The following is a 72,089-nucleotide window of genomic DNA, read 5'->3' as shown; positions in this document are numbered from 1 at the left end:
AGGATTTAGCCCCGACCAACCCCACGCCTTGGGAGTGATTCGGGGCTAATCATTTTAAAAAGGAATATGAGACTCTGGGCTTTTTGGGGGCCAACTCGGGGCTATAGCCCCTGTCAGCCCCCCCCCTGCCGACTCCACCAATAAGGTGGTCCTACCTAACCCAAACTCCTGACACCAAAAACTGTTAGCAACTCTATTTCCCTGTTATAAGTCTACAGATCGACAAGGGGGGAATTGGGACTATGCGATACCAAATAAAGAAAAATGTAATAGAGTATAGAAATGTAAATATTGGAAATTAGTATTCTAAAAAGGGTTTTTTATTTATTTATTTATTTTTTTAATTTATTTATTTATAAGAAAAAGGATAAACAGGAGATTTACATTTACAATATTCATGAAATCTGATTAATTTGGTTCAAAAAAAGAAAAAACTAACACATAGTTATTACATATATGTTCATACATACATTAGTTATTAACTCTGAAAATTTATTCTAAAAGATCTCAAACTCAATATGAACCACCTCGTTCTATCTATCAAAATTCTCCAGTGCCTCTAAGGTTTTATTTTAGTTTTACATCAAAAGAAACCAACAAAAAAAAAAAAAAAAAAAAAAAAAAAAAAAAAAAACCTTAAGAGAACAAGAAGGAGAAGAAGAAAAAAAAAAAAAAAAAGGGAACTTTCCACAACATGTTACACTTTTATATAAAACCACCCCTCACTTATTTTATAATTAATAAAAAACAGACTCTACCCTCGAAATCTGTGGATCCATCTGGTCTCCAGGTCCATGACCACCCTAGATATTTTATGACTGTCTCTCATTTCTATTTATTTTATTCTTTCTTTCCTTACATCTCCTACCGATGTTAAGGCCAAGGGGTGCCTAGGCTTTCACCGTTGAGCCAAGTTTTCCTTCCCCCTCCCATTCCTTTCTTTCCCTCCCTCTGAGAGGCGCCCTTGATGGTTATTGCATCCGATTCTTCAGGGGAGCCCTTATCAGGTAGCCCCGCGCCTTACTCAGCTTTGCATATAATTATATTTATAGTTCGATCTTTAAATGTATTCGTCCCCCTGGGTATCCGTCTATCTGGAACCCAGAGTGGCCTTTCCCTAGAAAATAAAAAAAAAAACGCGAAGAGAGTGTGTGGGGGAGGCGGAAGAGAGAGAGGGGAGAAAGAGAGGAGAGAAAAAAAAAATATAAAAAAGAAAAATGTGTCTCTGTGCCCTAGTGTTATTCTTATGATCTAGTGTTCTCTTTAATTTATCCACTATATTCCTTGTTCTGTGTGTTCTCTCTCATACTTATCATTTACATTCCCCTTGACTTCCTTGTGTCTCAACCTTGTGATTGTGTGTGTCTTCAGTATTTCCCTATTTCCCCCCAAATGTGATACTTAATTTATGTCTCCTCCAGTCAATCCGACTTCTCTCTCAGTGTATTCTCTGTTCCAACAGAGTCTTATTTATTATTCTCAGTGAGGAAAAAAAAAAAATTCCTTTCCTCCCCCCCTCTCCCCTCCTCAGATAGATAGCTCCTCTCTTACCTCCTCAGATACACTTGGCATGCCCGATTTGATAAGGTATCCAACCATTTCATTTGGTTCTATTGACTGCGAGTTCAAATTATAAAGTGACTGGTAATATTTCCTGAATTCTCTAACTATGTCCTCTGGTTTTTCAATTTTCTGACCTGTAGGGGATACAAGCTTGGGAATGAATGTTTTCATTCTATTGTTACGTAGAGTACGGGCCAGTATTTTCCCGCATTTATCTCCAGACTCGTACATCACCTTACGGCCTCTCTGTAGCGCCATCTTAGCCTTGTATTGGAGGAGGTCCACTATCTGTTTACGAACAGTGGAGAGTTCCTTCAAGAGTTCCGCATTGGGAGCATGTTTATGCCTTGATTCTAAGTCATGTAAGGATTGGAGGAGTTGGGTCATCTGTTGTGTACGAAGTCTCTTTAGCCGTGCCCCGTGCTTAATGAGTATTCCCCTAACCACCGCCTTGTGGGCTTCCCATATCACTCCCAAATTTGTATTCCCTTCTATATTAGTTTGAAAGTATAATGTTAATTCCTTTTCCACCTCAGTTGTAACTGTGGCGTCCAGTAAAAGACTCAGATTCATGGTCCATGTCTGTGATCTCGTTAGTGGTGTATCTTGTAGCGCGTATGTAAGTGTCAAAGGTGCATGATCTGACCATGTTATGAGTCCGATTGTTACCGATTGTACTGAGTGTAATTGTGAGTGTGGGATAAAAAAATAGTCTATCCGGGAATATGATGCGTGTGGGGGGGAGTAAAAAATCTTTTTCTCCGGAATGTAGTAATCGCCATGCATCAATCAGTTGTGCTCTATGCAGTTGTGTCGCAATCCTCTTCCTAACCCTGGGCGGTAGTGAGGAGGCACCTAATGATGTATCCTCTGAGGGTATTAGGGGCATGTTTAGGTCTCCCCCTAGGATAAGCTGGCCTTCCTGAAACTCTTGGAGCTGATCAAGGCATTTCGCCATAAAGACGTCTTGTTGTATATTTGGGGCGTATACTGAGGCAAGTGTTACCCTAACTGTCCCTATATTTCCTTTCAAGAAAAGAAATCTGCCTTCCGGGTCAGCATTAACCTGAGAACATGACCATGGTACTTGTCCGGAAATCATTATAGATACCCCTCTAGTTTTACCATTCTGACTTGTGGAATGATATATCAAAGGGTAGAGTCTGTTTCTAAGTAATGTTGTTTTAATTTCTTTAAAGTGAGTTTCTTGTATATAAGCTATATCAATATGTGCATTTTTTAAATCAGAAAACAACATCCTTCTTTTCTCAGGGATATTTAGTCCCTTCACATTTAGTGAACATATTTTAATTGTATCCATGTTGTGGATTTTAAGGATAGAAATGGAAAGAAAGAGAGGGAGAGAAAAAAGAAAAAAAAAAAAAAGGGAAAAGAAAAAGAAAAAAAAAAACAAAAATATCCTAAAAAAGAAGCGTGTAAGCGTCCGGTGGCCTTTAGACCAAAAACTCAGACGCGTGCCTCAGGGGTACGAGGGTTGGAGACAGCACGTGAGGGATCTCCAGTCCCCCTCCCAACCCGTCTCTTCCTAATATCTGGTTTAGACCAAGATATAACTTCCTTATTACGCATTCATTCATATTTCATCATGCAATACTATCTTATTACCTCAATGGTTATATTCTCCAAAAAAAAATATATATATAAAAAAGAAAAGGGGAGGGGAGAGGGAGAAGGGGAAGGGATGGAGGGGGGGAGGGGGCAGGGGGACAAAAAAGGAACCAGACACTACAAGCTGGCATTTTGAAGAAATCCATAGTATTCACTTAGTCCTTCACGATATCTCCTGTGTAAATAATTTACAGGACTTATGCTTAATTATCATAAAAATTATATCTATCTGTCCGCTAATGCCCCTTTGCTCCTCTCCAGACTTCCCTCCAGGTCTCCCGTTCGTTCCCTCCACGGGGCCCACTTCAGACATGCCCTTTCAAGCCCGTCATTTCTTTGCAGAGGGTCATCCTCTTACATACCAAGCCCTCAAGCTCAAATACCCGTCTATTGACTGTCCTTTCTATAGCTTTCTGCAAATCAGACATTTCCTGCATGGCTCACAGCCGGCGGTAGCTTGGACTCGATCCCTCACTTCCTTTGAGAGACTCTGTGAGGCGCCTGGGCCGCATCGCCATCTGATTTCAATCCTCTATACCATGCTTTTCCCGACCGCCCATGCACACACGGAGGCACTTAGGTCTCGTTGGGAGGGAGACCTGGGCAGGAAATTCTCTGATGACGACTGGACGAAAATTTACTACCACATGCATAAGGGATCCCTGAACGTACTTGCTCAAGAAACTGGCTATAAACTATACACCAAATGGTACCGAACTCCTGAATTACTGCATAAGTTTTCAACAACCAACTCTCCTACTTGCTGGAGATGCGGCATACACCGGGGCTCCCTTTTGCATGTTTGGTGGGAATGCCCTATTGTCCAACCGTTTTGGAGGGAGGTACACTCCCTGATTTCCCGTATTACCACCTACACTCCCGACTTCACACCAGAGCAATACCTGCTTCATCACACCTCCTTGCACTACTCTGGATACAAAAAGTCCCTTACCCTGCACCTTATTAATGCAGCAAGGATGTGCGTGCCTTGTCATTGGCGCTCTACCTCCCCCCCCACAGTAGCCGAATGGCTAAGTAGGGTACGGAGGGTGGCGGAAATGGAGGACACGATTGCACAGGCCAAGGATGCTCACCACAAGTACTACACAACGTGGGCCCCCTGGGTACACTTTACAACACTTCCTGACTTTCTTGCTCTTACCGCTATATCCTAAATGCTGTATAAGGCTGACCGGACTCTGAGTGTTTCTGATATCTTCCCCCTTACACCAGATATTGAGATTTCATCCGAGTACCTCACACCAACACAGTGGACCTCAAACCCCCTTTTGGCGCTTCCCCACCCCCTTCCTTCTCCGCCTTTTTCTCTTCTGTTTGTTTCTCATCCCTAGCCTCCTCCCTCCTGTTTTTCCCCACAACTTCCCCCCCCCTTCTCCCCTTCATCCCCCCCTTCCCATCCCGACGTTCCTCCGATCATTCCCTGGATACGGACCCGACCCCCCCCCACGGGCTTACACGATTGCCTCCATTGCTTCCCTCCTGTGGGTTTCCTTGGAATTCCACACCCCGAGACGGATCACACACATTTGGTGGTGGCCCCCTGTGTCCGGATACAGTGAGTTCCCCCTTGGGGGTGTCCGACCATGGGAGGCACCATCTATGCCCCTAATTGTGCCTTTTCCGTAACACATCCCGCACCTCTGGAGGTCCACACGGCCTCTGACTGTACGTTCTCCCTGTGGCCCCACATCAGAGTATGGGAAGCAGGACTGTTCCCGCACTACTTAAGGTATATACTACATGCTCAGTTTCAGTCTTGCACTCCCATGTGCTCCAATGTACGATTGTGTCGTGGTTTGTTCCTCCACCCTTATATTGTATTTTGGATGTTACTGTTGATATTTCTGTAACGCTTTGTACCATTCAAACTGCTGTTCAATGGTTATTTCATTCTACTGTATTTTATTTCAATAAAATGTTTTGGAAAAAAAAAAAATTATATCTATCTGGGTTATATTATCTTTATATGGGAAAAAGGAAAAAAAAAAAAAAAGGCAAATTTGTGCACATATTACCCTACCTTATTTCCCTCCAATCTTTTAGTTGTTTTCTGTTATGGCCTTAAGAATAGGGCAGTATTAGTTCTAGGCAATCCATATATCTTCAATACCCATATCCCCCTCCCCCGCCCACCCCTAGTGGCCACTTTAATAAAGGCATATTTATATGTAAGTCAAATATTTTCCATGGCATTGCAATTATAATCGATATAAATGAACATACTCAGCATTAGAAAGATGTATGTTCTAACACACACTCCTAGTGCTAAAGTTGTAAACAGTGGGTCCCCCCATTTACCCTCTTACAGCCTAACTCCAGCCAAAGCTTTTGTTTGGCTAGAGTGGAGCGGTGTTAGGACAAGTCAGATGTTGGTACTCTGTGCCCCAATGGGAAAGATTAACAGGTTAAAGCCCCACTAATCTCTCAGTCCAGGCTGAAATCACATTCCAAGCTCATCAAAATAAAATCCAAACATATCCTCCTGTTAAATCTGCTCCAGAAAGCAGTCTCAATCTAAGCAAAAAAGTTGGCCATTGCCCGAGCCATATAAAGCACCATGCGCAGAAGCAGTGGCCTCCCCACTATAACTCTGCAGGGAGACCATTGCTCCGGACACAACCACAGTCATCCACAGAAACTGGGGGTGTCTGTAACTGCCTCCTACAGAAAGCAAAACTAATACCCTGAGTACCCACTCCAGTACACCTGGGTTTCATCTGGCCAAGGCAAACCAGGGTTTCAGATGCTATCTGGAACATTTGCTTTTAAAAAAATAAATTCCTACTCTCTATTCTATCGAATACCCTTCCATATGTGCAATATATATACATAACCCTGTCTTTACATGCGCAGCTTAATATGAGTTACCTTTCACATTTAGATATCCTCCCCTTTTATTGATACAATAACTTCATAGAGGTTTTGGTTCATATTTGGGACATCTTTATTTGGGACACCTTTGGTGCCTCCTTTGTGCACTACAATATATCTTTTTTTTTTTTTTTTTTACATTTACGTTTCCAGAATTTGAGACCCCGTCGCCTTTTTGCTCCTTGATCCCTTGTAGGGTTTTGGGAACCCTGGCTGTCATCCCGTTGAGGTCCTTTTGGATTCTCTGACAAACAGTTTGGTTTTCTCACCACATATACAGATTTCTTTTTATATGTTGATCTATTCACTGTAAATAGTGTTTGATGGGATGTGGTTTTTTGCTTTATTATTGTTGCTTTGTTTTCTGTTTAACCACTTAAGCCCCGGAAGATTTTACCCCCTTCCTGACCAGGGCCTATTTTGCGATTCAGCACTGCGTGACTTTAACGGACAATTGCGCGGTCGTGCGACGCTGTACCCAAACAAATTTGACGTCCTTTTTTTCCCACAAACAGAGCTTTCTTTTGGTGGTATTTGATCACCTGTGCGATTTTTTGATCATGCGCTATAAACAAAAAAAAGCGTCAATTTTGCAAAAATAACAATATTTTTCACATTTTTTTATATGAAATTCCCCCCAAAAAAATTTAAAAATCAAAATTTTTTAACATTTTCGGCCAATTTGTTTTATGCTACATATGTTTGGTAAAAAAAATCGCAAAAAGCGTATTTTGATTGGTTTGCGCAAAAGTTATCGCATTTACTAACAAAGGGAAAGATTTTTGTCATTTTTGTTGTTTTTTTTTTTTAACGAGTAATGGCGGCGATCTACGATTTTTTTGCGGTACTGTGACATTGCGGCGGACAGATTGGACCCTTGACTGACATTTTTGACACTTTTGGGGTTACCAGTGACATTTCTACAGTAATCAGTGCTATACATATGCACTAGGCCTGTAAAATTACACTGGCAGTGAAGGGGTTAACCTTTTTTTGCCAGGGAGGGGCTATGTGTGTCCCTAGGGGCGTGATTCTAACTGTGATTGGCTGTGGCTTGAGATGTATGAACAGTGATCAACGGTCCTACATAGTAGAACCGTATGATCACCATTCATACACCGGGGAGAATGACAGGCAGCTTGTTTACATCAGCCGCCTGCCTTTCTCCCTCTCCACCGACGATCGCGCGGGGGGGGGGGGGGGGGTCCGTGACCACTCGGGAGCGGGAGCGCGCCTCCGGGGGCGCGCGCTCGCTCCCTAGACCCTCACAGGCTAGCGACGTAGTACTACGTCGCTCTGCCTGTGAGGGGCTGCCCGCCGCAGTAAATAGTCGTGCAGCGGTCGGCAAGTGGTTAAATGTTTGTATGGTTATTATCTCTTTTGATATAATTGTTGTAGATAACGGTGTAAAGTGGACATCTACATCTAATGTGTCGGGGGCTTCTGTGTCCACTGCCTTCGACATCTGTATTTGTATCTATATCATGGGCCTTCCCGTATATGTACATTAATGTCCTCTTGTATGCTTTCATGGTTTTTTTATCTTACCCAACAATGATCTTTCACTGATGTATTTTACTGCGTTTTTGTATCAATAAAAAAAATCCTTTTTAAAAAACGAATTTCCAATATTTACATTTATATTCTCTATTACATTTTTCATTATTTGGTATCGCATAGTCCGAATTCCCCCCTTGTCCCTCTGTAGACTTTTCACCATACTGTATTTTTTGTATTGTTACTTTCAAATTTTGGAACCTAGCTTTTTGGAACTCTATTTCCCTATCAACTTTGTTACTCTTATTTACTGACCCTAATTTCTGGCATTTCTCCATTCCACCACACCCAGAAACATACAAGGCCTTGGAAGCAATGCACTCAGACACAAACACTGTGTCGTAAAAGCGTTACTTGTTTATTTCTGGGGATTATACAGTATTATATAGTATACAAAACAGGATATTGCTGGGCCCGCCCACTCATGGTTTACTTCCAATCCAGGCCAGGCTAAACACCTCCCTCATGTATAGACATATTATTCATAACATATCTTGCCTGACCAGTGCTTTAAGTGGGCCGGTACGCACCGGTAATCAATACCGCCACTTCCAAATATGGCTCTTGAGCATACCGCCACCTCTCTGTGCGCCTTAGCGTACTGGTACGCTCATTTTGGACATCTGCGCCCTCAATTGCCCCCCCCCCCCCCCCGAGAATATTTCCCACTCCAGAGCCAGACCAGTCGCCACCAGTGAGTCCCCCTGCTGCGGAGTCCCAGCCCAGGCCAGCAGTGGCGGCAGAGCTGCCACACTGCTGGCCTGCACTGTAGTGCACTGGTTGCTATCGCCGCCCGGAGTCTAGCAACCAGTGAGGTCATCTGAGGAGGAGGAGAGCGAGGCCCCAGCATACACTGCAGAGCCTTCTTCCTCCTCTGCTGAGTGCCGAGTGGAGTGTTGGCTCCACCCACCTCCTCCCTCCAGCTACACCAGGCCAGCACAGCACAGTGAGTCCTGTGTGTCAGCCTCAGCCTAAAAACGTGAGTAGGAGCAGTTCTTGGGACCCTAATGTGGGATGGGATGGGATGGGGGGCTCTGTGGGGACCCTAATGTGAGGGGGGTGCTCTGTGGGGACCCTGATGTGGGTTGGGATGGGATGAGGGGGCTCTGTGGGGACCCTGATGTGGGGGGCCTCTGTGGGGACTCTGATGTGGGGAGGCTCTGTGGGGACCCTGATGTGAGGTGGGGGTGCTCTGTGGGGGCCCTGATGTGAGGGGGGCTCTGTGGGGACCCTGATCTAAGGGGGGCTCTGTGGGGACCCTGATGTAAGGTGGGCTCTGTGGGAACCCTGAAGTGGGGGGGCTCTGTGGGGACCCTGATGTGAGGTGGGGGGCACTCTGTGGGGGCCCTGATGTGGGGGGGGGGCTCTGTGGGGACCCTGGTGTGAGGGGGGGGCTCTGTGGGGATCCTGATGTAAGGGGGGCTCTGTGGGGACCCTGATGTGGGGGGGCTCTGTGGGGACCCTGATGTGAGGTGGGGGGCGCTCTGTGGGGGCCCTGATATAAAAAAATTATAGGCTATAATAGAGTAACGCCACCTCTTTTGGGCCACTTAATGCACTGCGCCTGACAATGTACAGACAGTTCTCTAATAGTGTTGAGCGAACACGGACTGTATTATTCGGGTCCGTACCGGATAATTGGATTTTTGCTACCCGGACACGGACCCGAAAACTTTACTGTATGTTCGGGTTTAAAATCCGTGTTCGGTAATTTTATTTCCTGTTTTGTATGTAATGGCGGGCTTTCTACAGCCAATCAACAAGCGTTTAACTGGTGTGCGCCATCACAGCCATGCCTACTAATGTATTAGTAGCTGTGATTGGCCATCTGAAGCATGTGACCCAGGTCTTTATAAGCTCGAGAGACACAGCGCGGTGCGTCATTCTGCTGTAGTGTAGGGAGAGAGCACACATCATACGTGCTGGCTGCTGCTGATTAGGGACAGACAGGGAAAAATTGTGCCCGAAAACAATGCGGGGACAGGTCGGAGTGTAGGCAGGGAAAGATATTTGAGCATTTTAGGGACAGGCTGGAGAGATTAGGCAGGGTCAGATAGGAGACACAGGACAGAACAATCGTCCGTTAGCGATCTACATCGATTTTCGCTGTGTGGGGGGTGGTGCAGTGAACGATCTTTTTGCCCTCACTTGAGCCCACTGAGGAGGAGGAGGAGGGAGAAAAAAATATATTTTTATCAGTCTGTTGTGTGCAGCGTTCAGCTATATTTTACCACAGATTGCTGTTCTAATCTGCTATTTAAAAATTACAAATTTAAAGGGGAATTTTTTTTTTTTTTTTAAGAGCACTTGCCATGCTCTTAACCACTTGCTGACCGCCGCACGACTATCTACGTCGGCGGTCAGCCCCTCACAGGCAAACTAACGTAGGGCTACGTTGCTTGCTTGTGAGGGTCTAGGGAGCGAGCGAGGTCACGGACCCCCCCGCGCGTGTGACCAGCGGACCCGATGTCCGCCGGCCACTCGGCGATCGGCGGGGGAGAGGGAGAATGTCAGGCAGCTTGTGTAAACAAGCTGCCTGTCATTCTCCTCGCTGTAAAGACACTGATCACTCGGATCTAGTATGTAGATCCGTTGATCAGTGTCCTTACAGCTGAAGCCACAGCCAATCACAGTAGAAAGCACGCCCCTAGGGACACACACAGCCCCTCCCTCCCAAATAAAGTTAACCCCTTCACTACCAGTGTATTTTTACAGATTACTGTAGAAATGTCACTGGTAACCCCAAAAGTGTCAAAAATGTCAGTCAAGGGTCCGATCTGTCCGCCGCAATGTCGCAGTACCGCAAAAAAAATCGCAGATCGCCGCCATTACGCGTTAAAAAAAAAACAATAAAAATGACAAAAATCTTTCCCTTTGTTAGTAAACGCGATAACTTTTGCGCAAACCAATCAAAATACGCTTTTTGCGATTTTTTTTTACCAAACATAGGTAGCATAAAACAAATTGGCCGAAAATTTTAAAAAATTTTGATTTTTACATTTTTTTTGGGGGGAATTTCATATAAAAAAAAATGTGAAAAATATTGCTATTTTTGCAAAATTGACGCTCTTTTTTTGTTTATAGCGTGTGATCAAAAAATCGCACAGGTGATCAAATACCACCAAAAGAAAGCTCTGTTTGTGGGAAAAAAAGGACGTCAAATTCGTTTAGGTACAGCGTCGCACGACCGCGCAATTGTCCGTTAAAGTCACGCAGTGCCGAATCGCAAAATACCCCCTGGTCGGAATGGGGGTAAAATCTTCCGGGGCTTAAGTGGTTAACTACATTTTGCTGCCATTTGCAGCACTCTAGCCCTTTCCATTGTTTTTTTTAGAGCCATTTTAGTGCCTGAAAGTTCGGGTCCCCATTGACTTCAATGGGGTTCAGTGTCCGGGTAAAGTTCGGAAAAAGTCCGGGACACGGACCCGGACTTTTTTTTCAAGTTCGGCCGAACCCGCCGAACACGGACATCCAGGTGTCCGCTCAACTCTATTCTCTAACAGTAAACAGGTTATTACATCACTTTGTCCCAGACTCTAGCTTGTGGTTAGCACAAGACTGCAACAAGACTTCCTATTTTCTATAGAGATCTTTACCTTCTAAATTTCTGACTCTTTGAGCAATAATATGGGTAAGGGAGTACTCCAGCATTAGGTTTCATTAAAAGAACAAAGTAATGTAAATATTAGTGGGGCTTTTCCAGGATCCCCACACTGAGTGTAAGGGTGCTTCTGGTGATGGATCCCTTTATTTTCACTTTGTACGGATCATTCCTTTACTGGATTGTTTTGCACTTTTGGTCTGTTTTAGATTTTTTGTGTTGCATTATTAAGATTGAGTTCTATTTTGTACATGAACATTTCACTTTTTACGTACAATTGAATGTTATATGTTGTTGCACTATTTGGAGCGCTGCTTTTTTTCCTTTATAATATTGTAGCTACGGCAAGAAACAGGCACACAACACCAAGGTTTTTATTACAACAGGTTTATTGATGCTGGTTGGACAATCTGTTATCTCACATTATATATTAGAGAAATGAGTCACTGAAGAACATAAAGATGGATCCCAGCACCAGGACAATGGCGGCAAAGCTGGACTTGATGCTGATGGCTCCGCTGGTGTTGCACAGGTCAGAGGAGCAGCAGGTCACGGTGCCTGTAGCTCCATTAACGGTGACAGTGGCGGGTGAGCAGGTGGTTTCACATGTCTTGGTGATTACGGTTGCAGTTATTCCATCTACAGAGAGGAAACAAACGGAACAATCTTAAAAATCAAATATATTCTCTTTCCTTGATAAAACCTGGAACCGGGAATATGTAACCTCCTAATGCGTAGAGACTTTGTACCTCTCAAAATGTGCATGTCACAAACCTGGCCAATTCAAGCTAAGAATATGATAAGGAAAAATTTGGTGAAATCCATATGTCCCAATGATCAGTAGATCCAGCACCTGAATGTATATTCAATCCTGACTTTTACTGTGCAAGTCCAGCTAGCCCCCCCCGTCCCACACACCTTCTAAAACTCCTTATAGATTCCTGACCTGTGTCTAAGGGCTTCCATAAACAAATGTAGGGCACTTTCGATATCAGTTTGATGTTTGACATGCTTTTGAGATCATTCAAAATTCACTGACAGGTGTATTGGACCTGAAGTTAACCACTTTACCACCGGAGGATTTTGCTGTCTTACGTCTGGGCCACTTTTTGCGATTCGGCACTGTGCGACTTTAACTGCCAATTGCGCGGTCGTGCGACGCCGTACCCAAATGAAATTCTTTTTCCCCACAAACAGAGCTTTCTTTTGGTGGTATTTGATCACCTGTGTGATTTTTACTTTTTGCGCTATAAACAAAAAAAAGAGCGTAAATTTTGAAAAAATAACAATATTTTTCACATTTTTTTAAATGAAATCAAAATTTTTAAAAATTTTTGGCCAATTTGTTTTCTGCTACCTATGACTAGTAAAAACAAATCGCAATAAGCGTATTTTGTTTGGTTTGCGCAAAAGTTATTGCGTTTACTAACTAAGGGAAAGATTTCTGTCATTTTTGGTGTTTTTTTTTTTTACGAGTAATGGCGGCGATCTGCGATTTTTTTTGCGGGACTGCGACATTGCGGCGGACAGATTGGACCCCTGACTGACGTTTTTGACACTTTTGGGGGTACCAGTGACATTACTACAGTAATCAGTGCTATATATATGCACTGTTACTGTAAAAATGACACTGGCAGGGAAGGGGTTAATTTTATTGGAGAGGGAGGGGTTAATGTATGCCTGGTGCTTACTGACATGTGGGGGGAGGTGACTGAGTGACACAAGGACAGATCGCATGTTCAGCTATGCTGAACCCTGCAATCTGACCCTGTCTGTCACTTCGGAGATCCGCCCGCTTTGTTTACACAAGCGGGCGGATCTCCACACTCGATTCCCCGACAATCGGGGAAGAGCAGCGGCGATCGCCGCTGCTCCTCCCCTGGCCCGACTCCCGCTGTGACTGAATACAGCGGGAGCGAGCGTCCGGCGGCGCGCGCGCGCCGCCTAGAAGGGGGAGGGTCTGCCGACGTAGGTCTACAAGAGCCACTTTGCCGCAGTACAGCTCTAGTGAGCAGTCGGCAAGTGGTTAACCTTCTTCTGATATGATTTAACTACATTTGCATTCCCATAAGCTTGCATAGGGCAGCATTCAGTGCCATCTTAGTAGCATTATGGGCCCAGGGGCCCCGCCTACACAATCACCCACGAGAAGAAAAATGCAGATAGTCGATAAGGAGATATTTATTGGTACAGCAGTGCAAGGCTAATGACCGCTTCCAAGTTGGGCGGCTGGGTCCGGTGAACACACACATGGACAGGAGTCAGACTCGACTGTCCTGTGTGTTCCTGTTCCCGTGGAGGCGGACAGGCGTTCCTGCAGTTGTGGGCTCCCCCTCCGTGGCCCAAGTGGCCTGACAGCAGCGCAGAGCCAACAGGCGCTTGCCACCTGCTAAGTTCGACGGTGGGATGCACATGGGAATTGGGACTAATGCTTGGCTGGGGCTGTGTCCCTTGGCAGGTGGGGCCCCCGGGCAACTGCCCAGCGTGCCCATTCGGTAAGACAGCTCTGGCAGCATTGGTGTATAGGGCAAGCCAGCCAGTGCTGTGATGTACCTAACAAATTACCTCCAATGTTGGGTGTCCTAGATGTGTAGATGCGGCTACTTAAAACTATTAGTTTATTTATTTATTTATTTTTTTGTACACTTTACAATGGGGTGCCTTGAGATTGTGCAGAATATTTAGGCCCCATTCACACCATAAAGCGCTACATTTCATTTCACATTCACGTTCAAAAGGCACAGCAGTTGCTATCTGCAGTAGGTGTCAATGTTAACCACTTTAGGACCGGAGGATTTTCCTGCTTAATGTCCAGGCCAATTTTTGCAACTTGGCACTGCGCGAATTTAACGGACAATTGCAATGCCGCACCCAAACTAAATTTACGTCCTTTTTTTCCCACAAACAGAGCTTTCTTTTGGTGGTATTTGATCACCTCTGCGCTTTTCATTTTTTGCGATATTAATAAAAAAAGAGCGAAAATTTTGCGAAAAAATTGACATTTTCTACTTTGACAGTTAAAAAATATCCAATATATGAAATTTTTGTCATATATTTAGGCCAAAATGTATTTAGCTACATGTCTTTGACAAAAAAATTCTAAATGAGCGTATTTTTAACCACTTTAAGACCGGAAGATTTTTCCCCATTCCTGACCAGGCTATATTTTGCGATTCGGCACTGCGTTATTTTAACGGACAATTGCGCGGTCGTGCGACGCTGTACCCAAATTAAATTTACGTCATTTTTTCCCCACAAAAAGAGCTTTCTTTTGGTGGTATTTGATGACCTGTGCGATTTTTAATTTTTTAAAAAAAGAGCGACAATTTTGAAAAAAAAAAAACAATATTTTTTACATACTGATATATAACATTCCCCCCCCAAAAAATTAAAAAAAAAATCTAAATTTTTTAACATTTTAGGCCAATTTGTTTTCTGCTACATATGTTTGGTAAAAAAAAAAATCGCAATAAGCGTATTTGGTTTGCGCAAAAGTTATTGCGTCTACTAACTAGGAGAGTGATTCTAACTGTGGGGGGGGGGCGTGGCTTCTGAAATGACCATAGAGACAAGTGATCCTATATAGAAGGATCACAGGGGCTCTATGATCATTCCAGGGAGAAGAACGGTCAGCTGTGTTTACAACAGCCGACCGTTCTTCTCTCTCAGCGGGGAACGATCGTGGGTGTCAGGCGGCAATCGGAGCCGCCTGCCCGCTGCATCGGCTTCCCCGCTGATGAGCAGGGGCGGGAGCGTTCCAGCGGCGGTGCGTGCTCGCCCCCTAGATACAGGCGCACGTTTACAACAGCTGAATGTTCTTCTCTCTCAGCGGGGAACGATCACGAGTGTCAGGCGGCAATCGGAGCCACCTGCCCGCTGCATCGGCTTCCACGCTGACGAGTGGGGGAGGGAGCGCAGCCCCGGAGGCGCACTGTAACTACCCCAGAAGGCAGATTATGCTGCAAAGGATTCTAGGAGTGGGTATAAGTTTTGAGGGAGGTGCGTGGCATGGTGTCTTTGGCGGGAGCAGAGTCCCAGGAGGGAGAGAACGGCTGCCTCTCCTCTTGTCTGAGGAAGCGGATGTCTCGTGGTGTCGCCTTAGTCCAGAGAGAGTGCTGAGTTGATCTGAGGGGATCCGGTGTGCCGAGAACCTGCGGGAAGCGAGAGGGGTCCAGTCCCAGGAAAACCTACACAGGTCGTGAGTACTGAGGATTGCCCCTGGGGGTCTGCCTGAAGTCAGAGGGGACCACTCTGGAAGAGGATCTGGGATCCAATGTCAGCTAGCTGAGAAAGGGGGTACCTAGGTTGAGGACCCTGAAGTTACAAAGGGGGGTGTATAGTCAGTGAACCCCAAAGAGTTCAAGGTCAAAGGGGGCACCTGCATTTGGGCCCTGAATTGTACAGAGTGTGTCAGTTAACAGTTGCAGCCTTACAGAAATCTACAACGTACTACCTCAAGCCAGTGCAAGGCGGGAGGGGAGTATTCAGTGACTTTGCAATACAGCAGTGTCAGTAGTTCTACAATCCACAGTCCTGGGTCTTTTGGACTTATAAAGTCAAGGATCCAGCACTTCTATCAAGTTACAGTGTGTTCTCAGAGTTAGTGAGCGTTAGCTGGCGTCAAGAAAGCGCCAACAGGCATTTTTCCTGGCTTAAGTCCCAAGTGTATCTAGTTGAGCCTAAAGGAGTATCCCACTCATTCCCTTCTCCCATCCCCTAAATACAATAAAAACCACAAAATCAAGATGCCAGAGTTATCTATGTCTCAGTTCTCACACCCAGGGTCGCAGCTCACATGGGCTGGAGAGGTAGCCAGTAACAATGGCAGACCCACATCAGGCCCAATGCCTGGAAAACCTGCTACATTTTGTAAAGTCTTACATGCTGAAGCAGTTCCTACAGCCGTCATACAGTAGCCGTATCCGGATGAGCAGTTTGCCGCTGTCATGCAATTGCTGTTGCTGGTTTGTTCGGTGCATGTGTAACATTTCAGGGAATAGGCTGAAAAAAAGAACAATTTAAAGTGTGACTCCATCTCTCAATAAAAGCAGATAAAACTTCTACACTTGCAGTATACTAATAAAAGCAGTACATGATGAGTACACCACTGTTTTCACCAATATAATGGATTTCCTCCCTTTTAATCATAATTCTCAATGATGTAAGTCCACGATGCATTATGCCTGTAAAAAATATCAGAGATGGTTTTATGTAGAGATTCAAGAACAAGTTACATAGTTACATAGTTTGTGAGGTCTAAAAAAGACATCAGTCCATCCAGTTCAACCTATGATGTGTGTGTGTGTGTTTGCTGTTAACTGTACACTGTGTACCCCTGTATGTTGTGGTCTTTAAGGTGCCCGCTCAATAGTTTATTGAAACTATTGATGCTCCCTGCTGATACCATTGCTTGTGGAAGAGAATTCCACATCCTTACTGCTCTGACAGTAAAGAACCCCCTACGTATTTTAAGGTTAAACCGTTTTTTCTCTAGTTTTAGTGAGTGGCCACGTGTCTTATTGTATTCCCTTTCTCTGAAAAATTTGTTCCTTATGCTAGGGTCACCAGTACAGTATTTGTACATTGATATCATATCCCCTCTCAAGCGTCTCTTCTCCAGAGAGAATAAGTTCAATGCTTGTAGTCTTTCCTCATAGCTGAGATCCTCCATTCCCCTAATTATTTTTGTTGCCCTTCTCTGGACTCTCTCAAGTTCCAGCACATCCTACCGGAGGACTGGTGCCCAGAACTGGACGGAATACTCCAGAGTTTTATAAAGTGGTAGGATTATAGTTTTATCTCTGGAATACATCCCCTTCTTTATGCATGCTAATATTCTGCTGGCTTTAGCAGCAGCCGCTTGACATTGCATACTATTGCTTAGTCTATCCTCTACCAAGACTCCCAGATCTTTCTCCATTTTTGATTCCCCCAAAGGTTCCCCCCCCCCAAAGTGTATTGTGCTTTTATGTTTTTAGTCCCCAAGTGCAAAACCTTACACTTCTCCACATTAAACCTCATTTGCCATGTCGTTGCCCACTCTATAGTTATTGCCCTGACAAATTTTGTGTCATCTGCAAAAACTGATATAGAACTACTGATCCCGTCCTCAATGCTGTTTATGAATAAATTGAATAAGTTTGGTCCCAGGACTGAGCCTTGGGGGACCCCACTTACCACCCCAGACCAGTCTGAGTATGCGCCCAGACCAGTCTGAGTATGCGCTATTTATTACCACCCTTTGGACACGCCCTTTTAGCCAGTTCCGTATCCAAGAGCAAACCTTGTGGTCGATGCCTGCAGACCTTATTTTATAAATTAAGCGCTTGTGGGGAACTGTATCAAACGCCTTAGCGAAATCCAGGTACACCACATCCACTGGTCTCCCCCTATCTAGCTTACAGCTCACCTCCTCGTAGAATGTTAACAAATTGGTTTGACAAGAACGCCCATTTGTAAACCTGTGCTGATTACTGCTGATGATGTTGTTGTCTTAAGGGACTATATCGTAGAGTTTGCTTATCATCCCCTCCAGAAGTTTACATACTATCAATGTTTGGCTGACCGGCCTATAATTTGGCGGGACATGCCTCTGCCCTTTTTTGAATATCGGTATCACGTTTGCTTTCTTCCAATCCCCTGGTACATTTCCTGTCATAATACTGTCAGCAAAGATCAGGAACAGTGGTCTAGATATAGTTTTACTAAGTTCTTTAAGTACTCACGGATGTACGCCAGCCGGGCCTGGTGATTTATTTGTGTTAATTTTATCCAGCCTTTCCCTGATTTCACCCTCTGTTAGCCATAGCAGCAAGTCCTGCAAAGTACTGCTAACCATACAGTCATGGTCAGTGTACCTCTCCTTTTCCTGTGTAAAGACTATGGAGAAAAAAGCATTAAGCACGGTTGTCTTTTCGGTGTCCTCTGTAACCATCCTCCCCTCATCATTAATTATGTGTGCAACATGCTCTGCCCTAGTTTTTTTGCTGTTGATATAGTTAAAGAATTTCTTAGGGTTCTTTTTACTATCTTATCTCTTTGTCTCTCGAAGTTGATTTTAGCCATTTTGATTTCGTATTTACATTTCTTATTTGCTTCCTTGTATTGCTGGAAAGCCGATAATGTGACCTCTGATTTATATTTCTTGAAGGCCATTTTTTTCCCCCTAATACGTTTTTTAACATTATGGTTTAGCCAGCCAGGTTTGGCTTTGTCTCTTCTAAATTTGTTTCCCATAGGAATGCACTGCGAGATGCATTTGTTTAATATGTTCCTAAAGCATTCCCATTTTTCCTCCGTGGTCAGTGTTCCCAGGGTTTGGTCCCAGTTTACCCTTTCCATCAATGAGCACAATTTGGGAAAGTTTGCCCTTCTGAAGTTTAGAGTTCTTATGTTCCCCTCTTGCCTTGTTTTATTGTTATTTATGCTAAATGTGATCATCCTGTGATCGCTAGAGCCCAGGTTGTCCTGGACTCCTACCTCCGAGATTAGGTCTGGGTCATTAGTGATCAATAGGTTCAGCACTGTATTTTCTCTAGTAGGAGAATCCACCAACTGAGACATGTAGTTGTCCTGTAAGGTTTCCATGAAGAGACAGGCATTCTGTGAGTGTGTAGTCCCCTCTTCCCAGTCAATGTCAGGATAATTGAAGCCCCCTAATATGACGACTGATCCCAGCTTTGCCACTTTACCCAACAGTGATTCCAGCTCTACCTCCTCCCTTTGGTTGGGTGGCCTATAACAAACCCCCACAATTACTTTTCCCTTTATTTCTTCCCTATGGAGTTCTACCCACACGGATTCTAACTCCGTACTCATCCCTTCCATAATATCACTCCTCTCTATCACCCTTACATTATTCTTGATATAGAGACACACCCCTCCCCCTTTTCCTTCCCTGTCCTTCCAGTACACAGTATACCCTTGGATTTTGGCCAGCCAGTCATGTGAGGAGTCGAACCAAGTTTCTGTTATTCCCACAAGGTCTATGTCCTCCTCACATACTAACATTTCCAACTCATCCATTTTATTAGCAAGGCTCCTAGCATTTGCATATACCCCTCTTAGATTTGTGGAAGTTGATAGTGAATGGTGCCTATTTTTATTCCTGTTTGGTCTGAGGTTTGCCCGCACAGACCCTCCAACTAACGTTTTGGATCTACTGTCGCTGCTGACTCTAATAATTCCTTCTGTCCTTTGCTCCCTCCTGACTGACTCTACTTCTGAGCCCTTCCCCCCGTCTCCTAGTTTAAAAGTCCCTCCAACTTGGTGGCCATCTTTCTCCCCAAAAGAGCTGTACTGTCCCCATTAAGGTGCACCCCGTCCGTACTAAAGAGCCGGTAGCCGACTGAGAAGTCAACCCAGTTCTCCAGGAACCCGAACCCCTCCATCCTACACCAGTTCCTCAGCCACTTGTTAAGTTCCCTAATCTCCTTCTGCCTCTCTTGTGTGGCTCGAGGTACCGGTAGTATTTCAGAGAAAACCACCTTGGAGGTCCTATTCCTCAATCTATTCCCTAAGTCCCTGAAATCGTTCTTTAGGACCCTCCACCTTCCTCTTACTTGGTCATTGGTTCCCACATGCACCATGACCACTGGGTCGTCCCCAGCCCCGCCCAATATTCTATCTACCCGATCTGCGATGTGCCGGTAAACAACATATTGTTTGGTTACCACGATTGTTTCTACAGATTGCCCTCTCTATCCTCTTCATGTTTGAGTCCCCCACTACCACAACCTGTCTAACCTTTCCTGAGTCTCGCCCTCCTCCTTCCTGGAGCCGCCGCTCCCCTGGCAGCTGGGGGAGGGCGCCTGCTCCATTGCTGCCCCCCCTGAGCTGATATTCCCATCAACATGCAACTTGGCAAATTTGTTAGGATGTACCAACTAAGGACTAGCCTCCCTGGCACTCTTCCCTCTACCCTTTCTAACGGTCACCCAACTGAAGGGAAATAGATGTGCTTCTGCTAGCCTATTTTGCCCATGGGGTGCCCGTGGGTCTCAGAAAGGGATGGGGCTTACCCCCCCCCCCGATGCTGTTGAAGCGGATAGCAGCTAAGCGGGGGTCATAGAGAGTAGATGGAGCCCGTAGCTCAGTGCTCACACGCCGGCCTGTCCAGAAGCCAGGCATGCGCCCCATGCTGATCCCTTTTTTGGACCCCTGTATACGACCACGAGTGCCAAAGACCTAGTAGTATTGAGGAAAGCTCTACCTACTATGTGTGGTCAGTTTCTAAGGGATTGGGAGAAGTTTAGGACAAAGGACAGCTCGTGTGGTGTTGTATCATGAGATAACTGGTTCTCCCATATTGTTTCCAAAAAATTGTTTTCAGAAGTCTACATGATCACCATGGTCATCTGGGACCTGAGAAAACTTTGGCCCAATGGTTCAGGACCATTTCTTTTGGCCCAAATGAGAGATACCGCGGCTGTTCGTGCCCTATGGATTTAGATTATCTCTGCATTGACAATGATTTAGGAGGAATTGGAAATTTACTGGTGGTGACCAACAAATTTACCCAATACGCGCAAGCTGTTCCTACCAAGGATCAAAGGACATTTACAGTTGTGAGAATGCTTTGGGAGAACTATTTCATCCATTATGGCCTACCCCATGGTTACACTCAGATCAGGGAAGAGATTTTAAGCTTGAGTGGCTTCTAGATGTGACTACTACACTATTGCAATCTTTCTCTGGCTCTCGGTGAGCTTTCTTCATTCATAGTTGGAGGCTTTCTAAAGAAGTCATTGGAGTCCCTATGCTGCAATGTCACTTGCTTGATCATCATGCTGTTTTGGGCATTTGGGCTGCTGTGATGGCAGCTACTCGCTTTGGTGAGTTTGCAGTTCACTTATTGGTGGTGGCCTGTGGGAGATCACTGAAGAACTGCTTTGTCAACACTGGTGTCATTGCTGCTTTAAATCTGTCACAATATTTGACACTACACTAGAATGTCAGCTTTATTGCTTGGACTTTAATGTATTATTTGCTTATGTTGTTGTTACATACGTTTTATTATTATTATTATTATTTTTTTTTTTTGAGGTGTCGCCTTAGGCCCTGTTCACACTGGGGCGACGCTACTTTGCCGGGCGACCTCATAGGTCGCGGCGCGACCTCGGAGCGGCCGGCACGGACTTCATAACATTGAAGTCTATGCAGGTCGCTCCGGGTCACCCCAAAGAAGCTCCGGACCATTTTTCTAAGTCGGAGCGACTTGTGTCTCCTCCTATTAGAACGGGTCCGCAGCTTCTCTATGGAAGGCGACCTACGGCTACCTGTCAGGCGACCAGGTCGCCTGACAGGTCGCCCCAGTGTGAACGGGGGCTTATTAGGAATATTTTGTCCACAAAGTGGATATCACCTTTTTATATAATTTACATAATATAACTGGATACTAATATTTATAGGTAGAGTTGATCCAGTGAATATCTGATTGCCTCTTGAGGTATCAGGAAGGATTCCTCCCCGCTGGAGCACTTTAGATCAAGCTTTATTGGGGTTTTTTGCCTTCCTCTGGATCAACTGTGGGTATAGGATTGTACTGTATATATGGAGGTTTTCTATTTGTATGTGTGTGTTTTTTTTCTATGCTGGACTAGTGTCTTTTTGTCAACCAGATTAACTATGTAACTATGATTCTCGTATACAAGATAAAGGGACCAGATGCCAACATCAAAGTCTGGCAAACAAATTATTTGCTGCCTATTCTTCAAGTCAGTGACAAAGATGGCTCAGATGACACTTCAGGGTGTGACTCGCCCCAGCCTCAGGCAAACCTTACATCTCATATTCATGATGCTGATGCACAGTATCAGATAGCTAGCTTTGTGCTACTCTATGTGTGTAGAAGTCACCTTCCACCAATTACTGTTTTCGAAGTATCATGTATATGCAACTCCTGTTAGCCTAGTTAACCTTGTCTCCTCTGGTCTGGGATTCTTTAGCTAGTTTTAGCTTAGAACTCATAAACCAACATAGGCTAGAGCCAGGTTAGGCATCTGATGGCCACTTCTGATAGTTATGGGTCCGGTTACATAGCAGATTAGAAAAATACTAGATACTAAGATGCAGAGTAGATCCTCAGTTCCAGTATCACACCATGTTTTTTGCTGGAGAGAATCTGCATTCTAGACTGGTTGGAAGATCTCTCCATCATTACTGATCTTGTCTTCAGGTCTTCAACACTAAGACAGAAGCTGCATCATGACCATTCTTAGTGGCCCCTGCAACTGGACTTTGTTGTATCTGGAGGTATCTCTAATAATAACTATTTATACCAGGGTATATGTGCACAGTTCCACCAGTACTCCTATTGGGCCCTCTATTGATATTACCCATTTGTACATTGGATGTATGTACTATTTTGTTTATTTTTACTATTTTTTTTTGTAGAAGGAAAGGACTGGGAATCATGTGTACACTGTGGGGTATATGGAATCCCTAGGGATTTTTTTTTTCTTTTTATTATGTATATTTCAGGAATACTACGCGTGTCTTCAAATGTTTTGTATAGGTATGGTCTTTTTACTTGTATTTGTCTTTTTGTTTTTGGAAACATTTAATAAAAATAATTTAAAGCTATTTTTTTTCACTATTTCTAACATGTATTTATTTTTTTTAACATATTTTATTATTTTTCTTCTCATCTTTAAAGCTTGAATTATTTCTATAATGGTGTACATCTATATACTTATAGTTAATGCTATATTTTGGTTGCAGTAGCTGCTCTGCTCCCAATTACGTTAATCAGATTACTTATTAATTTCCTAATAAATCCCCTATGTTCACAGAGGTCCTGTCCTGGGTGGAGGCTCTGCCACATTTATTATCAATACCACTCTTACACTTAGTAAGGATTCTGGTTCTCTTTTTTACCTACATGTTTAGTGCAATATCCAGTGTGGAGAGGCCATTTCTCATAACCCCTCCAAAAGAGAGATACAAATGTTTTATTAATCCATTTTTAAATATATTCTTTGTTATTATTCATTTATGCATAAAGATTGCAGAAGCAACACAGTGTTCACGTAAAATGATGAGTATATTAAGATGGTACATCCATTGACTGTTTTGAGATTCCTAATGCTGGCGTTACATCTGTAGAATTTTATTTGGACGAGGTAACATAAGAATTGCTCGTTTAGCCATTTGACTTCACAAGCTTAACTAATTTTAATTACTTTCTTAATTACTTTTTTTTTAATACTGATTGTCAATGTCTTAGTTTTTGCAAAACAAATGCTCTACTTAACATTGACAAGTGCATGCACATAAAATTAGTATTGATTTTAGAGCTTCCATTGGATTCAACAAAAGATTTCCACCATTGTCCTTTGATTTTTTCTTTTTTTTATTTGCTTGGTCTGGCTGTAAAAGATTTTAAAATTTTGCCCTTAGATATTTGAACAAACGTTCTGAAAAGGAATATTTTCTAACAATATTCAACAGGTTTAATACCAGCTTTAGCACAAAAAACAACCAGTTGTAAGTGTGAAGGTGGCATACAGAAGAAAATCATATTCCACTGCAAGAATTTGAGAGAGTTAATTAAGACGGAGAGGGGTAAGGTGGTGTAGGTAGGAATATAGGGGTCCAGAGTAGATGGGAAGGAGAAGGTTGGAGAGGCAGTAGGCTTTGGGAGGGTCCTGAGAGGCAATGGGATCCATCTACGGGATCAAAAATTGAAAAAAAAAAAAAAAATGAAGGCACCAAAAAAAGAGAAAAAAAAGTGCAGGCACCTAGGGTCTCCAACCCCGGACAACAGAATGCCTGCAGCCATTGAGCAGGACACAATAATCCAACTTTAAGGAAGATTTAATGGTACTTTGCCGCATTCATCTCAAAGAGTATTGTAAATATCTAGTTTATATACATTACTTTTTGATAGAAGTTTGCTTTTCTTTTTTTTTTTTTAATTGTGTCAAACTATTTAAAAAAATCCCTAGATAAAAAATCATAGTAATAATAGTATCAGTGGCCCCCTTACCTGCTCCTGCACAGATAGCTGCCAGCAGTAGGATATATGTGTGTGCTGCCATTGTAAGCTGGAGGAAGCTTGTGAGCAGGGGCGGACTGACCATTAGGGCACTCGGGCACTGCCCGAGGGCCCGGGGCTAGTAGGGGGCCCCATGAAAGGCTCCTGGCACCTACCTTCCAAAGCATCTGTGATGATCCCGGAGCCCAGTGCCAGAACAAGTTCCAGCGCTGAGCTCCGGTAACTGGCCTGACAGAGACACACTAGCGTGGGCACTCAGGACACCTTCCCTGCATCTCTTTCAGGGTGCCTGGGCTCCCTCACGCAGCGATCGTCCCTCTGCAGCAGCCGACACTTACATCTCTCCCCCAACTGATGCCTGCACAGTACACAGAGCTCACCAAGGATCCTCCTCCACGGCTCTGAAGTACACAGACAGGAGGAGGAGGAGTAGCCGGGGAGGAGGGACATTAACTTCAAGAGCTGCACTGATTATCTGAGGTATGTACTGTACATAGTTTATGGATACGGAAGGGGGACAGATAACAAGGATGCACATATGGAGAAGTGATGGGGGCGGGGGCATATGCTAGGGGGATGCTTTTGGAGGGGGGATGACTTGTGCTAGAAGGTGAGGAGGTGGTGTGAGGGAATTTCAACTCTGACCTCTCCCCTCCAAATGCACCCCCCAGCACATGTTCTCTTACCGCCCCTTCTCCCCAAATCAAAGAGGTGCAGATTGCCACTCATCCCAGGACCCCCTCTCTCCTCATCCCAGGACCCCCATCTCCTCATCCCAGGACCCCCATCTCCTCATCCCAGGACCCCTCTCTCCTCATCCCAGGACCCCCTCTCTCCTCATCCCAGGACCCCCCCTCTCCTCATCCCAGGACCCCCTCTCTCCTCATCCCAGGACCCCTCTCTCCTCATCCCAGGACCCCTCTCTCCTCATCCCAGGGCCCCCTCTCTCCTCATCCCAGGACCCCTCTCTCCTCATCCCAGGGCCCCCTCTCTCCTCATCCCAGGACCCCTCTCTCCTCATCCCAGGACCCCTCTCTCCTCATCCCAGGACCCCCTATCTCCTCATCCCAGGACCCCTCTCTCCTCATCCCAGGACCCCTCTCTCCTCATCCCAGGACCCCTCTCTCCTCATCCCAGGACCCCCTCTCTCCTCATCCCAGGACCCCTCTCTCCTCATCCCAGGACCCCTCTCTCCTCATCCCAGGACCCCCTCTCTCCTCATCCCAGGACCCCTCTCTCCTCATCCCAGGACCCCTCTCTCCTCATCCCAGGACCCCCTATCTCCTCATCCCAGGACCCCCCCTCTCCTCATCCCAGGACCCCCCCTCTCCTCATGCCAGGACCCCTCTCTCCTCATCCCAGGACCCCTCTCTCCTCATCCCAGGACCCCTCTCTCCTCATCCCAGGACCCCCTCTCTCCTCATCCCAGGACCCCTCTCTCCTCATCCCAGGACCCCTCTCTCCTCATCCCAGGACCCCTCTCTCCTCATCCCAGGACCCCCTCTCTCCTCATCCCAGGACCCCTCTCTCCTCATCCCAGGACCCCTCTCTCCTCATCCCAGGACCCCCTATCTCCTCATCCCAGGACCCCCTCTCTCCTCATCCCAGGACCCCTCTCTGCTCATCCCAGGACCCCCTCTCTCCTCATCCCAGGACCCCTCTCTCCTCATCCCAGGGCCCCTCTCTCCTCATCCCAGGACCCCCTCTCTCCTCATCCCAGGACCCCCTCTCTCCTCATCCCAGGGCCCCTCTCTCCTCATCCCAGGACCCCCTCTCTCCTCATCCCAGGGCCCCTCTCTCCTCATCCCAGGACCCCCATCTCCTCATCCCAGGACCCCTCTCTCCTCATCCCAGGACCCCTCTCTCCTCATCCCAGGACCCCCTCTCTCCTCATCCCAGGGCCCCTCTCTCCTCATCCCAGGACCCCTCTCTCCTCATCCCAGGACCCCCATCTCCTCATCCCAGGACCCCTATCTCCTCATCCCAGGACCCCCATCTCCTCATCCCAGGACCCCTCTCTCCTCATCCCAGGACCCCCTCTCTCCTCATCCCAGGACCCCTCTCTCCTCATCCCAGGACCCCCATCTCCTCATCCCAGGACCCCTCTCTCCTCATCCCAGGACCCCTCTCTCCTCATCCCAGGACCCCCTCTCTCCTCATCCCAGGGCCCCTCTCTCCTCATCCCAGGACCCCTATCTCCTCATCCCAGGACCCCCATCTCCTCATCCCAGGACCCCCATCTCCTCATCCCAGGACCCCCTCTCTCCTCATCCCAGGGCCCCTCTCTCCTCATCCCAGGACCCCTATCTCCTCATCCCAGGACCCCCATCTCCTCATCCCAGGACCCCCATCTCCTCATCCCAGGGCCCCTCTCTCCTCATCCCAGGACCCCCCTCTCTGCTCTCATCCCAGGACCCCCTCTCTCCTCATCCCAGGGCCCCCTCTCTGCTCCCATCCCATGGCCCCCTCTTTGCTCTCATCCTATGGCCCCCTCTCTGCTCTCATCCCAGGACCCCCCTCTCTGCTCTCATCCCAGGACCCCCTCTCTGCTCTCATCCCAGGGCCCCCTCTCTGCTCTCATCCCAGGGCCCCCTCTCTGCTCTCATCCTATGGCCCCCTCTCTGCTCTCATCCCAGGACCCCCCTCTCTGCTCTCATCCCAGGACCCCCTCTCTGCTCTCATCCCAGGACCCCCTCTCTGCTCTCATCCCAGGACCCCCTCTCTGCTCTCATCCCAGGACCCCCTCTCTGCTCTCATCCCAGGACCCCCTCTCTGCTCTCATCCCAGGGGTCTCTCTCAGCTCTCATCCCAGGACCCCCTCTCTGCTCTCATCCCAGGACCCCCCTCTCTGCTCTCATCCCAGGGGTCTCTCTCGGCTCTCATCCCAGGACCCCCTCTCTGCTCTCATCCCAGGACCCCCTCTCTGCTCTCATCCCAGGACCCCCTCTCTGCTCTCATCTCAGGACCCCCTCTCTGCTCTCATTCCAGGACCCCCTCTCTGCTCTCATCTCAGGACCCCCTCTCTGCTCTCATCCCAGGGGTCTCTCTCAGCTCTCATCCCAGGACCCCCTCTCTGCTCTCATCCCAGGACCCCCTCTCTGCTCTCATCCCATGACCCCCTCTCTGCTCTCATCCCAGGACCCCCTCTCTGCTCTCATCTTAGGACCCCCTCTCTGCTCTCATCCCAGGACCCCCTCTCTGCTCTCATCTCAGGACCCCCTCTCTGCTCTCATCCCAGGACCCCCCTCTCTGCTCTCATCCCAGGGGTCTCTCTCAGCTCTAATCCCAGGACCCCCTCTCTGCTCTCATCTCAGGACCCCCTCTCTGCTCTCATCCCAGGACCCCCTCTCTGCTCTCATCTCAGGACCCCCTCTCTGCTCTCATTCCAGGACCCCCTCTCTGCTCTCATCTCAGGACCCCCTCTCTGCTCTCATCCCAGGACCCCCCTCTCTGCTCTCATCCCAGGGGTCTCTCTCAGCTCTAATCCCAGGACCCCCTCTCTGCTCTCATCTCAGGACCCCCTCTCTGCTCTCATCCCAGGACCCCCTCTCTGCTCTCATCTCAGGACCCCCTCTCTGCTCTCATTCCAGGACCCCCTCTCTGCTCTCATCTCAGGACCCCCTCTCTGCTCTCATCCCTGGACCCCCTCTCTGCTCTCATCCCTGGACCCCCTCTCTGTTCTCATTCCAGGACCCTCTCTGCTCTCATCCTAAGGCTCCCCCTCTCTGCTCTCATCCCTGGGGCCCCTCTCTGTCCTTATCCCAGGGGTCCTTCTCTGTTCTTATCCCAGGAGCTACTCTCTGTCATTCCAAGGGTCACTCTCTGTCTTTATCTCAGGGGTCCCTCTCTGTCCTCATCCAAGGGGTCCCCTTAACACCAACTGTGATAAGGTGTTCAGGACAGGAAGGGCCTGTTTAAATTTGCAGTTTGGGGGCAGGAAAACCTCAGAATTGAGCCCTGTATTTACTCACCCCCACCACACCCCCTTTAACTGCAAGGGCCAGGGGTGTACACATGTTGCAGCCGCATCAGGAATTATATGTCCTGTCACGCTTGGCAGGTGTAGCACCTGCCAAGCATAACTCATTCAAGTGAATGGGGCTGCATTGCAAAGGCTGTGCAACCTTGTGCAGTACAGCAAAAAAAAAGGGTTAAAGTAGGCAATAAGAAGGCGTTGTATTGCCTCCTCATCACCTGCTTCAACTCCTTGAATCACACACTAGCATGCTGAAACTATATGCATTGCACATGGTTGCAGGGTGTTTGCCAAGTGGGCCTCATTCACTTGAATGGGTCACGATAACCCACCAAAAGCAACAGGGGGTTTAACTCCTGCTGCAACATGTGTACTCATGGACATGGACACAGGGGGGCCCCATGATCTCATATTGCCCGGGGGCCCCATGGGTTATCAGTCCGCCCCTGCTTGTGAGCGTAGAATTAAAAAATAATGGAATATACCTGTGTATATATATTCAAGCTCCCCCCCCCATATTAGCATAACAATGGGTTGTACTGCTCCATATTGGAGCGCTAACGTGAAAAAAGCTAAGATCTTCTATCATATATTTCTGTGCTTGATTGGGGTTACCCTCACAAAGACAGCATCAACACTATTACTGACTTTGATAAAGGTTATATAGTTACATAGTTAGTCAGGTCTGAAAAATACACTACTTCAACCAACAGAAAAAAATAAAAAAATAAATAAATAGAAAGCTCCATATACACAATCCCATACCCACATGCATCCACAGTTTAGGTATAAATGTTAGTATCCAGTTATGTTTTGTGCATTTAGGAATGCATCCATCTCTAGATAGAGCTGGCCAGAACTACTCACAGCTCCTAATGCAAAGAAGCTTTTTCGGTGGAGGAGGTAAAATCTCTTTTCCTCCAGACCTAAAGAGTGCTCTCTTGACCTAAAAGTCAATAACTCTACACCAGGTTCATGTGGACCACTTACAGTGTCCCATAAAAGTGAGTACACCCCTCACATTTTTGTGAATATTTTATTCTATCTTTTCATGTGACAACACTGAAGAAATGACACTTTGCTACAATGTAAAGTAGTGAGTGCACAGCTTGTATAACAGTGTAAATTTGCTGTCCCCTCAAAATAACTCAACACACAGCCATTAATGTCTAAACCGCTGGCAAAAAAATTGAGTACACCCCTAAGTTAAAATGTTCAAATTGGGCCCAAAGTGTCAATATTTTGGTCACCACCATTTTTTTCCAGCACTGCCTTAACCCTCTTGGGCATGGATTTCACCAGAGCTTCACAGGTTGCCACTGGAGTCCTTTTCCATTCCTCCATGACGACATCACAGAGCTGGTGGATGTTAGAGACCTTGTGCTCCTCCACCTTCTGTTTGAAGATGCCCCACAGATGCTCAATAGGGTTTAGGTCTGGAGACGAGACAATCCACCACCTGACTGCAGCAGGGTGGACAGATACGTTTAATCGTTTGGGAATTACACAATATTTCTCTAATAGATTTAGATTTTTATGTCTAGTATCTAAGTATATTTTTTATCAACATGTTTTTATTGAAAAATCTTTTTGTATATCAATAAAATTGCACTAGATGTGCTTTTAAGGTACCGTTAACCATTTGCCGACGATATTTGGCCTGAACATGTTGATCAGTTCTGACCAATGGCAGAACATCCTGTGCCCATGTAATGTAAACACAGGCACAGGATATGATGTAATCTCCTCTCCTGAAGTTCTTTTCGGTTCCAGCGCGAGAGAGAGAACATCAACTGATTACAGAAGCAGCACACTGACACTAGTACATATAGGCACACATTTAACCCCCTGATCACCCCCTAATTAACCCTTTCACTCCCTGTCACAGTGTACACTATATACAGTATACAGATAATTTACTGATCACTGTATTAGTGTCACTTATGACTTCAGATAGTGTGATAGGCAGTTAGTGGTAGTCCCAAATAGGTTTAGGGTTCCTGCCATATATCCCTCAAAAAATATTTAACCCCTGATCACCCCCTGTTAACCCTGTCACAGTGTACACTAAATACATTATACAGAAATGTTACTGATCACTGTATTAGTATCACTTGTGAATTTAGTTAGTTTGAGAGGCAGTTAGTGATAGTTAGAGGCAGTCCCAGATAGCTTTAGGGTCCCTGCCATATAGCCCCTAATAAAGATTTAACCCCCTGATCACCCCCAGTTAACCCCTTCATTGCCCTGTCACAGTGTCACTATTATAGTGCACAGATCTTTTTTCAGATCACTGTATTAGTGTCTTAGGTGACATCAGTTATCAGATTGCCCACCACATATTTAGTAATACTTTTTAACCCTTTGATTGCCAGTGACAAACACATACTAAAAACCTCCATTACTAGTATAGCGACTGAACGGATTAATATCTTTGATCTGATCAGAACTATACTAGCTCCCCCAATTGTTTAGTGTTCCCAAAATGCAGCATTAGCAGGATCAGACCTGACACCTGCCAGCATCTGTGTTTGAACCCCCCCCCCCCTCCCAATAAGTGCAGATTACTGTCACTTCCAATACACAGGCCTGATCTCTGCTAGCACTAGCAGTTACATTTTTTTGTAGCGATTCAAACAATCCTTGACAACCAGGTGCTTTTTTACATGTGAGTCACACTAGGTACCTATAAATGTATTGGCCAAAATGTCCAAACAGAGGTACACTAGTAAAGAGGCATACACAATTCTGAGCATGACAGATGAGAGCGATGGGGAAGCATCACTGTCAGAATCAGGCTCAGTATTCAAACCTGTAGAGAGCAGTAGCACCCTGACAGATAGCTCTGACGACGGAGTAGTGGTCCCTGTGAAGGTCAGGCATACCTAACCCCATGTTGCTGAGGTGCAACAATCACATGGTTCTCGTATGCAGCAGAGTGTCTGTACTAGTGCCGCTCAACCTTCTGGTGACTGGCAAGCACCAGGGGCCTAGTACATCCTGGGCATGGTCAAACCAGCACTGCAGTAACACTTGGTGACAAAGCAAGTCCCATAAGTGCAGTTCAAGCCGGTGCGGTGGCTAACACAAGTAGTGACCTACAGCCACCAAGAATTCGAAGACAGGCCCGTAGAGCCCATAGTGCCCTTCCTGATCTGCTTGCAAATCCTGATTGGGAATTTGGGAGCCCACCACTTCTGGAGTGCCCGTACTTCCCCCATTTACTGGCCAACCCGGAATTCAGGTGGATTTTTATGAGCTGTTTTTCACGGAAGATCTTTACAGATCTATTGTGGACCAAAGCAATTTATATGCAGATCAAGTCATTGCCGCAAATCCAAATTTGACCCTTGCCAGAGAATTTGCAGGAAAACGTATCAAGGTTTCCGAATTTAAAACTTTTCTGGGCCTATCCCTCATCATGGGCATTACTAAAAAGAGTGAATTGTGGTCATATTGGTCCACTGACCCAATTCACCATATGCCCGTGTTCTCTGCTGCCATGGCCAGGACTAGATATGAGCAAATCTTGTGGTTCATGCACCTCAGTGACAATGAACTCCACAAAATTAGACCCCTTGTTAACCACTTCAACCAGAAGTTTCCAGCCTTGTATATGCCCCAACAAGCTGTCTGCGTTGATGAGTCCCTGATTAAATTTTCTGGCTGCCTTTCTTTCAAACAGTTTCTCCCCAGCAAGCGTGCCAGATATGGGGTCAAGATGTATAAGCTCTGTGACAGGGCAACAGGCTATACATGTAGTTTGCGAGTTTACAAGCAAAAAGATAGCAATGTGGAGCCCCCCAACTGCCCAGACTACATGGGGAGCAGTGGCAAGATTGTTTGGGACTTGGTGTCACCCTTATTCAGAAAGGGGTACCATTTATATGTGGACAATTATTACACAAGCGTGCCACATTTTAGTCACCTATTTGATTTTGGAATTGGCGCATGTGGCACCATGCGATCTAATTCCTGGGGCTTCCCCCAACGGTTTGTAGATTCCCGACTTAGACAGAGGGAGAGAGCCTGCTTGAATTGTAATAGATTACTTGCAGTGAAGTGGAGGGACACACGGAATGTTTTCGTTCTGTATTCAATTCACGCAGATACGACAGTCCAAATTGCAACAGTGACTGATGTTGTTGAGAAGCCCCTCTGTGTCCACGAATACAACCTTAACATGGGAGGGGTAGACTTCAACGACCATATAAAGGTGCCGTACTTAGTTACCTGTAAGGCCAGACGCTGGTACAAAAAAGTGTCTGTATACTTATTTCAATTGGCTCTGTTGAATGCCTATGTGCTATACAAAGCGTCAGGAAGAAGTGGATCCTTCCTAAAATTCCAGGAAGAGATCATCACAGCCCTTCTGTATCCAGAAGGTGCTGTGGCCCAAATTCACAATCCAGATGCAGTGAGCCGGCTGCATGAGAGGCATTTTCAGAGTGTCCTCCCTAGTACCCCCTAAGCAAAGAACACCCCAAAGAAAATGTCGTGTCTGTAGGAAATGTGGATTTAGGCGTGACACCTGTTATTTTTGTCCCTCCTGTCCTGGCCAACCTGGTCTCTGCATCAGGGAATGTTTCCGTCGCTATCACACACTGGTAGAGTATTAGTATAAGGTACAGCACGGCACAGTCTAGATCAGTGTTTCTCAACTCCAGTCCTCAAGGCACACTAACAGGCCAGGTTTGCAAGAAAACTGAAATACATTGCAGGTGAAATAATTTGCTGCTCAGTGATTGCAGTATTCTAGTCTGCATCTCCCCAAGGTAATACTTAAAATCTGGCCTGTTAGTGTGCCTTGAGGACCGGAGTTGAGAAACACTGGTCTAGATCACACTTTTTCCCACAGGGTCTTGAAAGATGTTGGCTATCACATTTTGAGAGACCCTAACCTGGAACAGTTTTTTTACAGTTACAAAAAAAGTGTAAAAAAAAAAAAAAAAAGCCAAAAACAGTTATCGTTTTATTGAGTTAATTTTCTGTTCTTTCTCTACTTTTCTACTCTTTCTACTTTTACTGTACTTTATATTATACTGTAATGTTTTATTGTTACTGTGTTTTATTGTTAACCATGTTTGCTTTGCAGGTACGCCCATCAGCTGCAGCACTGACTTGTTTATTCTAACAGCAACAGCATTTGCTCTCACCATATACATAATCAATGATTGTAGCACTGTAGGAGGTGATTTCATCACCGCAGTTATAAAGATCATATATGGCGAAGTATAGGGGATGGGGTGGACACAGAGGGCGGATTTCCCGTATGCTTCGCCATATTTTTTAAATCACTTTTCATGGCAGAGATTTCTTCATCCACATCAATCGATGCAAATGGAGGAATCTGCTATGTCCTTTTTTTTTTTTTTTCTTCTGCCCATGGGCTGAGGGAAAAAAAAGAACATTGCATGTATGCCCATCATTAGAAGTAGGTGGTTGCTGGGGGGTCTAATGGTGGGCATACCACAAACTTTCTGGTATCATTTTTTACAGCCAGCGGTCAGCTTTCATGTAAAAGCAACCCTAGCAGATAATTAGCCATTAAACTGCTTTTACAAACAGTGGAATGGGACTACCGCCCCCCCCCCTCGCTGTCTTCCATGGTTTTCTTGGGCTCTCCTGTCCCACCGGGTAACCCAAAACTGCAGCTGGTGGTTCGGTCAGCTAATCATAGAGCTGATTGGAGACCAGAATGGCTCAAATCAGCTCTATGGCCTAAGATACCAAAAGCTACGAGCATTTCATGACTTCGGTTTCGCCAGATATAAACAGCGCCATTGGGAAATTGGGAAAGCATCTTCCCAATTTATCATAGACCTCAATTTTTTTTAAAAAAGAGTTCTTGGCACTACTTATTGCTATCATAGGGGATATTTAATTTCATGGCCTCCGAAACTGTGATAGGTAGTGAGGTGTGTCATTAACAATTTATGCCCTTAGATAGCCTGAAGGCAGTGATTGGTTTTCAGGGTCCTGTACACGGCTTGCTCACCAAAAAGTCTCACACGTGGGGTATCCCAGGACTCAAGAGAAGTATTTTGGGGTGTAATACCACATATACCCATGGCATGTGTGAGCAATATATCATTTCAATGACAACTTTGTGTATTTTTATTCTTTTTTTTGTCATTTTTCAAATACCTGTAACAAAAAAATGTAATATTCAATGGGCTCAACATGCCTCTCAGAAAATTCCTTGGGGTGTCCAATTTCCAAAAAGGGATACCTTGGGAGGGGGGGTGTACTACCCTGCCATTTTAGCACTTCAAGAAATGAGATAGACAGTCAGGAAGTAAAAGCTTCCTAATATCCAGTATATACAGTATTTCCAAAAGTGAGTACACCCCTTCCATTTTTGTGAATATTTTATTATATCTTATCATGTGACAACACTGAAGAAATAGTAGTGAGTGTACAGCTTGTACAAGAGTGTAAAATTGCTGTCCCCTCAAAATAACTCAACACACAGCCATTAATGTCTAAACCGCTGGCAACAAATGTGAGTACACCACTAAGTGAAAATGTCCAAATTGGGCCTCCCTGGTGTCATGTGACTTGTTAGTGTTACAAGGTCTCAGGTGTGAATGGGGAACAGGTGTGTTAAATTTGGTGTTGTCACTCTCACTCTCATAATCGTCACTGGAAGTTCAACACTGCACCTCATTGCAAAGAACTCTCTGAGAATCTGAAAAAAGAATTGTTGCTCTACTAAAAGATGACCTAGGCTATAAGAAGATCGCCAATACCATACAGTGGTTTAACAGGACAGGTTCCTCTCAGAACAGGCCTCGCCATAGTTCACCAAAGAAGTTGAGTGCACGTGCTCAGCTTCATGTCCAGAGGTTGTCTTTGGGAAATAGACGTACGAGTGCTGCCAGCATTGCTGCAGAGGTTGAAGGGGTGGTGGGGCTGCCTGTTAGTGCTCAGACCAAACGCCGCACACTGCATCAAATTGGTCTGCATGGCTGTCATTCCAGAAAGATGCCTCTTCTAAAAATGATGCACAGGAAAGCCCGCAAACAGTTTGCTGAAGACAAGCAGACTAAGGACATGGATTACTGGAACCATCTCCTGTGGTCTGATTAGACCAAAATAAACTTATTTGGTTCAGATGGTGTCAAGCGTGTGTGGTGGCAACCAGGTGAGGAGTACAAAGACAAGTGTGTCTTGCCTACAGTCAAGCATGGTGGTGGGAGTGTCATGGTCTGGGGCTGCATGGGTGCTGCCGTCACTGGGGAGCTACAGTTTATTGAGGGAACCATGAATGCCAACATGTACTGTGACATACTGAAGCAGAGCATGATCCCCTCCCTTCAGGACTGGGCAGCAGGGCAATATTCCAACATGATAACAACCCCAAACACACCTCTAAGATGACCACTGCCTTGCTAAAGAAGCTGAGGGTAAATGTGACGGACTGGCCAAACATATCTCCATACCTAAACCCTATTAAACATCTGTGGGGCATCCTCAGATGGAAAGTATTGGAGCGCAAGGTCTCTAACATTCACCAGCCCAGTGATGTCATCGTGAAAGAGTAGAAGAGGACTCCAGTGGCAACCTGTGAAGCTCTGGTGAACTCCATGACCAAGAGGGTTAAGGCAGTGCTGTAAAATAATGGTGGCCACACAAAATATTGACACTTTGGGCCCAATTAGGCAGTGTACTCACTTTTGTTGCCAGCAGTTTAGACATTAATGGCTGTGTGTTGAGTTATTTTGAGGGGACAGCAAATTTACACTGTTATACAAGCTGTACACTCACTACTTAACATTGTAGAAAAGTGTCATTTCTTCAGTGTTGTCACATGAAAAGATAGAATAAAATATTTACAAAAATGTGAGGGGTGTACTCACTTTTGTGAGATACTGTACACCATAGATTGAAGACGCTATAACTTTTGCGCTTATATCCGCTTATTGAGATTTTTTTTTATTAAAGACATGTAGCTAAATGCATTTTGGCCTAAATGTATAACAAAAATTTAGTTTATTGGATATTTTTTTAAAGAAAAAGTAGAAAATGTAATTTTTGCTTTCCAAATTTTTGGTATTTTTTCCATTTATATCGCAAAAATTAAAAACCACAGAGGTGATCAAATACCACCAAAAGAAAGCTCTATTTGTGGGAAAATAGGACGTAAGTTTCGTTTAGGTACAGCATTGCATGACCGCGCAATTGTCAGCTAAATTCACACAATGCCAAACTGCAAAAAATGGCCTGGTCATTAAGGGGGTAAATCCATCTGGTTCATAAGTGGCGAGGAAGCAAGTGGCTGACACTGTGTTCAAAAAATTCAGCTGACTGCTCCATGCCTGATGCTGGGGCTATGGCAGGAATAGCTGTGGACAAGGAGTCAGAATAAGCCGCTCTGGAATCTGCTGGGACTGCAAACTAGTCTCTGCTTGGGTGACGGAGGATGAGGAGGATGAGAATGGTTTAGTAAGCCAGTCCACCACCTCCTCTGCATGCTGTGGTTGGAAAGCAAGGCCAACATCACTAAACAGAGACAAACTTGCCCTGCCTGAGGACTGACCACGTCCACCTTTTTCTGTGGACACAGGCACTGCTGGCCCCCCTCATAGTGGCATGGAAGCGTCTGCCTCTCCTTGTTGGCCTCCAAGACATGATGGGGGGGGGGGGGGATAATTACCCAAATTTAATAGATAATAGGAAATTTACTTTATTGAATTAAAAGTTGTGTTTGGTGCACTTTAAATTGAGGACTGCCACTGACAGAAATTTAAAAACTATAAAAAAAATATATATTAATGAAAAGGGGGGAACACCAGCATCACAGTAAGAAAAACTGCGGCTGACAATTCAAAAAAAGGGAACAGGCAGGGGACCAAAAAAATATATATAGCACTGTATACAGCACTAAATGTTATGTAATGCACTACACTTACACTACGTTTACACTACACTATACTCAGACTACACTGACACTACACTATACTCACATTACACTCACACTACACTAACACTACACTATACTCACATCACACTAGCACTACACTCTACTCAAACTACACTCACACTACACTCACACTATACTCACACTACACTATACTCACACTACACTATACTCACACTACACTAGTCTCACACTACACTCACACTACACTAACACTACACTCTACTCACACTACACTATACTCACACTACACTAACACTACACTACACTCACACTACACTAACACTACACTCTACTCACACTACACTATACTCACACTACACTAACACTACACTATACTCACACTACACTCACACTACACTAACACTACACTCTACTCACACTACACTATACTCATACTACACTAACACTACACTAACACTCAGGGCCGGTACAAGGGGTGGGCAGAAGGGACGGGTGCCCTGGGCGGTACCATTTAATAGAGGAGGGGGGGCGCAGATGAAGTGCCGGCAAAGTACACTGTCTGTGTGTGTGACTGTACACACCATCGGCTTTATATGTACCGAGTGCGCTCCTGCACTCGGTACAAGCCTGGAACAGCAGAGCCCTTCCCTGTCAGTGGAGATACTGACAGGACCTTCACTCACAGTTCACAGCGCCGGCTTTGTGTGACGTCACTGAGACGCCGGCCGGAGGCGGGATGGCAGAGGACCGATACCAGGGCTGAAACCTAGAGGAGGAACCAAGTGTGTATCCCACACAGGGGCAGACTGACCATTAGGGCGCTCGGGCATTGCCCATGAGAGGCTCAGTCCGCCCCTCCCTGATGGTGGTTTCTGCAGTGCTCGGAGAGGACTCTGGCGCTGGTGGGGATGAGAGAGCAACGGTAGTTGCAGCAGTAGACTAGCCTCTCTGGGCACTTCTTCCCCCGGGAAATTCAACTTAGGGGCGGGGCCACAATCCACATCCCCGCCATGGAGAGTGCACTGCAGACCGGATCGGTCTTGGAGCTGGTAGCAACCTGTTTGCAGCACAGCAGCAGGTTAGTGTGTGATGGCCAGCCCTCTGCCCAGTAGTTTTTAGTATATCACTTTGCTCTATGCGTTAATCTATCGAGTGTTGATTTCTGTATACACTGAGTGTATTGATAACTGTATAGTGAGTGCCACTCAGTGTACAGATATCAGTGTTATATATAGGGAATAGCACTCAGAGTACAGTCACAGGTATTAGCACCCTGTACAGAGATCAGTGTTATAAATAGGGAATAGCACTTAATGAGTCCTATTCCCAATATATAACACTGATATCTGTACTCTTAGTGCTATTCCTTATATATAACACTTATATATGTACACTGAGTGGCACTCAGTGTACAGATATCAGTTTTATGGAATAACAGTCACTGTACAGATATCCAGGAATGGCCTGACCATTAGTGCCGGCTCACACTGATCCGACTTGGACCGCGACTTGTCAGCCTGACAAGTCGCGTTGGTCGCGCTCCCATTGTTCAGTACAGGACCCATTCTAATAGAAGCGACACAAGTCGCTCCGACTTAGAAAAAGGGTCCTGTACTACTTCGAGGCAACTTGCATAGACATTCATTTTATGAAGTCCGTGCAAGTTGCGCCAAAGTCGTGCCGCCGCAGTGTGAACCGGCACTTAGGGCACCAGGGCAGTGCCCAGGGCCATCAGGGGGCCCCATGAGAGGCTTCAGTCCTAAATTTCACTCCACTCCTCCTCCTTCATATGGAAAGGGTCAAGTTGAAGAGGAGCGGACTGACATGGGTTGAAGGTGATGTGTACATGGAGGGCACAGTCTGTACGACTGAGGACAGTGTACACTCTCACAGTGCGCAGCTCCTCCATAGGTGAGGGGTCCTGTTATGAGAGGAGAGAACCCACCCATTGTCCTATGCTGTGTCTGGGGACAACCCCACTCATGTCCCTTCCTCCCAGGGCTGGACCCGATCACACTGTCAGTCCAGTCTGGGCTCTGCTTCCCCTGCCTATCTTTTTGTTTCCCCGCCTGACTCTGGAATATGTGGCAGGGAAAAGCCTCTGCTATGCCTGAGCTGGGGGAGAGCCCCCAGGGCCAGTGCCATTGCTGGGGATCATTGTTGCAGAAACTGATGCGATTGCTGTCTGTTATTATTGCGTAAATTGGGAGCTGTTTTAAGTATTCTCTTGTTTTAAACAGACACTTAATCTTTCTTTACACGGGGGGGGGGGGGGGGGGCGCAGTTTTCCATCTTCGCCCTGGGCACCAAATTACCTTGTCCCAGCACTGCTAACACTACACTATACTCACACTACACTCACACTACTCTCTACTCACACTACACTATACTCACACTACACTAACACTACACTGACACTACAATTAGAGTCACAATAGCACATAACTAGCCAGTAGCTAACTGAGCCCAGCTTTGTCTATCTCCACTCCAACAACACACTGCGAAAGATTCCTGTAGGAAGGAACTTTATATAGTGTGGGGTGGGACTATGAGCTTTGAGTCATGATCAGGCAAAGTCATTATGACTTTGTCCAATCAGGGCTCTGACAGTGCTCTGTACCCAGATTGGGCAAAGTCTTGCACCTGGCCAGCGGTCGGGTGCATTGCTTCATCCAATTAGAACCCTAGAATGCACTGTGAGGCTGAACATCCAGCCGAGCGCCCCTCAAATTCGGGTGTTTACAGAACAGGCGAGCAGGTGATGTTTGGGTAGAACTTTTGCTCGGCCTGAGCGGTTCACCCCACTCTATTCGTGTATAGTGCTTCTGATTGGATGTCAGATAATAGTGTAGCACTACTCCCTGGGGAGATGCTTGAAGCGGGTTCCCCTGGATTACCCATCGCAACAACTTAGAAATTTTAAAGTACTTTAAGCGTTTGGCTCAGTCAGGAAACAGCCATGGGGATGTGTTTTTTTCTTGTTTTTTTTTTAGAACTTGGATAGGAGAAGGTATGAGTGGGATAAACTGGATAAACTATGCACAATTTTAGGACTTCTAACTATGTTGAGTGCGGCAAGGCCGTTGCTTCACCTTGCCACTGTAGTGAAGTGTTTGATAAGCGAACTGTATAGTGAATTACTCTTCAGGGCCCCGCTTGGCACCCCCTGTATCCCTACTCTTCAGGATTCTACTTGGCACCCCCTTTACTCTTGCATACTGTGTGAGCTGACCTTCTATCCTCTGACTTCTCTGGAGTGGTCCCCCTTCCTGGGCAGACCCCTTGGCAAGCCCCCTGGTACTCACAGACACTGTTTTTCCTAGATGACTCTGCCAGCAGCTCTACCGTCAGCTTTCCAGGATCCTTCAGGCTCAGCTCCACACCTGGCTCACCAGGCCGACTGCCTGTGACCACCTTCCTCAGACGGCAGGAGGAGAGACAGCCGTCAACCTCCTCCTGGGACTCTGCTGCCCGCCAAAGACGCCCTGTCACATGTGCCCTTGGCTGTTATGGTCAATCCCAGGATGCACTGCGGTAGTGCCCTCCCACTGGAACTGCCACAAAAGCCAGTTTACCGCTGGCCAGGTTTCCTCCACTGTCCAACAGGCCCCCCTATTGGATACAGTGGGGACACTCCCTCAGACCAAGTGACTTACACCTGGACACATGCAACAGGCATGACTAACAGATCAGGCTCCCCTGATAAGCAGATGGAGCATAAAAATGCTTTTTCCTAGCACCTATCTAGGAGGGTGCTACTATAGTCAGCATAGAAAGCCCTTGAGAGGAAGAAATGGCACCATGGGTATTTTTGCATAAGGCTTAATGTAACAGATGGGTCCCCTATGCAGGAGTCTGATATCCAATAATGTAGGCATTGCAAGAAACAGACACACAACACCAAGACTTTTATTACAATGGGTTTATTATTGCAGGCTGGACAATCTGTTATCTCACATTATATATTAGAGAAGCGAGTCACTGAAGAACATCAGGATGATTCCCAGCACCAGGACAATGGCGGAATAACTGGACTTGATGCTGATGGCTCCGCTGACATTACACAAGTCAGTGGTGCAGCAGGCTGTAGAGGTTGAAGCCGTACCAACGCTGCCACTATATGGCGTGCAGGTGGCTGTGCAGTTCTTGCTGATCACAGTTACAGATATTCCAGCTACAGAGAGAGAACAAACACAAAAACTTTTAAACTCTAGTATGATATTTTTCTCTTGAAATGCCAAAAATTCGGCCAATTCAAGCTTAACATAAGATGAAAGAATACATAAGCAGTGGTAACCTTTTGTGTAAACCATATGTCATAATAATGAGTAGATCCAGAGCTATAGGCAGCTGAATTTTTTATACAATCCTGACTTTTGCTGTGTAAATCCAGCTTGCCCCTCTCCTCCCACTTTCTAAAGCCCCGTACACACGCTACGAATTTCCGCCGACCGGTCGTTTGTTTTTTGTGGCATGCTAGTCTGATGTGGAAAGTGAAGAGGTTTTTTTCATACGAATTTTCCAGTACGACAGAATTCTACTTCAGAAGTGATGTCATGTGTTGGATTGCTTTCAGGGGAGGACTAGGCCAGGGGGCAGGGGGGCAATTGCCCCCTAGGCTGCTCTGATGCCCCGTAAATAGGCTGCACAGACATGTCTAAAGGGTTCCTGGTGAAGAGAAGTAAAAAGTCCCTGCCACTGACCTACCGAGTGCGACGGGTTGAAGACAAGGACAGAGCGCAACCCCCCCCCCCCCCCAGCATGGATGGTGTAAACTGTGTCTGAGCAGAGGCCAGTTCCATGCCCCACTGGAGACTCTTCTCCCCTGGCCAGCCCCAACAGAGCTGTCCCAGCTCCCCCCAACCGCCCCCTGCTGGCCAGGTCGGGAACCCGTATTCAAACGGTAAGTAGAGAGTATTTGGAGCAGGGCTTCAGCTTGGAATGGGGGTCAGGAGGAAGACGGGAAGAAGGAGAATGGGAGGGGGGCCGAGTCGCGTCACCATGGGCCTCTGGTTTGTACTTGCCCCCTTGGCCAAAAGTTGCCAGTCTGCCCCTGATTGCTTTGTATGTGTTCTTTCGTCTCTGAGCATGCCCAGTCTTGCTCTTAAGACTTTTTTCCATGGAAATCTGTACTAATGAGACCAAAATCGGACGTTGTATTACGGACAACAAAAATTTTATAGCCTGCACATCAGGATTTTGTCAGCCGAAAAGTCGGAGTCGGCTGTCGAAAGCACCATACTAACAATTTGAAGATCGGTCGTCGGACGAATTAGCCCCGTACACACGATAAGAAATTCAGAAGGGAAAATTCGTCCGACTACCGATCTGCCGATTTTCGGATTGTTAGTATGGTGCTTTCGACAGCCGACTCCGACTTTTCGGCTGACAAAATCCTGATGTGCAGGCTATAAAATTTTTGTTGTCCGTAATACAACGTCCGATTTTCGTCTCATTAGTACAGCTTTCCACGGAAAAAAATCTTAAGAGCAAGACTAGGCATGCTCAGAGATGAAAGAACACATACAAAGCAATCCAACACATGACATCACTTCTGAAATAGAATTCTGTCGTACGGGAAAATTCGTATGAAAAAAGCCTCTTCACTTTCCACATCAGACTAGCATGCCACAAAAAACGGACGACCGGTCGGCGGAAATTCGTAGCGTGTGTACGGGGCTTAAGGCTCTCTATAAGTTCCTGGCCTTTGTCGGAGGGCTTTAACATGCAAATGTAGGGCACTTTTGACATTTGAGATGCTTCAGAGATTTATTCAGGATTCTTGGACAGGTGCATTGGACCTGCATTTGACTTTCTCCTCACCCGTGTTTGCATTTACATAGGCTTGTATAAATGCACTGCAAAGAATCGCATGCAATTTCTGTGTGTGTATAGAAGCGCCATCTTGTGGACAAAAATTTTATAGCCTGCACATCAGGATTTTGTCAGCCGAAAAGTCGGCTGTCGAAAGCACCATACTAACAATTTGAAAATCGGCAAATCGGTCGTCGGAAGAATTAGCCCCGTACACACGATAAGAAATTCGGAAGGGAAAATTCGTCCGACGACCGATCTGCCGATTTTCGGATTGCTAGTATGGTGCTTTTTCGACAGCCAACTCCGACTTTTCGGCTGACAAAATCCTGATGTGCAGGCTATAAAATTTTTGTTGTCCGTAATACAACGTCCGATTTTCATCTCATTAGTACAGATTTCCACGGAAAAAAATCTTAAGAGCAAGACTAGGCATGCTCAGAGACGAAAGAACACATACAAAGCAATCCAACACATGACATCACTTCTAAAATAGAATTCTGTCATACGGGAAAATTCGTATGAAAAAAACCTCTTCACTTTCCACATTAGACTAGCATGCCACAAAAAACGGACGACCGGTCGGCGGAAATTCGTAGCGTGTGTACGGGGCTTAAGACTCTCTATAAGTTCCTGGCCTTTGTCGGAGGGCTTTAACATGCAAATGTAGGGCACTTTTGACATTTGAGATGCTTCAGAGATTTATTCAGAATTCTTGGACAGGTGCATTGGACCTGCATTTGACTTTCTCCTGACCCGTGTTTGCATTTACATAGGCTTGTAAAAATGCACTGCAAAGAATCGCATGTAATTTCCATGTGTGTATTGAAGCGCCATCTAGTGGACAGCTTAGAACTCACAAAATTCAGCAGAGGGAGCGCTATTCTAGTAAGTAGGTAGAGACAGATTAATAGTTCTAAGCAGCAATCATTTATTGGAAAACCGAATACATTAAGTAAATTGGAATTGAAATTTATTGGAAAACCGATGACATTAGGTAAATTGATCACAAGCCCATGCAGGTAGATGAAAGTGTGCCAGTGAGTGTGATTCACGGGTTCCGTAGTTGGCTCTGCTTAGCGTGGTGAAATTAACAACTGCCTCTAACCCTGGAGCTCCGGGGGGGCAGGCAATGAGCCAAATGGATGCCGGACTGATGGACGGAGCTGGCAACGGATGGCACACCCGGAAATCACAGCTGCCATCAGGGCTCGTCACCGCCCGCTGGGGGAAATGCCAGAAGCGGGCAGAAGTGCTCCACTATGGAGACAGTACTGTGCGGGCAACCAACAAGGACATCCATAGATCCGGAAGTATCAGTTTCGGTATCGGGAGCATTTGGGCGAGTACCGATAATCGCTCAAATGCCTGGTATCGGCACTGATAACGATACTAATATCGGTATCGGTGCATCCCTAGTGTGATGCTTTTACCATCTAACCATTGGACATTTATAAGGTTCTAGAATCCGGGAGGCTGAGGCAGGCCTTTGGGTCATGCGACCATTGTGATTGGCCGTCACAGTGGTCACATGATCAGAAAGCTCACGATGACAATTATGCATCGGGAGCTTCCCGACCACCGCTGGATACAGTGCAGGGAGCATGCTCTCAGCACAGTAAGTAGTTTTAACAGGGTCGCATAAAGTATATGTGTGAGGCCGGGGTCAAGAGGTTAACCGGTTCCCGACGCCTATTTACTGCGGCAGTGTGGTTCTCCTGCGCGAACCGACGTAGACCTACGTCGGTTGCGCGCCTGCAGCTAGGGGGCAAGAGCGCGCCTCCGGCGGTGCGCTCCTGCCCCCACTCGGCAGCGGGGACTCCGATACACGGGGCAGGCGGCTCTGACTGCCGCCTGACACCCGCGATCGTTCCCCGCTGAGAGAGAAGGACGGTCGGCTGTCATAAACACATTTGACCGTTCTTCTCTCTGGAATGATCACAGAGCGCCTGTGATCCTTCTATATAGGAACACAGGTCTCTATGATCATTTCACAAGCCACGCCCCCCCACGGTTAGAATCATCCCCCTAGGCTCACATTTAACCCCTTGAGCACCCACAGTGTTAACCCCTTCCCTGCCAATGTCATTATTACAGTAACAGTGCATATTTTTAGTACTGATTACTGTAGTAATGTCACTGGTCCCCCCAAAAAATGTCAGTTAGGGGTCCGATCTGTCGCAGTCCCGCAAAAAATCACAGATTGCCACCATTACTAGTATGAATAAAGAAAAAACAATAAAAATGAAATAAATCTTTCCCGTAGTTAGTAGTCACGATAACTTTTGAGCAAACCAATCAAAATACGCTTATTGCTATTGTTTTTTTTTTTTTTTAACCAAACATATGTAGCAGAAAACAAATTGGCCTGAAATGTTAAAAAATTGATTTTTAAATTTTTTTTTTGAGAATGTTATATAGCAGAAAGTGAAATATATTATTTTTTTCAAAATTGTCGCTCTTTTTTTGTTTATAGCACAAAAAATAAAAATCGCACGGGTGATCAAATACCACCAAAAGAAAGCTCTGTTTGTGGGAAAAAAAGGACGTAAATTTTATTTAGGTACAGTGTCGCACGACCACGCAATTGTCTGTTAAAGTAACGCAGTGCCGAATCGCAAAATATGGCCTGGTCATTAAGGGGGGAAATCTCCCGGTCCAGAAGTGGTTAACCACTTGCCGACCGCCGCACGACTATCTACGTCGGCGGTCAGCCCCTCACAGGCAAACTAACGTAGGGCTACGTTGCTTGCTTGTGAGGGTCTAGGGAGCGAGCGCGCGCCCCCGGAGGCGCGCTCCCGCGTGGTCACGGACCCCCCCGCGCGTGTGACCAGCGGACCCGATGTCCGCCGGTCACTCGGCGATCGGCGGGGGAGAGGGAGAATGTCAGGCAGCTTGTGTAAACAAACTGCCTGTCATTCTCCTCGCTGCAAAGACACTGATAAAACGGATCTGGTATGTAGATCCGTTGATCAGTGTCCTTACAGCTAGAGCCACAGCCAATCACAGTAGAAACCACGCCCCTAGGGACACACACAGCCCCTCCCTTCCAAATAAAGTTAACCCCTTCACTGCCAGTGTAATTTTTACAGTAACAGTGCATATGTATAGCACTGATTACTGTAGAAATGTCACTGGTAGCCCCAAAAGTGTCAAAAATGTCAGTCAAGGGTCCGATCTGTCCGCCGCAATGTCGCAGTACCGCAAAAAAAATCGCAGATCGCCGCCATTACGCGTTAAAAAAAAAAACAACAAAAATGACAAAAATCTTTCCCTTTGTTAGTAAACGCGATAACTTTTGCGCAAACCAATCAAAATACGCTTTTTGCGATTTTTTTTTTTTTACCAAACATAGGTAGCATAAAACAAATTGGCCGAAAATTTTTAAAAATTTTGATTTTTACATTTTTTTTTTGGGGGAATTTCATATAAAAAAATGTGAAAAATATTGCTATTTTTGCAAAATTGACGCTCTTTTTTTGTTTATAGCGCGTGATCAAAAAATCGCACAGGTGATCAAATACCACCAAAAGAAAGCTCTGTTTGTGGGAAAAAAAGGACGTCAAATTCGTTTAGGTACAGCGTCGCACGACCGCGCAATTGTGCGTTAAATTCACGCAGTGCCGAATCGCAAAATACCCCCTGGTCGGAATGGGGGTAAAATCTTCCGGGGCTTAAGTGGTTAATGGCCAGATGAGTAATGTTTTGTTAGGTCTCACCTGCTGAAGCGGTTACTAATTCCGTCTGGCAGTAGCCGTATCCAGATGGGCACGTGGCCGCTGTCTTGCAGTTGCTGTTGCTGGTTTCATAGCTGCATGTGTAACATTGCAGGGAATAGGCTGAAAGAGAACAATTTAAAGAGTGACTCCATCAATAAAAGCAGATAAAACTTCTACATTTATGGTGATAAAATCTTTACATGATGGGTACACCACTGTTTTCACCAATGTAATGTTTTTTCTTCCTTTTGCCATATTTCTGTATCTTTGATAGATTAACTCAATCATATATTTTGCCCCCCAAAAATTTGAGTTTGGCTGGTTTGGATGTAGAGCTTTAAAGCATAACTCTGCTTTTGTTGAGAAAAAAAACACTGGGTGATCTCTGTACATTGCAGGGATTGTAAGAAACTTTGTTGCAGATTTCTACCTTTTATTATTCTGAAGAAATCATTGTTTGTTCCTCTGTGCTGAGTGGGTCTAATGGGAGTGGTTTCATAATTATCTATCAGCTGTGGCAGCTGCAGGGCTCTAATGAGGAAATCTGCTGGGCCGGCATCCCTTTAGACGTGTTCCTATTGGGAGTATCTCACCAAAAATGACATTATTGTTGCAGGGGATGCCAGAAATCTGACTTGTATCTTAGTGCAGACTTCTGGGAAAATTGGTGAGCCAATCACACAAGCAGGAAATGAGGTTTCTGGGGGTGTGGTCAGCATACATTCTGTGTACAGAACAGCTCCAGGCGGCCATATTGCATTTTCAGAAAATTACAACAGCTGCAGATTGAAAAGGAAAGGGAATTTTTAATAACATTCAATTACAATATGATTTGTGTCACAGCTGTATACGCTATATTGTTTGCTGCTATATTGCTTATTTTTTTTCCCCCCACGAAAGTGGAGTTACCCTTTAATTCCCTAACTTTTCGAATAACCACCAGCCTTAATGATCCACCACAAAACGACATACTCACCAAATCAGGCAGTGTATCCATGCAGTCCTCTGTTAACCCCCTTAGCGGTATCCCTGAGTGTGACTCGGGGTGGATTTTTCATGCTACTATCGGTATCCCCGAGTCACCCTCGGGGTAGATGTGCAGAGCGAGCAGCGCTGTCCCTTACCTTCTCTAATTATAAAACCACTCCCATTAGACTCACTCAGCACAGAGGAACAAACAATGATTTCTTCAGAATAATAAAAGGTAGAAATCTGCAACAAAGTTTGTTACAATCCCTGCAATGTACAGAGATCACCCAGGGGGGAAACATTTTTTCTCAACAAAAGGGGAATTACGCTTTAAGGTTAAACTTTCTTAAAGGGATTGTAAAGTCTTAAGGTTGGTTAGAATGCAATAAGGTGAAAAACCTTCTTTGTTGCAGCTGCCCACAGCCCCCCCCCCCCCCTTCCCTGAGCCCATCTGTTCCAGCGATGTGCTCCAGCCACTATCTCAGGTTCTTATTGGATATATTGATAGCAGCAAGAGCCATTGGCTCTCGCTGCAATCAATAAAAATCCAGTGACAAGGGAGCCGGGGACTGGGGCCGAGTCCCGCTGTCTGTGTCAATGGACGCAGCAGTGGGACTCGGGAACGCACATGCACGGGTGCCCCCATGGAAAGCGGCTCTCTGTGGGGGCACCCAATGCTTTATTCACATGCTATGCTACTATATATTTTTGCACACAAGGCTTTCTTCTTTGCACATATGACACTTTACCTTTAGGCAGCGCCACCATACCTTTCCCTTTTCACACTCATAAGACAATAGCCAATGTAGCACCCTCCTAGGTAGGTGCTGGTGAGAAAGTATAGTTTTTGGCTCTGTCTACCTATCAGAGGAGCAGCAGGCAAATCTATATTGCTTTCTACCTACCAGAGAGCAGGATCTGTTAGTGAGGTCTGCTCTGTGTGCTCAGTATGTGATTCATTGGGTCTAGAGAGTGTTTCACACTGGTCCAATAGGGACGCATATTGGACAGTGGGAGGAAACCTGACCAATGGATGCATAGGCTTTGATACAGTCCTGGTGATTGGCAGAGACAGGCTGTCATGGTGCATTCTGGGACACTGTATAAAAGCCAGGAGCACATGTGCTGCAGGCTGGTGAGCAGAGTCCCGGAGGAGAGGGTGGCAGCTGCCTCCTCCTCTGTAGTGGTGGCACGTGGTCGCAGGCGGTCGGCCTGGGGATCAAAGGAATGGAACTGAACCTAGGGGTCCCAGAGAACTGACTAAAGGGGGGAGACCCTCGAAAAACAGTATCGTGAGTACAGGGGATCGTGTCAAGGATCCTGACCTAAGGGGGCCACCCCGGAGTAGGATTGTCAGAGGACGGGTGTCAGTGTGTCAAGTGAAAGGGGATACCAGGAGAGTATCCTGAAGAGGGGAGGTATTCTCAAAGGTGTGGTCCCTCTTGCCATTCTGCTAAGCAGTGTCATGGGGAAATAGTGCTAATTGTGGCATTCCCCATACAGATGTGAAGACACAGAGAGAGGTGTTTCAGACCAAAGCCAAGAGGACCCCTCATCCGCTCTAAGTCTCTAGGTAAAGTCACTTTCAATGGGCCTACAACCCCAGCTTTTTTTGACAAAGGTTCCCAAGTTACTGATAGGTGGTACTGATGGGCACTGATAGGTGGCACTGATGGGCACTGATAGGTGACCCTGATTGGTACTGATGAGGCGGCACTGAAGGGCATTGATTAGGTGGCACTGATGAGGAGGCACTAATATGAAAATTTGTTTGTCAAGTCTTTTGAATAGAGACCTAATCCAAATTCACCTAGTGGCAGGGTGAATCAGCAGCCTGGCTGCGTCATCAGACAGGATTCCTCATATTGTGAATAGTTAATCTGGAGTATCCCACTATTCCCCTCTTCCATCCCTATTTAAAATAAATACATACCCCTGGACTGATCATTGCCTGAGCCAAGAAGTAAAGTGTTAAACTGTGAATACCAGAGCTGCTAACGGTAAACCAGGGGGACCCGAAAGTGTAATATCCAGAAGTCCTCAAGGGGGCAGTACTACATTTGTATACTGACATACATCTATATACTTATGGTTGATGCTATATACTGGTTGCAGTATCTCCTTTGCTCCCAATTACTTTGATCAGATTACTGAATAATTTCCTAGTAAAGGAATCCCCTCTGTTCACAGAGGCCCTGTCCTGGGTGGAGGTACTGCCAGCTTTATTTATTTATCAATCCCACTCTTCCACTTTGCGAAGCTTATGATTCTCTTATTTACTTACAGGTTTAATGCCATATCCTGTTTGGGGAGGACCATTTCTCATAACTCCTCCAAAAGAGGGATACAGATGTTTTTTTAATCCATTTTTAATATAGTCTTTGTTATTGTTCATTTATGCATAAAGATTGCAGAAGCAACACAGTGTTCAGGTAAATCTCAAGGGTAAGAACACTATATTACCAAAAGTATTGGGACGCCTGCCTTTACAAGCACATGAACTTTAATGGCACCCCAGCCTCAGTCCGTAGGGTTCAATATTGAGTTGGCCCACCCTTTGCAGCTATAACAGCTTCAACTCTTCTGGGAATGCTGTCCACAAGGTTTAGGAGTGTCTATGGGAATGTTTGACCATTCTTCCAGAAGCGCATTTATGAGGTCAGGCACTGATGTTAGACGAGACGGCCTGGCTTCCAGTCTCCGCTCTAATTCATCCCAAAGGTGTTCTATCAGGTTGAGGTCAGGAATCTGTGCAGGCCAGTCAAGTTTCTCCACCCCAAACTCCCTCATCCATGTCTTTATGGACCTTGCTTTGTGCACTGGTCTAAATCATTTGGAGGAGGGGGATTATGGTGCGGGGGTTGTTTTTCAGGGGTTGGGTTTGGCGTCTTAGTTCCAGTGAAGGGAACTCCAAAGGCATCAGCATACCAAGACATTTTGGACAATTTCATGCTTCCAACTTTGTGGGAACAGTTTGGGGACGGCCCCTTCCTGTTCCAACATGACTGCACACCAGTGCACAAAGCAAAGTCCATAAAGACATGGATGAGTGAGTTTGGGTTGGTGGAACTTGACTGGCCTGCACAGAGTCCTGACCTCAATCTGATAGAACACCTTTGGGATGAATTAAAGGGGAGACTGCGAGCCAGGCCTTCTCATCCAACATCAGTGCCTGACTCACAAATGCTCTTTTGGAAGAATAGTCAAACATTCCCATAGGCACATTCCTAAACTTTGTGGACGGCCTTCCCAGAAGAGTTGAAGCTGTTATAGCTGCAAAGGGTGGGCCAACTCAATATTGAATCCTACAGACTAAGAGTGGGATGCCATTAAAGTTCATGTGTGTGTAAAGGCAGGCGTCCCAATACTTTTGGTGATATAGTGTATACTAAGAGTGCATAAACATACCAGTATAAAACCAAATATGGTACACCTATTAGATATTGTGAGATCCCAAATGCTTGCCTTACACCTGTGAAATTTTATTTGGGCGCAAAAGCATTGAAATTGCTTGTCTGGTCATTTGATGGCACTTTCACAAGGTTTACCACTAGAGCATTTTGCTGTCTTACGTCTGGGCCACTTTTTGCGATTCGGCGCTGTGCGACTTTAACTGACAATTGCACGGTCGTGCAACGCCGTACCCAAATGAAATTTACGTCCTTTTTTTCCCACAAACAGAGCTTTCTTTTGGCAGTGTTTGATCACCAATGCGATTTTTACTTTTTGCGCTATAAACAAAAAAAGAGCGTTTATTTTGAAAAAATAACAATATTTTTAACATTTTTTTATATGAAATTCCCTCCAAAAAAGATGTAAAAAACAATTTATTTTTAAATTTTTGGCCAATTTGTTTTCTGCTACCTATGTTTGGTAAAAAAAATCGCAATAAGCGTATTTTGATTGGTTTGCGCAAAAGTTATTGCGTTTACTAACTAAGGGAAAGATTTCTGTCATTTTTGGCGTCAATGGCGGCGATCTGCGATTTTTTTTGCGGTACTGCGACATTGCGGCGGACAGATCGGACCCTTGACTGACATTTTTGACACTTTTGGGGGTACCAGTGACATTACTGCAGTAATCAGTGCTATATATATGCACTGTTACTGTAAAAATGACACTGGCAGGGAAGGGGTTAATTTTATTGGAGAGGGAGGGGTTAATGTATGCCTGGTGCTTACTGACGTGTGGGGGGGAGGTGACTGTGTGAGCCAGGGACAGATCGGATGTTCAGCTATGCTGAACACTCCGATCTGTCACTCCCTGTCACTTAGGAGATCCGCCCGCTCTGTTTACACAGGTGGGTGGATCTCCAAACTGGATTCCCAGACGATCAGGGCAGAGCGGCGGCGATTGCCACCGCTCCTCCCCTGGCCCGACTCCCGCTGTGAATGAAAACAGCGGGAGCGCACCTCCGGCGGCGCGCGAGCGCCGCCTACAGGGGGAGGAGTCTAGCGACGTAGGTCTACGTCGCTAGACGATAACGAGCCACTGTGCCGCAGTAGCAGCACAGTGGCTAGTGGTAAAGAGGTTAACGGATCTCAATGACTATTTCTTCGTGTTGCAATGTCAACAAATGTTCTAAATAACTTTGGGAAGTGCATGCACATAAGAGCCGGTTCACACTACCGCGACCAGAAAGTCCCCCGATGAAGGAGCGACTTTTTAGCGCGACTTTAGCGCGACTTGTGCACTACTTTGAAGCAACTTAAATGATAGGTGACTTTGTCTGTGGTAAATGCCTGGGTAATCTTTTTCTTCTTCCTGGAAAGTCTGATTGCAGTCACTTGAAAATAGATAAGGATTAGTGTTGAGCGAACACGGACTGTATTATTCGTGTTCGTACCGAATAATTGGATTTTTGTTACCCGAACACGGACACGGACACTTTACTGTATGTTCGGGTAAAAAATCCGTGTTCGGTCGTTTTATTTCCGGGTTTTGCATGTTTTGGCGCTCTTTTCATGGCGGGCTTTCAACAGCCAATCAACAATCGTTTAACTGGTGTGCCTTAAGCTACCCCAGCCATGCCTGCAAATGTATGAGTAGCTGTGATTGGCCGTCTGAAGCATGTGACCAAGTCTTTATAAGTTCGAGGCAGCCGCAGTGGCGTCATTCTGTTGCTTAGCTCAGGGACAGAGCACACATACGTGCTGGCTGCTGATTAGGGAAAGACAGGCAGGAAAAACAAATTGGTGTCCGGATAGAATTTAGGGTCAGGTCGGAGTGTTTAGGCAGGGCGAGTTGTAGGCATTTTAGGGATAGAGTCTGCTGAATTATAGGGTCAGTGTGTTCTACAAACTACAATCGATATTGCTGTGTGGGGTGGGGTCTGCACTTAATCCTGATCTACGATCTCTTCTCAATCCTGTTAGGGAGAGGCTGCTGCTGAATTATAGGGTCAGAGTGTTCTACAAACTACAATCGATATTGCTGTGTGGGGTGGGGTCTGCACTTAGTCCCGATCTACGATCTCTTCTCAATCCTGTTAGGGAGAGGCTGCTGCTGAATTATAGGGTCAGAATGTTCTACAAACTACAATCGATATTGCTGTGTGGGGTGGGGTCTGCACTTAGTCCCGATCTACGATCTCTTCTCAATCCTGTTAGGGAGAGGCTGCTGCTGAATTTTAGAGAAAGTGTGTTCTACAAACTACAATCGATATTGCTGTGTGGTGTGGGATAGGAGATAGGCAGGTGTCAGTGATCCACATCCATTTTTCTGTGTGTGGGCTGCAGTGAACACAATCTTTTTGGGGTGCAGTGAACACAATCCTTTTGGGGTGCAGTGAACAAAATCTTTGTGGGGTACAGTGAACACAATCTTTGTGGGGTGCAGTGAAGACAATCCTTGTGGGGTGCAGTGAAGACAATCCTTGTGGGGTACAGTGAACACAATCTTTGTGGGGTGCAGTGAAGACAATCCTTGTGGGGTACAGTGAACACAATCTTTGTGGGGTGCAGTGAAGACAATCCTTTTGGGGTGCAGTGAACACAATCTTTGTGGGGTGCAGTGAACAAAATCTTTGTGGGGTACAGTGAACACAATCCTTGTGGGGTGCAGTGAAGACAATCCTTGTGGGGTGCAGTGAAGACAATCCTTGTGGGGTGCAGTGAACAAAATCTTTGGGGGGTACAGTGAGCACAATCTTTGTGGGGTACAGTGAACACAATCTTTGTGGGGTGCAGTGAAGACAATCCTTTTGGGGTGCAGTGAACACAATCTTTGTGGGGTACAGTGAACACAATCTTTGTGGGGTGCAGTGAAGACAATCCTTGTGGGGTGCAGTGAAGACAATCCTTGTGGGGGGCAGTGAACAAAATCTTTGTGGGGTGCAGTGAACAAAATCTTTGGGGGGTACAGTGAACACAATCTTTGTGGATTACAGTGAACACAATCTTTGTGGGGTGCAGTGAAGACAATCCTTTTGGGGTGCAGTGAACACAATTAGTGTTGAGCGAACACGGACTGTATTATTCGTGTTCGTACCGAATAATTGGATTTTTTTTACCCGAACACGGACACGGACACTTTACTGTATGTTCGGGTAAAAATCCGTGTTCGGTCGTTTTATTTCCGGGTTTTGCATGCTTTGGCGCTCTTTTCATGGCGGGCTTTCAACAGCCAATCAACAATCGTTTAACTGGTGTGCCTTAAGCCATCCCAGCCATGCCTGCAAATGTCTTAGTAGCTGTGATTGGCCGTCTGAAGCATGTGACCAAGTCTTTATAAGTTCGAGGCAGCCGCCGCAGCAGCGTCATTCTGCTGCTTAGCTAAGGGACAGAGCACACATCAATGTGCTGGCTGCTGATTAGGGAAAGATAGGCAGGAAAAAAACATTTGTGTCCGGATAGAATTGAGGGACAGGTCGGAGTGTTTAGGCAGGGCGAGTTGTAGGCATTTTAGGGATAGAGTCTGCTGAATTATAGGGTCAGTGTCTTCTACAAACTACAATCGATATTGCTGTGTGGGGGTTGGGGTGAATCTGCACTCAATCCTGATCTACGATCTCTTCTCAATCCTGTTAGGGACAGAGTCTGCTGAATTTTAGGGAAACTGTGTTCTACAAACTACAATCGATATTGCTGTGTGGTGTGGGATTGGAGATAGGCAGGTGTCAGTGATCCACATCCATTTTTCTGTGTGTGAGCTGCAGTGAACACAATCTTTTTGGGCTGCAGTGAACACAATCTTTTTGGGCTGCAGTGAACACAATCTTTTTGGGCTGCAGTGAACACAATCTTTTTGGGCTGCAGTGAACACAATCTTTTTGGGGTGCAGTGAACAAAATCTTTTTGGGGTGCAGTGAACACAATCCTTTTTGGTGTGCAGTGAACACAATCTTTGTGGGGTGCAGTGAACAAAATCCTTTGTGGGGTGCAGTGAACACAATCCTTTTTGGGGTGCAGTGAACAAAATCCTTTTTGGGGTGCAGTGAACAACATCCTTTTTGGGGTGCAGTGAACACAATCTTTTTGGGGTGCAGTGAACAAAATCCTTTGTGGGGTGCAGTGAACACAATCTTTTTGGGGTGCAGTGAACACAATCTTTTTGGGGTGGAGTGAACAACATCCTTTTTGGGGTGCAGTGAACAAAATCCTTTTTGGGGTGCAGTGAACAAAATCATTTTTGGGGTGCAGTGAACACAATCTTTGTGGGGTGCAGTGAACACAATCTTTTTGGGGTGGAGTGAACAACATCCTTTTTGGGGTGCAGTGAACAACATCCTTTTTGGGGTGCAGTGAACAAAATCCTTTTTGGGGTGCAGTGAACAAAATCCTTTTTGGGGTGCAGTGAACAAAATCATTTTTGGGGTGCAGTGAACACAATCTTTTTGGGGTGGAGTGAACAACATCCTTTTTGGGGTGGAGTGAACAACATCCTTTTTGGGGTGCAGTGAACACAATCTTTTTGGGGTGCAGTGAACACAATCTTTGTGGGGTACAGTGAACAGAATCTTTGTGGGGTGCAGTGAACACAATCTTTGGGGGGTACAGTGAACACAATCTTTTTGGGGTGCAGTGAACACAATCTTTGTGGGGTGCAGTGAACACAATCTTTTTGGGGTGGAGTGAACAAAATCATTTTTGGGGTGCAGTGAACAACATCCTTTTTGGGGTGCAGTGATCAAAATCCTTTTTGGGGTGCAGTGAACACAATCTTTTTGGGGTGCAGTGAACAAAATCCTTTGTGGGGTGCAGTGAACAGAATCTTTGTGGGGTGCAGTGAACACAATCTTTGGGGGGGTACAGTGAACACAATCTTTTTGGGGTGCAGTGAACACAATCTTTGTGGGGTACAGTGAACAGAATCTTTGTGGGGTGCAGTGAACACAATCTTTGGGGGGTACAGTGAACACAATCTTTTTGGGGTGCAGTGAACACAATCTTTGGGGGGTACAGTGAACACAATCTTTTTGGGGTGCAGTGAACACAATCTTTGTGGGGTGCAGTGAACACAATCTTTGTGGGGTGCAGTGAACACAATCTTTGGGGGGGTACAGTGAACACAATCTTTTTGGGGTGCAGTGAACAACATCCTTTTAGGGTGCAGTGAACACAATCTTTGTGGGGTGCAGTGAACAACATCCTTTTAGGGTGCAGTGAACACAATCTTTGTGGGGTACAGTGAACAGAATCTTTGTGGGGTGCAGTGAACACAATCTTTGGGGGGTACAATGAACACAATCTTTGTGAGGTGCAGTGAACACAATCTTTGTGGGGTGCAGTGAACACAATCATTGTGGGGTGCAGTGAACTCAATCTTTGTGGGGTACAGTGAACACAATCTCATACTTCTGAAGATTTGAGGGTGCTGCCTGTTCCATACTCCCCCTACTCCTCATCTAGCCTTTTAGGGGTACAAACAATAGTAATTGGGGCCTAGTGTGGTTGTGTACGTGTGATATACATACACTTTTTTTGGATCATATTTTCTATTCCGCTATTTAATCAAAAACCTTTGGGGATCAGTTAAATTGGGGGATAGTCTGTGTTGGTACGTGTGAGAGAGATCCACCTTTCCAAGTTGTTGGGGTTCATCTCATACTTCTGAAGGTTTGAGGGTGCTGCCTGTTCCATACTCCCCCTACTCCTCATCTAGCCTTTTAGGGGTACAAACAATAGTAATTGGGGCCCAGTGTGGTTGTGTACGTGTGATATACATACACTTTTTTTGGATCATATTTTCTATTCCGCTATTTAATCAAAAACCTTTGGGGATCAGTTAAATTGGGGGATAGTCTGTGTTGGTACGTGTGAGAGAGATCCACCTTTCCAAGTTGTTGGGGTTCATCTCATACTTCTGAAGGTTTGAGGGTGCTGCCTGTTCCATACCCCCCCTACTCCTCATCTAGCCTTTTAGGGGTACAAACAATAGTAATTGGGGCCTAGTGTGGTTGTGTACGTGTGATATACATACACTTTTTTTGGATCATATTTTCTATTCCGCTATTTAATCAAAAACCTTTGGGGATCAGTTAAATTGGGGGATAGTCTGTGTTGGTACGTGTGAGAGAGATCCACCTTTCCAAGTTGTTGGGGTTCATCTCATACTTCTGAAGGTTTGAGGGTGCTGCCTGTTCCATACCCCCCCTACTCCTCATCTAGCCTTTTAGGGGTACAAACAATAGTAATTGGGGCCTAGTGTGGTTGTGTACGTGTGATATACATACACTTTTTTTGGATCATATTTTCTATTCCGCTATTTAATCAAAAACCTTTGGGGATCAGTTAAATTGGGGGATAGTCTGTGTTGGTACGTGTGAGAGAGATCCACCTTTCCAAGTTGTTGGGGTTCATCTCATACTTCTGAAGGTTTGAGGGTGCTGCCTGTTCCATACCCCCCCTACTCCTCATCTAGCCTTTTAGGGGTACAAACAATAGTAATTGGGGCCTAGTGTGGTTGTGTACGTGTGATATACATACACTTTTTTTGGATCATATTTTCTATTCCGCTATTTAATCAAAAACCTTTGGGGATCAGTTAAATTGGGGGATAGTCTGTGTTGGTACGTGTGAGAGAGATCCACCTTTCCAAGTTGTTGGGGTTCATCTCATACTTCTGAAGGTTTGAGGGTGCTGCCTGTTCCATACCCCCCCTACTCCTCATCTAGCCTTTTAGGGGTACAAACAATAGTCATTGGGGCCTAGTGTGGTTGTGTACGTGTGATATACATACACTTTTTTTGGATCATATTTTCTATTCCGCTATTTAATCAAAAACCTTTGGGGATCAGTTAAATTGGGGGATAGTCTGTGTTGGTACGTGTGAGAGAGATCCACCTTTCCAAGTTGTTGGGGTTCATCTCATACTTCTGAAGGTTTGAGGGTGCTGCCTGTTCCATACCCCCCCTACTCCTCATCTAGCCTTTTAGGGGTACAAACAATAGTAATTGGGGCCTAGTGTGGTTGTGTACGTGTGATATACATACACTTTTTTTGGATCATATTTTCTATTCCGCTATTTAATCAAAAACCTTTGGGGATCAGTTAAATTGGGGGATAGTCTGTGTTGGTACGTGTGAGAGAGATCCACCTTTCCAAGTTGTTGGGGTTCATCTCATACTTCTGAAGGTTTGAGGGTGCTGCCTGTTCCATACCCCCCCTACTCCTCATCTAGCCTTTTAGGGGTACAAACAATAGTAATTGGGGCCTAGTGTGGTTGTGTACGTGTGATATACATACACTTCTTTTGGATCATATTTTCTATTCCGCTATTTAATCAAAAACCTTTGGGGATCAGTTAAATTGGGGGATAGTCTGTGTTGGTACGTGTGAGAGAGATCCACCTTTCCAAGTTGTTGGGGTTCATCTCATACTTCTGAAGGTTTGAGGGTGCTGCCTGTTCCATACCCCCCCTACTCCTCATCTAGCCTTTTAGGGGTACAAACAATAGTCATTGGGGCCTAGTGTGGTTGTGTACGTGTGATATACATACACTTTTTTTGGATCATATTTTCTATTCCGCTATTTAATCAAAAACCTTTGGGGATCAGTTAAATTGGGGGATAGTCTGTGTTGGTACGTGTGAGAGAGATCCACCTTTCCAAGTTGTTGGGGTTCATCTCATACTTCTGAAGGTTTGAGGGTGCTGCCTGTTCCATACCCCCCCTACTCCTCATCTAGCCTTTTAGGGGTACAAACAATAGTCATTGGGGCCTAGTGTGGTTGTGTACGTGTGATATACATACACTTTTTTTGGATCATATTTTCTATTCCGCTATTTAATCAAAAACCTTTGGGGATCAGTTAAATTGGGGGATAGTCTGTGTTGGTACGTGTGAGAGAGATCCACCTTTCCAAGTTTTTGGGGTTCATCTCATACTACTGAAGATTTGAGGGTGCTGCCTGTTCCATACTCCTCCTCCTACTGCTCAACCATCCTTTTAGGGGTACAAACAATAGTAGTTGGGGCCTAGTGTGGTGGTGTACGTGCGAGATACATACACTTTCTTTTTGATCATATTTTCTATTCCGCTATTCAATTAAAACCTTTGGGGATCAATTCAATTGCGAGATAGTCTGTGTCGGTACGTGTGAGATCCACCTTTCCAAGTTGTTGGGGTTCATCTCATACTTCTGAAGATTTGAGGGTGCTGCCTGTTCCATACTCCTGCTCCTACTGCTCAACCATCCTTTTAGGGGTACAAACAATAGTAATTGGGGCCTAGTGTGGTTGTGTACGTGCGAGATACATACACTTTTTTTGATCATATTTCCTATTCCGCTATTCAATAAAAACCTTTGAGGATCAATTGAATTGCGGGATAGTCTGTGTCGGTACGTGTGAGATCCACCTTTCCAAGTTTTTGGGGTTCATCTCATACTTCTGAAGATTTGAGGGTGCTGCCTGTTCCATACTCCTCCTCCTACTCCTCATCCATCCTTTTAGGGGTACAAACAATAGTAATTGGGGCCTAGTGTGGTTGTGTACGTGCGAGATACATACACTTTTTTTGATCATATTTCCTATTCCGCTATTCAATAAAAACCTTTGAGGATCAATTGAATTGCGGGATAGTCTGTGTCGGTACGTGTGAGATCCACCTTTCCAAGTTTTTGGGGTTCATCTCATACTTCTGAAGATTTGAGGGTGCTGCCTGTTCCATACTCCTCCTCCTACTCCTCATCCATCCTTTTAGGGGTACAAACAATAGTAATTGGGGCCAAGTGTGGTTGTGTACGTGCGAGATACATACACTTTTTTTGATCATATTTCCTATTCCGCTATTCAATAAAAACCTTTGAGGATCAATTGAATTGCGGGATAGTCTGTGTCGGTACGTGTGAGATCCACCTTTCCAAGTTTTTGGGGTTCATCTCATACTTCTGAAGATTTGAGGGTGCTGTCTGTTCCATACTCCTCCTACTCCTCATCCATCCTTTTAGGGGTAGAAACAATAGTAATTGGGGCCTAGTGTGGTTTTGTACGTGCGAGATACATACACTTTTTTGGATCATATTTCCTATTCCGCTATTCAATAAAAACCTTTCTAGGGCAAGATCTTAAATTACAGAAATATGAGGAGACCGTCAAATAAGGGCCGTGGCCTGGGTCGTGGTGCTGCTGGTAGAGCTCCTGTTGCAAGGAGAGGACGTGGTCGATCTGTGCCAGCTACACGCACAAGTGAAACACCTTCCTCAAGTGTGAGTAGGCGACAGAACCTGCATCAGTATTTGGTAGGGCATCAAACGCCCCTAGAAGTGATGAGGCCAGAACAAGTTGAGGCGATAGTAGATTGGTTTGCTGCTGACAGTGCCTCCAGTTCCTTCACATTGTCTCCCACCCAGTCTACTGCAGAAAGGTCAGAGTTGGCACCTGCAGCCAATGTCCAACCGTCTTTCACCTCACCCCCTTGCAAATCAGGCCAGCAGTCTGAGCCCCAAGCCATACAGCAGTCTCTTATTCTTTTTGAGGACTCTGTCAGCAGGGTTTCCCAGGGCCATCCACCTAGCCCTGCCCCAGAAGTGGAAGAGATTGAGTGCAGCGATGCCCAACCACTTATTTCTCAAGATGAGTACATGCAAGGATCGTCGCAGCACGTCTCCGATGATGACGAAACGCAGGTGCCAACTGCTGCGGCGTTCAGCATTGTGGAGACCGACAAGGACGACAGGGGTGAAGATTGGGTGGAAGATGATGTGGAGGACGATGAGGTCCTCGACCCCACATGGAATGAACGTCATGCAGGTGACCTGAGTAGTTTGGAGGAAGAGGCGGTGGTCGCACAGAGCCACCAGCACAGCAGAAGAGGGAGCAGGGTGCAGAAGCGGAGCGGCCGTGCCCTAGACACTACGCCCGCTACTGCCCAACGCAGCAAGGGAACGAGCGCACCAAAGTCAGCTCAAAGGAGTTCTCTAGCGTGGAAGTTCTTTAGAAAATGTGCTGATGACAGGACACGAGTGGTTTGCACCCTGTGCAATCAGAGCTTGAAGCGAGGCATAAACCTTCTCAACCTGAGCACAACCTGCATGATCAGGCATCTAAGTGCAAAGCACGAGCTGCAGTGGAGTACACACCTTCAAAACCAAGAAACGTCTCTGGCTCATCCTGCTTCCTCTTCTGCTGCAGTCTCGGCCGCTCCAGCCACATCTGTAGTGATACCGGCACCTGCCACCCCGCAAACAGACGATCTGTCAGCAACACCACCACCTGGGTCACCAACAACCATCTCCACAATGTCCCGTGGAAGCGTTCAGCTTTCCATCTCCCAAACACTTGAGAGGAAGAGGAAGTACCCCCCTACCCACCCGCGATCCCTGGCCCTGAATGCCAGCATTTCAAAATTATTGGCCTTTGAAATGCTGTCATTCCGTCTGGTGGAGACGCACAGTTTTAAAAACCTTATGTCGGTGGCTGTCCCACAGTACGTCGTGCCCAGCCGCCACTACTTTTCCAGGCAAGCCATCCCTTCCCTGCACAACCAAGTGGGGGAAAATATCAGGTGTGCACTGCGCAACGCCATCTGTGCCAAGGTCCACCTAACTACGGATACGTGGACCAGTAAGCACGGTCAGGGGCGTTATATCTCCCTAACGGCACACTGGGTAAATGCAGTGGCGGATGGGCCTGAGGCGGATAGCAATTTGGCGCATGTCCTTCCACCACCGAGGATTGCAGGGCGCTTCAGTTTGCCTCCTGTTCCTAACTCCTCCTACTCCGCTTCCTCATCCTCTACCGCCTCCTCATCCGGACAGCGTAACACCTTCACCACCAACTTCAGCACGGCCAGGGGTAAACGACAGCAGGCAGTTTTACAACTTGCCTGTTTGGGGGACAAACCACACACCGCGCAGGAGTTGTGGAGGAGCATGGAACAGCAGACAAATGAGTGGTTGCTGCCAGCGAGCCTCAAGCCCGGCCTGGTGGTGTGCGATAACGGGCGAAATCTCATAGCAGCTCTGGGCCTAGCCGGTTTGACGCACATCCCTTGCCTGGCGCATGTGCTGAATTTGGTGGTGCAGAGGTTCCTTAAAAACTACCCCGATATGTCAGAGCTGCTGCAGAAAGTGCGGGCCGTTTGTGCGCACTTTCGGCGTTCTCACCCTGCTGCTGCTCGCCTGGCAGCGCTGCAGCGTAACTTCGGCCTTCCCGCTCACCGCCTCATATGTGACGTGCCCACAAGGTGGAACTCCACCTTGCACATGCTGGAAAGACTGTGCGAGCAGCAGCAGGCCATAGTGGAGTTTCAGCTGCAGCACGCACGCGTGAGTCGCTCTGCGGAACAGCACCACTTCACCACCAATAACTGGGCCTCCATGCGAGACCTGTGTGCCTTGTTGCGCTGTTTTGAGTACTCCACCAACATGGCCAGTGGCAATGACGCCGTTCTCAGCTTAACTATCCCACTTCTATGCCTCCTTGAAAAAACAATTCGGGCGATGATGGAAGAGGATGTGGCACAGGATGAGGAGGAGGAGGAGGATGAAGAGGTAACATTTCCAAGGCTTTCAGGGCAGTCATTCGCAAGGGGCTCCGAGGGTGGGTTCCTGCACACGCAAACGCCAGGGACGCAATTGTCCAGCAGGGGCACAGTTCTGGAGGATGAGGAGGATGAGGAGGAGGAGGAGCTGGAGGAGGAGATGGAACCATGTTCACAGCAGGGTGGCACCCAGGCCAGCTCATGGCCATCACTGGTGCGTGGCTGGGGGGATACAGAGGACACGGACGATACACCTCCCACAGAGGACAGCCTTTCGTTGCCTCTGGGCAGCCTGGCACACATGAGCGATTACATGCTGCAGTGTCTCCACAACGACCGCCGAGTTGCCCACATTCTAACTTGTGCTGATTACTGGGTGGCCACGCTGCTGGATCCCCGTTACAAGGACAACGTACCGTCCTTAATTCACTCACTGGAGCGCGATCGCAAGATGCGCGAGTACAAGCGCACGCTGGTAGACGCCATGCTGCTGGCATTCCCATCTGACAGCGGGGCCACAGTGGAAGCACAAGGCAGAGGAGGAGGAGGAGGAGGTCGCCAACGCAACCAGGGCACCGCCAGCACCTCAGAAGGCAGGGTTAGCATGGCCGAAATGTGGAAAAGCTTTGTCAGCACGCCACAACAAACAGCAGCACCAGCAGCTCAGATGGAACGTCTTAGCAGGAGGCAGCATTTTACCAACATGGTGGAGCAGTATGTGTGCACACGCCTACATGTAGTGAATGACGGGTCTGCCCCCTTCAACTTCTGGGTCTCCAAATTGGGCACATGGCCTGAGCTTGCCCTTTACGCCTTGGAGGTGCTGGCGTGCCCTGCAGCCAGTGTATTATCTGAACGGGTATTTAGCACGGCTGGGGGCGTTATAACAGACAAGCGCAGCCGCCTGTCCAGAGACAATGTGGACAAGCTCACGTTCATTAAAATGAACCAGGCATGGATCCCACGGGACTTTTCCGTACCTTATGCAGAATAGCAATGGATACCGACCTTACCCACCCATTGTTCCATTTTTGCTCTTTCTCACTCTTTTGGGGTGTACCCTCATTTAAAATTTTTGAAAAGAAGCAGTGTTGGCTACCTCGTCCTCCTCCTCAGGGCCAGATTAATGTAGGGGCTATTGGAGCTGCAGCTCCAGGCCCCTACCTTTTATATAGGCCCCGGGTTGGCCATATTCACTGTTACCGCTCTTCTGTCACTTGTAAACACAGAAGTCTGGCTTCTATGCTCGCTTCCCCAGGCAGCACCCTCAGAACCTCCCCACACAGCGTGAAGGCCGGACAAGGAGGGACAGTTGGCGATGCATGGATGTGTTTATGGGCTTCAGAGACAGCATCCCATGTTGAATTAGGCATGCATGGCTGCACCCTTCCTCCTCTGGGTGCATGGCAAGGCACGGCCCTTAAGGCCCTTCAAAATCCTCAGCACCAAGCCCATGATGCTGTTAATCCGGCCCTGGTCCTCCTCCACCGCCGCTTCCACCTACACCGCCCATAGGTGTGCGCAGCCTATTGCATTAAGGTGTGCACCCCAAAGTTGAAATACACATGCATGTGTTTGCCAGCAGGGAGAGTAATGTATCGGGGCCATGTACCTGTAGGCAAGGAGAAATAGAGCAGAGCAGGTCCCAGGGAGATCTTTCCCATCTCCTCACTGGCAATGCTATGTGCCCTAGGTGATTAGGGTGTGCCCAGGCACACCCAGCACACCCTGTGCGCACGCCTATGTCACCGCCACATCCACCACCACCTCAACCTCCCTCCTACTCCATATGGGCCTCGTCCTTCAGAGATGAAGAAGAACATTGTTTTATTTTTCTGTTTTTTTTTGTTGTTTTAAGTTATTTCCCTATCCACATTTGTTTGCAGAGCACTTGCCATGCTCTTAATTACGTTTTGCTGCCATTTGCAGCACTCTAGCCCTTTCCTTTGGTGTTTTAGAGCCATTTTAGTGCCTTAAAGTTCGGGTCCCCATTGACTTCAATGGGGTTCGGTGTCCGGGAAAAGTTCGGTAAAAGTCCGGGACACGGACCCGGACTTTTTTTTAAAGTTCGGCCGAACCCGTCGAACACGGACATCTAGGTGTCCGCTCAACCCTAAACACAATCTTTGTGGGGTACAGTGAACACAATCTCATACTTCTGAAGATTTGAGGGTGCTGCCTGTTTCATCCTCCTCCTCCTCATCCATCCTTTTAGGGGTACAAACAATAGCAATTGGGGCCTAGTGTGCTTCTGTACGTGTGAGATACATACACTTTTTTTGATCATATTTCCTATTCCGCTATTCAATAAAAACCTTTGGGGATCAATTAAATTGCGGAATAGTCTGTGTCGGTACGTGTGAGATCCACCTTTCCAAGTTTTTGAGGTTCATCTCATACTTCTGAAGATTTGAGGGTGCTGCCTGTTCCATACTCCTCTTCCTCATCCTCCCTTTAGGGTAGGAAAAAATTTAATCGGGCCTAGTCTGTGTTTGTACGTGTGAGATACACAGTTTTTTATCCTATTCCGCTATTCAATACACACCCTTTTGGTGTAAAAAACATTAAATTGCGGCATAGTTTGCATATTTGACTGTGAGATACACCCGTGCGATACTGTTGTTCTTTTGTTCTGCTATTCAATAAAGACCTTTCTAGGGCAAGATCTTATTGTCCAGCAGGGGCACAGTTCTGGAGGATGAGGAGGAGCTGGAGGAGGAGCTGGAGGAGGAGATGGAACCATGTTCACAGCAGGGTGGCACCCAGGCCAGCTCATGGCCATCACTGGTGCGTGGCTGGGGGGATACAGAGGACACGGACGATACACCTCCCACAGAGGACAGCCTTTCGTCGCCTCTGGGCAGCCTGGCACACATGAGCGATTACATGCTGCAGTGTCTCCACAACGACCGCCGAGTTGCCCACATTCTAACTTGTGCTGATTACTGGGTGGCCACGCTGCTGGATCCCCGTTACAAGGACAACGTACCGTCCTTAATTCACTCACTGGAGCGCGATCGCAAGATGCGCGAGTACAAGCGCACGCTGGTAGATGCGATGCTGCTGGCATTCCCATCTGACAGCGGGGCCACAGTGGAAGCACAAGGCAGAGGAGGAGGAGGAGGAGGAGGTCGCCAACGCAACCAGGGCACCGCCAGCACCTCAGAAGGCAGGGTTAGCATGGCCGAAATGTGGAAAAGCTTTGTCAGCACGCCACAACAAACAGCAGCACCAGCAGCTCAGATGGAACGTCTTAGCAGCATTTTACCAACATGGTGGAGCAGTATGTGTGCACACGCCTACATGTAGTGAATGAGGGGTCTGCCCCCTTCAACTTCTGGGTCTCCAAATTGGGCACATGGCCTGAGCTTGCCCTTTACGCCTTGGAGGTGCTGGCGTGCCCTGCAGCCAGTGTATTATCTGAACGGGTATTTAGCACGGCTGGGGGCGTTATAACAGACAAGCGCAGCCGCCTGTCCAGAGACAATGTGGACAAGCTCACGTTCATTAAAATGAACCAGGCATGGATCCCACGGGACTTTTCCGTACCTTGTGCAGAATAGCAATGGATATCGACCTTACCCACCCATTGTTCCATTTTTGCTCTTTCTCACTCTTTTGGGGTGTACCCTCATTTAAAATTTGTGAAAAGAAGCAGTGTTGGCTACCTCGTCCTCCTCCTCAGGGCCAGATTAACGTAGGGGCTATTGGAGCTGCAGCTCCAGGCCCCTACCTTTTATATAGGCCCCGGGTTGGCCATATTCACTGTGACCGCTCTTCTGTCACTTGTAAATACAGAAGTCTGGCTTCTATGCTCGCTTCCCCAGGCAGCACCCTCAGAACCTCCCCACACAGCGAGAAGGCCTGACAAGGAGGGACAGTTGCCGATGCATGGATGTGTTTATGGGCTTCAGAGACAGCATCCCATGTTGAATTAGGCATGCATGGCTGCACCCTTCCTCCTCTGGGTGCATGCCAAGGCACGGCCCTTAAGGCCCTTCAAAATCCTCAGCACCAAGACCATGATGCTCTTAATCCGGCCCTGGTCCTCCTCCACCGCCGCTTCCACCTACACCGCCCATAGGTGTGCGCAGCCTATTGCATTAGGGTGTGCACCCCAAAGTTGAAATACACATGCATGTGTTTGCCTACATGTACATGGCCCCGATACATTACTCTCCCTGCTGGCAAAGAGAAATAGAGCAGAGCAGGTCCGAGGGAGATCTTTCCCATCTCCTCACTGGCAAACAGAGCGATAATGCTATGTGCCCTAAGGGATTAGGGTGTGCCCAGGTACACCCGGCACACCCTGTGCGCACGCCTATGACACCGCCACATCCACCACCACCTCAACCTCCCTCCTACTCCATATGGGCCTCGTCCTTCAGAGATGAAGAACATTGTTTTATTTTTCTGTTTTTTTTTTTGTTGTTTTAAGTTATTTCCCTATCCACATTTGTTTGCAGAGCACTTGCCATGCTCTTAACTACGTTTTGCTGCCATTTGCAGCACTCTAGCCCTTTCCATTGATGTTTTAGAGCCATTTTAGTGCCTTAAAGTTCGGGTCCCCATTGACTTCAATGGGGTTCGGTGTCCGGGAAACGTTCGGTAAAAGTCCCGGACACGGACCCTTTTTTTTTTTTTCAAAGTTCGGTCGAACACGGACATCCAGGTGTCCGCTCAACCCTAATAAGGATCTGACTAAGCCCCGTACACACGAGTAGAAATTCTGCTGGGAAATTTCGTCCGACGACCAATCTGCCGATTTTCGGCTTGTTAGTATGATGCTTCTGACAACCGACTCTTTTCGGCCAAAAAAATCCTGGTGTGCAGGCTATATAATTTTTGTTGACCCTCAAAACACATCTGATTTTCGTCTCATTAGTACAGATTTCGATGGGGAAAAATCTTATGAGCAAGACTAGGCATGCTCAGAGATGAAGCAATCCAACACATGACATCACTTCTGAAGTGGAATTCTGTCGTGCGGGAAAATTCGTGTGCAGTCTAGGCACATTCCAACCATCAGACATCACTCTGAAAAAAAGACGGGCGACCGGTCGGCGGAAATTAGTTGCGTGTGTACGAGGCTTTAGAGGCGACTCCCATTGAAGTCTATGTGCACAAGTCGGATAGAGGTCGCCTTGAAGTAGTACAGGAACCTTTTCTGAAGTTGGAGCGACTTCAGTAGTGCATATTAAGACGGCTCTCATTCATTTACATTGAATTTGTAATGACAAGCGACTTGGGGCGACTTGAGGTCGCACAAGCCGCGTCTCAAGTCGGAGTAGTGTGAACCGGGTCTAAAGCAAACATTGATGTTTATAGCTTCTATTCGATTCAACAAACATTTTCCACCCTTGTCCTTCGATTTTTTTTTCACTTGCTCGTTCTGGCCAAAGTTGATTGTCAAATCTTGCCCTTTATGCCCCATACACACGTGCAGATTATCTGCAGACTTTTGTCTGCAGACTTACCTTTTCTATGTAGTGCAAGGGCCTGCCAGATTGCATACAAATTGAAAGTGTTTAGGTTTGACCTCATATTATATGGTTTTGGTAAGTCTGCAGACAAAAGTCTGCAGATAATCTGCACGTGTGTATGGGGCATTACTCTTAGATATTTGAACAAATGTTCTGAAAAGTACTATTTGCTAACAAAATTTGACAGGTGTAATGCCAGCTATGGCACAAAAGACAACCAGTTGTAAGTGTGAAGGTGGCACGTAGAAGAAAATCATATTCCACTGCAAGAATTTGAGAGAGTAAAGCCCTGTACACACGTACCGAATGTCGGCCGAACGATCGGCCGTCTTTTGTCCGGTGCTGTCCTGTCGGCTGAAAAGTGCAAAAGACTGCACACGAATTTTGTCGGCCAACAACAGCCGACTGCAGAAGTGATGTCATGTGATGGTTAACTTTCCCTGTGTTTTTTTCTTTTCTGAGCATGCCCAGTCTTGCTAATCTGCTGTTTGTCGGCCGAATTCTGTACTGACTGGCGAACAATCGGCCGTTCTGTTGACGGCCAACGAAAATTTTAAAGTCTGCACGACAGATTCCGTTCGGCCGAAAATGCGCTGTCGGCTGTCGGTAGCATCATACTAAAAAGCCTACAATCGACCGATCGGTCGTCGACTGAATATTTACGTCCGACAATCGGTACGTGTGTACGGGGCTTTAGTTAAGATGGAGAGGGGCGAGGTGGTGTAGGTAGGGATGTAGGGGTCCAGAGTCAATGGGAAGTTGAAGCTGGGAGACGCAGTAGGCTTGGGGATAGTCCTTAAAGGAAATGGGATGCAACTGGGAGAGTCGGATAAAATCAAGGGTAAAAAAAAATAAAAATGGAGGCACAAAAAGAAGAAAAAAAAAAAGTGCAGTCACCTAAGGGACAAAAACACGTCTGCAGCAATTGAGCAGAATATAATAATCTGTGCCGCAATCATCTCACAAAGTATTGCAAATATCTAGTTTATATAAATTATTTGTTGATAGAATTGTATTTTCTTTTTTTGTTTTTTTTTTTGCTTTTTTTATAATTGCATCATAAAATTGTAAAAATTCTCAGAAAAAAATAATATTATCAGTAGTATCAGTGGCCCACTTACCTGCCCCCACACAGATAGCTGCCAGCAGTAGGATATATGTGTGTGCTGCCATTGTAAGCTGGAGAAAGCTTGTGAGCATGGAAAAATAATATATATATATTTCTGACCCCCCTCCCCCCCCTTCTCCACCGCCTCATATCGCCATAACAATGGATTGGACAGCCCCACATTGAAAGAAAAGATTATATATAGTATGTCTGTTTCAGAAAGATAGCATCCGCCCTATTACTGACATTGAAAAGGGTTACATAGTTTGTCAGGTTGGAAAAATACACGAGTCTCAATCAACAGAAAAAAAAAAAGCAAATAGAAAAGATCCGTATACACAATCCCATACCCACAGCTTCCCACATTTCAGGTATAAATGTTAGAATCCAGTAATGTTTTCTGCATTTAGGAATGCATCCGTCTCTAGATAGAGCTGGCCAGAACTAGTCCTTGAGGGAATCTATTCCATGTTTTCACAGCTTACTGTGAAGAAGCTTTTCCATATGTGAAGAATAACTCTCTTTTCCTCCAGAAGTAAAGAGGGCCCCCCCTGTCCTCTGTGATGACCTGAAAGTGAAAAACTCAACACCAAGTTCACTATATGGATCCCTTACAGTATGTATTTAAACATGGAGATCATATCCCCCCTTTGTATTTATACATGGTGATCATATCCCCCCTTATGTATTTATGCATGGTGATCATATCCCCCCTTATGTATTTATACATTGAGATCATATCCCTCCTTATGTATTTATGCATGGTGATCATATCCCCCCTTATGTATTTATGCATGGTTATCATATCCCTCCTTATGTATTTAAGCATGGTTATCATATCCCCCCTTATGTATTTATGCATGGTGATCATATCCCCCCTTATGTATTTATACATTGAGATCATATCCCTCCTTATGTATTTATGCATGGTGATCATATCCCCCCTTATGTATTTATGCATGGTGATCATATCCCCCCTTATGTATTTATACATTGAGATCATATCCCTCCTTATGTATTTATGCATGGTTATCATATCCCCCCTTATGTATTTATACATGGAGATCATATCCCCCCTTATGTATTTATGCATGGTGATCATATCCCCCCTTATGTATTTATGCATGGTGATCATATCCCCCCCTTATGTATTTATACATGGTGATCATATCCCCCTTATGTATTTATACATGATGATCATACCCCCCCTTATGTATTTATACATGGAGATCATACCCCCCCTTATGTATTTATACATGGAGATCATACCCCCCCTTATGTATTTATACATGGAGATCATATCCCCCCTTATGTATTTATACACGGAGATCATATCCCCCTCCTATGTATTTATACATGGAGATCATATCCCCCCCTTATGTATTTATACATGGAGATCATATCCCCCCCTTATGCATTTATACATGGAGATCATATTCCCCCCTTATGTATTTATACATGGCGATCATATCCCCCCTTATGTATTTATAAATTGAGATCATATCCTTCTTATGTATTTTTTACATGGTGATCATATCCCCCCTTATGTATTTATGCATGGTGATCATATCCCCCCTTATGTATTTATACATTGAGATCATATCCCTCCTTATGTATTTATGCATGGTGATCATATCCCCCCTTATGTATTTATGCATGGTTATCATATCCCTCCTTATGTATTTAAGCATGGTTATCATATCCCCCCTTATGTATTTATACATGGAGATCATATCCCCCCTTATGTATTTATACATGGAGATCATATCCCTCCTTATGTATTTATGCATGGAGATCATATCCCCCCTTATGTATTTATACATGGTTATCATATCCCCCCTTATGTATTTATGCATGGTGATCATATCCCCCCTTATGTATTTATACATTGAGATCATATCCCTCCTTATGTATTTATGCATGGTTATCATATCCCCCCCTTATGTATTTATACATGGAGATCATATCCCCCCTTATGTATTTATACATGGAGATCATATCCCTCCTTATGTATTTATGCATGGTTATCATATCCCCCCCTTATGTATTTATGCATGGTGATCATATCCCCCCTTATGTATTTATGCATGGAGATCATATCCCCCTTATGTATTTATAAATGGTGATCATATCCCCCCTTATGTATTTATACATGGAGATCATATCCCCCCTTATGTATTTATACATGGAGATCATATCCCTCCTTATGTATTTATGCATGGTTATCATATCCCCCCTTATGTATTTATGCATGGTGATCATATCCCCCCTTATGTATTTATGCATGGTGATCATATCCCCCCCTTATGTATTTATACATGGTGATCATATCCCCCTTATGTATTTATACATGATGATCATATCCCTCCTTATGTATTTATACATGGAGATCATACCCCCCCTTATGTATTTATACATGGAGATCATATCCCCCCTTATGTATTTATACACGGAGATCATATCCCCCTCCTATGTATTTATACATGGAGATCATATCCCCCCCTTATGTATTTATACATGGAGATCATATCCCCCCCTTATGCATTTATACATGGAGATCATATTCCCCCCTTATGTATTTATACATGGATATCATATCCCCCCTTATGTATTTATACATGGATATCATATCCCCCCTTATGTATTTATACATGGGCATCATGCCCCCCCCCCCTTATGTATTTATACATGGAGATCATACCCCTCCCCCCTTAAATATTTATATATGGAGATCATATCCCCCCTTATGTATTTATACATGGAGATCATATCCCCCCTTATGTATTTATACATGGACATCATACCCCCCCCCTTATGTATTTGTACATGGTGATCATATCCCCCCTTATGTATTTATACATGGAGATCATATCCCCCCCTTATGTATTTGTAGCACTGCCCCCATAAGGACTACCAGACAGGGCCGTTTGAAGGAATTTGGGGGCGCCAAGCAAAATGGACATGGAAGCCC

General features: G+C 46.0%; 1 protein-coding gene across 1 annotated transcript; it reads right to left on the bottom strand.

Annotated features, from left to right (window-relative positions):
* Window positions 1-11,672: 11,672 nt before the first annotated feature.
* Window positions 11,673-69,208, bottom strand: LOC309556410 (uncharacterized protein; the record flags this gene model as incomplete). The annotated part of the gene is made up of 7 exons (XM_082258877.1): window positions 69,132-69,208; window positions 46,636-46,755; window positions 41,085-41,276; window positions 28,831-28,862; window positions 24,231-24,288; window positions 16,124-16,243; window positions 11,673-11,881 (listed from the first exon to the last, which is right to left on the bottom strand). Exons 1-7 carry the CDS (start codon window positions 69,181-69,183, stop codon window positions 11,673-11,675), a joined length of 783 nt encoding a protein of 260 aa, XP_082115003.1. The 5' UTR covers window positions 69,184-69,208.
* Between the last annotated feature and the right edge of the window lie 2,881 nt (window positions 69,209-72,089).

This window comes from Pelophylax lessonae (assembly GCF_965119305.1).
Source record: "Pelophylax lessonae genome assembly, chromosome: 5".
Taxonomy (NCBI): Eukaryota; Metazoa; Chordata; class Amphibia; order Anura; family Ranidae; genus Pelophylax; species Pelophylax lessonae.
This window is presented reverse-complemented; position numbering and strand designations above follow the sequence as displayed.